Below are 72,089 nucleotides of genomic sequence, written 5' to 3'. Positions count from 1 at the left end.
AGGAATGCGGCGGCGGCTGGGGTCGCGACGGGATGTCGTCGACCGATTAAGGTTTCTCCAGTCAACGGGAACGGAAGGAAGTTTAGAGGGGTACGACAAAGACCGTGGGGGAAATGGGCAGCGGAGATTCGAGATCCCGCTCGACGTGTACGGCTGTGGTTGGGCACTTACAATACTGCTGAAGAAGCAGCCATGGTTTATGATAATGCAGCGATCAAGCTCCGAGGACCCGACGCATTGACCAACTTCGTAACTCCACTGGCTAAGGACGAAAACATCAATGTCAGTTCGGTTTCCGAGTACGAGTCCGGTGACGAGTCAACTCACAACCTTTCTTCCCCAACCTCCGTCCTCAACTACCGAACTTTGTCGACTGAAGAAACGCCGGTCGAACCGAAGAAACAAGCTCCCGAATCCCAAGAAGAAGAGAGTACACGGCTGCCGCAGCAGCAGCAACCGGTTCTGAACGAATGTCAAGGCGAAACTGAAACCAGCTTATCCAACATTTCGGTGTTCGATTTGCCGCTCGATTTCCCTTCAGTCGACGAGCTTTTCGACATGTCAGTGTCGGCATTGTCGGTTTTCGATGATGATGATGCGATGGTTTTACCAGACAGTACTGTTTTCAGTGACGAGTTTGGCTGCTCGTCGTCGTCGACTATTTGTCAAGTTGATGATTATTTTGCAGACATCGATGATCTGTTCTTTTCAGACCCTTTAGTGGCATTATGAAAGTGAGTTTATTTTTATGTTTATATCGTCGCCGTTTTGCTTGTCGATTTTCCGGCAGATTTTGGATTGGCGACGACATACATATGTTCTAGCATAGTCGTTTTGTTTTAAAGCTGTTAATTTCTCCGTTAAATCAAACGGAGAGTTGAGTGGAGTTTTGCTAAGATATATATTTTTTGGTTTAATAATTACTGTTAACATAGAGTGAACTTATAATTTTGAGCTATAAATAAAATATTTTAATTTTATTTTAACGTATGCGATTATGATGTGGCAATGTTGCAGTACATCACGTGTGGGAAATTTGAAAGTGCCACGGTGGCATTCTTTTTGCCCCCATGCACTCTGCCGTAATTCACGGTTTTTGCCCTCATATATTATTGTCGTTTTTACCCAAAATCATCTAAATATTATAATATTACATGTCATACATAGTTTTTCTAAATTTTATCGATTTAGCCGAGTGATAATAAGACGCGTTACATGAAACACACTTTTGATTAGGTGGACCGAAGGCACATCCCTTGGAACGCGCCTTCCATGAGAAATATTGACATGAAATTAAGTGGGAAGTCACGTTTTAAGGAGTGTGCCTTTCAGAGTTTTCTTACCATATCAGATTCCCTAAAAACATTTTTTTTAAAATATGCTTTAAACAAATTGAAAAATAAAACTATAGGGACTAACATCATGTTTTAATACATATTAGTTTCATGAGTTGAAGAGTTTAATGAGATTAGTTTATATAGGCATATTGGAGTGTTTAGGTTGTGTTTCTTGACAATGTGGGATAAAAGCTAAAAAGATTATTCCTTAAACTTTTTTTATCTCTATATTTAATGAATCTACTTATACACTATTATTAAATTACATTAGGTTAATATTTATTATTAAGGTTTATTAATTAGGATTATATATTTTTTTATATGTATTAGATACTATTGTCAATCCATCTAATTTAGAAATATCAATTGTGCTTCTAAAATTACAAACAAGTTAGATTACACTTACATAATCTCGATAGGGGTCCAGAGAATTACATAGTTATGGTAGTCTTGTGTAGGATCAAACCATAGATGAATTTTTATTTCCCTCCCAATTAAATTTCCATCCTCACTTCCTCTGATGTACACATTATTCTACAAAGTATATGGCTTATCCGGTATTGTTCCAAGGAACTCAATAGCAGCTGAAAACTATGATAGATAGATGCTTGTATATTGGTTTGGTATTAGCTAAGTGTATGAACCGTGGCTAGTAAACTTTGTACATATTAAGCTTTGAGCTACTGGCTAGTAAACTATAGGGACTAACATCATGATTTAATACATATTAGTTACATGAGTTGAAGAGCTTAATTGGGCTAATTTATATAGGCATATTGGAGTGTTTAGGTTATGTTTCTTGACAATGTGGGATAAAAGTTAAAAAGGTGTATTCCTCAACTTTTTTATCTCTATATCTAATGAATCTACTTATACACTATTGTTAAATTACATTAGGTTAATATTTATTATTAAGGTTATTATACACTATTTTATTTCCCTCCCAATTAAATTTTCATCCCCACTTCATCTGATGTACACACTTGGCTTATCTGGAATTGTTCCAAGGAACTCAATAACAGCTAAAAACTATGATAGATAGATGCTTGTATATCAGTTTACTATAAGCTAAGTGTATCAACCGTGGCTAGTAAACTTTGTACATATTAAGCTTTGAGCTACTGGCTTATTCTATGTTTAATATAGAGGAATAGGACAGACAATACGTGTGGGAATATTAAGTCCTTTTGAAGGTCTATAAGTACAGTAGTCAACATTTTTAAAGCAATATTTTGAAGGGTTGGGTATGCTTTTATCCAATTCCCTATCTGCAATAGGACAACATTTCATATTTTCCCATCATTTGTCTAATTTGTGCGCTAATACTTTAAAGTGTCTTGGTTTCAACTTTCCATTGACAAGACAACAGCCTCTTAAATTTTATCACACATTAGTTGATCAAAAAGTCATTGCATATTTGCACTCTGATACCGTTATCTACACTAGTTATTATCAATGAGTAAAATGATTTGATATATTGTTGATTACTTGTACATCACCTATTGTAGGGTAACTGAAGAAAAACTCGAGGGTTTGTCGTGCAAGTGGGGATTCTTTGAAATAAGTAAAATAAGTCTTGGGGTAACTTGAGGAAATCATAATTTGCCACATCCATTCAAAATCAAAGTGAAAGTTACCTACAAACAAAATTTTCAACATAAGCATCTACTTATTGTGCTGAAAAAATTACGAACTGCTTTCTAATTGATATATATCAACTTCAAAAGTTAATTTAGTATCTAATACTTTTTTATTATGTTTCTTGACAAATTTCTATATAAACCTCACTTCTTACATGTTCATGACACCAAGCAATATTTTTTTCTTCGTATTTTTATATTAACAACTTAAATTATAGATCTAATTAATTGTATTCAATAAATAATACATTTATATGTCAATGAAATATTTTTAATTTGTGTTATATAAATTTTTTGAACTCGTAATTAAAAAATAAGTATTTAAATATATTAACATATAAAATATATATAATCATAATTAATAAATCTTAATAATAAATAGTAATTTAATGTAATTTAACAATAGTGTATAAGTAGATTCATTAGTTATAGAGATAAAAAATTAAATTACGATGTTAGTCCCTATAGTTTTATTTTTAAATTTTTTAAAGCATACTTTTTTAAAATGCTTTTAGGAAATTTGATGTGGCAAGAAAACCCTGGAAGGCACCCCCCTTGAAACCCGTCTTCCACATGGTGCCATGTCAACATTTCCCCTAGAAGGCCCACTTGTCACGCACTTGGAGCCTTAAACTCAGGAACGTGCGACCTTAGATGCTTCGGAACTACTCTTGGGCATTTTGCACCTAAGTCAGGCTGAAAAACACTAAGCTAGAAGGCTTAGTACAATGTGGAAGCACAAAAGAACTTGAGAAGGAGATAGCTCACACAAACAAGAGAGAAAGTTTGGTGAATGCTCTTTGTATTTCACCAAATGAAATGAAAAGTGAAGTGAGTACAAATGATGGGGAAGGCATCTATTTATAGTTGAATCCCCTTACAATGCACGCCTAAGATCAATCTAGATCAATGGCTAAGATGAGCCCTATTAATTACAAATCTTCTTATCTAAGGAAACTTAATCAAATTAGCATCCATACATATCAATTAGTCTCATTCTTTCCTTTGATTGAAGATCTCCTTGGATATGAAAAGATTCCTCCGTAATCCTCTTTGATATGATATCATTCCCTTCCATATTTTCCAAGCTCTTGTGATCATCTTCTAATATGATGTCATTTTCCATATTTGCAAGTTCAATGTGAATGGCCTCCTTAGTTTTCTCTATGGATTGGGCCAAGTCTAATGGATTAGTCACGTCCAACACCTTCTTGAAAACCTCTGTCCTAGTCTCAAGCGAGCATGTCTCGAGCCAAATCTCTAGGGGCGTGACATTCTCCCCCACCGAACCTAGCGACGCCCTCGTCACACCATTGGAATGTACTTGGACTTGCCCATCTCGGTTCCTTCCTGGTGCCTCGATTTCACTCATCTCTTGCCTTAGAGCCTCCACCTCGGCCCTAATCGACTCACACTCACGAGCCGCCTTGTCACGTAACTCGTCTTATTATCACTCTGTCAAAAAGGGTGCTAGCTAGATCGGTAATATTTGGGGAAACGGTGCCTGACAGGTAATGTTATAATATTTGGGTAAAAATGTCTATATTATTTAGATCTAATATTTGAATAAACTTAAATAAGATCATATTAAACTAATTAAATTATAATAAAGTTTAAATAAATTAAGGGAAAGTTAAATGTTTAGTACTTAAACTATTAGTTTTTGTCTATTTTAATACCCAAACTTTTAATTTTTTTAAATCGTACTTAAAGTTTAGTTTTTGTTTCATCTTAGTATCACTATTTAAAAATTAATGTTAAGTTTTGAAATAATTGAAAGTTTAGATACTAAAACGTGTCAAAATTGATAGTTTAGATACTAAATACGATAAATTTTAACGGAAATGTACACAAATAAAATAAAACTAATTGTTATGTATGATGATTTTAAATTTTAAATCTCATAATTTTTAAAATTAAAATATTGTAATTAAGTTAAAATTTTATCAATTAATATTTAGTCATGTTTTGACACACTATGTATACGTAACCAATTTATAAACAGGTACTTACTATATTATTGTTATTTTATTAATATATTAGTGCAATATATAGGTAAAATTAATTATTAAAAAGGTTGCTTGAGATGTGGGAAAATTGTGGACAAGAATTTTTAGAGTCAAGAATTAATGTCGTACAAGATATAAGTATATATTCAACGTAATCTGGACGCTTAAAACATGAACCTCGTACGTTCGACGATGCAATTTACCCATGTCTCAATTAAATTTACAAAATATTTGAAAATTCAGAAAAATATATAAATAATTAATAATAGTTCCACAATTTACATGACATGGCACGAGGGTTGAGGCAGGAACGAATTAGAAAACGAGATGAAATAATTGGAAAGTGGTGGCTAACAATCTTGCTTCACTATTACTCAAAGAGGATTGCATAAAGTTATAATAATTATATCTTTTATCTAATTAATTCTTAATTATATAATATATTTTGTTCAACGAACAACCAATTGGTCTTGTGGGATGAGACACTAGATCCCTTAAGCAAGGTCAGATGTTTGAAGCTTAACGATTGTAAATAGAGCAAAACTGGGTTACGAGGGTTGCCCTTGCCTTTATAGTATCCGATCCGGATTAGTCGATCAATATATTGAATATAGGTAGTTATACAAATATATATGTATATATTGTGCAAGTAATAATAAAGGGAGTCGTGTAACGTAGACCACAACCTAAATTTCCAAACAATTTATGCCGTACAAATGTCGTTTTAGCTGCTTCTGCGTAGATAGAATATTAAGTAGTATTTAAATCAAAAGATGGGAGGGGCCGGGGGTTATTTTGCTAAGTTTCCACTTTGATAGGGGCCTTGCAAACAATTAAACGCAAAAATTTTGAACCACATTCCAATTCAGCTCATGGACAACCTGATCCGTATCATTTTATTTTCCTCGACTTTTTGCATCTCTCGAGATTCGAACACTACATTAAAGTAAGTTTTTAGCGGCGATTTTAGCGATGTTTTTATAGTAAACATCGTTAAATGTTTACGTATCGCGGAATTTATGGTTAAAACGTCACCAAAATGATAATATTAGTGGCGTTGGGAATTTTTTTTGTAACTTTAGTGACGTTTTTTAAATAAACATCACAAAAGGTTGTGGCGTTTGTTTTAACTACGTTTTTTCTTGTTCGGAAGAGTTACTAACGATGCTTTAAAACGTCGGTATAAGCCTAAAAAGACGTCGTTATAAACCTATTTTGGTGCAGTGGAACTAAAACTAAGGTTTTAACCTACCTGGAATTCATATTTTTAAGGAAAACAACATAATTTTCACTGTTTCTATTAGTTTCATTTAATCTAACACTAATTACCAGTAATATGTAACATCTTTTTTCGCTGTCCAAATGGTAATTTAAACATAAAAAAGACATCCAAATGTTTCTTTCTCAACCTTTTCCTGTTTGCTTTGAACAAATTTTAATCCCGGGAAATGTGATGCCCTTTTCGGCACTTCCATTTCCTCTTTTGGAGGTGCCATCATCAACAAATCTCTCTCTTTCTGATAGAACAATGGATGGGCAGCTTTTGCCCACAATTAATATGTCAACTGATCTTATCCCTTGCTTCTTAATCAACCCTAAAACTAAGATCATCATTAATTTACAAGCTGATGCTGGTTAATTCCGTTCAAGGAATATTTGCTTCTTTCTTATTAATTAAAATACTAGTTTTTGACTTATTAATTTAAAATAAACTATTACAATGATATATTATAAGGCGACTCTTTTATTCTAGTTTTATTTCTTTCATAAATATAAAAATATAAATATCTAGTTTTATTAAAGAAAATCTACCATTTCATCTTATTAAATTAACTCGACAAACACTTCAACCTTTTGGCTTACATTATTGAAAGCTGGTAATGTATGTGTATCATGTTACGTAATGTTGGTGCAGCTGGTCCTTTTGGCAGGTGAAATTAATGAAAAGGTTTAAAGTAAGTTAGAAAGTTAAGTATAGCCGCTTGGAGCGATGCATGGCGACGGACCGCCGCCTGTCAGACTGGAAACAGCTGACGGTTATATACTATATCTGCATGTATAGTTACTATGTATTTGTAGGGCTGCAGTAATTTATCAGCTTTGATTTCATCGTCAGGGTGTGGTTTTTCAGCGTGGCTGTTCAGGGGGTAAATGACCATTAAGTAGAGTCGTCGTGGACATCAGGATCAAGTGTCAACTGGACTCATCGCGGGACACGTGGACTGGACATATTCATTCGAGAGTAATATATTACCTGCCGCAGGGCGCATGGCCAGGCATATGCATTTGCAAGCCTGTCGGTCGGAGCAGAACAGTCGGAGGTTGAAAGTTGCTAAGAGTGTACAAGCATACAAGGCGGCCACTACCTACCGACAATGAGGTTGGGCCATGAATTAGTGATTGATCCTGGAATGCTGAGAAGAATGTGATGCTTGTCAAGTGGTTGGGCTGACATTTACTCTATCACACGTGAAAGAGTTCAAGTGTGACACCACACAAGATCTGACAAGTGACAATGTACATGGCAAGCATGTGGTGGGGGAGTGGGCTCAGAAATTTAGATAATGTTAATTATGTCAAATTATGGGTAAATTACATAAATGGTCCTCTGGCTATAGGATACCGTTTTATTAAGTTCATTGTTTATTAAAGATTATAAAATGATCTTCCGGTTATAAGTTGTTGTTTTGTTGAGTCCCTCGACTATTAAAAGTTACAAAATGGACACTGATTATCCATTAAGTTTCAGACTCGTCATGTTCTGTTAAAAATGAACGATACTCTAAAGTGAAAGTTAAAATGTTGACTATGATATGATAAAATTCGATCTCATAATCTCAAACCATTACTATATCTCAGTCATCATGGTAATGTCCAACTTAAATAACCGCCAATTTTTTAACGAAAAATGACGAATTTGGAATATAATAAATAGTCAGTTTACCATTTTGTAACTTTTAATAGTTGATGAACTTAACAAAGCAACATTTTATAGTCTGAGGGCCATTTTATAACTTTTAATACTAGAGGAACTTAATAAAACAATACCCTATAGTTAAGGAACTATTTGTGTACTTTACCCTAAAATTGTCTACTATATTCATTATTCTAATATTATAAATAAGTTAATTTGAATAATATAATTATACATTAATCTGTAAATGTAAAAGACTACGAATAATTTAAAATTATTACATCAAATATGATTATCGAGACAATAATCATAGTAATTAGAAGGTAGAGACATTTAAAGGATATATTTAAGAAAATCCACACAGCATTATATTTATAATATAGAATATTAAAAATACATCAAGAGGAGCCAGAGGCAGAGCATCTGCTTCGGCTTCACTATCATTTTGAACAAGCAATCAGCCTCAAAAACCAGACACCAGCAAGAACAATCAGCATTTTTCACAGCACCTCTAACTACAGAACAATATATTAGAAGATTAAAAAAAAGGATTGTTCTTTGCTAATATGCTCAGCGAAAATCTTGAAACTCCTGTTGGGAGGAACTGAGTGACAGCAAAGCTTCTTCGAGTTTCGAAAAACGGCATGGCGGCCTCCTATCCTTGAATTAACTTCTAAGCCTTTTTCTTCTAAGGCCTTCACCTTAACCCCGGGCTAAGTACACATCCAAGTGGCTCGAATCATCGTAGGATGAAGGCCCTTCGAGTTGAGAACTCTTTCTCTGGTTGTTGATGTTATCTTCTTGTTCTGAAAGAGCAAACTGTTGGAGATGCATCATTGCTATCATGCTGACTGTGAATATAGCTGCATTGCTTAGTATCCCACCCATATGGTCAAAGTTCAGGGATTTCTTTGCATATTTGAAGCTAGAAACCAGAGCTTTGATTAGCATATTAGAGTACTTCCCTTTGTGTGACACTAGATTCTGTCCAGATGGACTGTTTGCTGTACAGTAAAGGTTTTCGGGTGAGACATAATGGCTGGCATCGTGCACATCTCCGAAAAAAGCTAGAGCTTCATCGATTACTTTGTACTTCTTTCCATGATGCTCAGCCAATCTCAATGCAAGAATTATCCGGCTTTGTTCTAATCGTGCAATGGCAGCATCTCTCTCTACCTGCTGCTGGATTTGTACAGTCTGTAAAAGGCATACATAAGTCATAACATGAGAGATCCATGTGACACGCTAATTGCATATATCCGATAAACTGTTGCAATACAAACATAAAATGTAAAAGCAACAGGTAAGATCAGAATCACAGAAGTTTGGGAAAAATGACACAGACACCTGGAAAAAACCAATGAATCCGAACCGGGCAGTTTTCAGTTGGGTGGTGAAGCACGGAATTAGGATTCAACACATTCATGGGTGCAAACCCGTGCAGTTCCTGGCACTAAATCTCATATCAGCAACTCCTCCCGCATTTAGTAATGTGGCTTCTAATCCTAATAAAAAGTTCATCTCACCATTCTCTACAGACTGTGAAATCCAGAAAACCAAAGAATTTTCACTTCAGATGAAGTTCATTTCCATGAAGCATATGTAACAATTTCCTTTTGGATAAAGATCATTTCCATAGAAGCTTTATGTTACAACTTCATTTCAGATAAAGCTCACAGCATGCTCTCCAGAATCCACAAAACCGAAGCAATTTAATTTCAAATAAAGCTCATTTATATACAAGCTACTTCACACAAATAGCCCCCAAAAAACTAACATATCTCCTCATAACATTTTCTTAAGATATATTAAAAAAACATTGTTCGCCTCGAGAGAACCATCATTTAACAATAAGTTACTTGAACTCGAGAGTTAGAACCGAACACAGTATATTCACTGTTTCTTGTTTATTTTATTTCATATACAAAGAGGATCATAGCACCATACTCATGTTCCCAGGTATCAAACATGGCACACGGTTACCTCCAGTAAAAATGAGAGTAAGAGCATCCTATATATACATGCATAGCATCCTATATATACATATATAACAAAACTCAACTTTGAAGCTGAGTAATTGCCTAGCTCATTGCATTTTCGCTCACAATCACACATTCACATGCATACCATCTTATAATACATAATGGGTACCCTCTCAGTTCCTTACATAACAAGTCTCCCTTCTCGTTTTTCAATAGCTCATTCTGTACAGTTAGAATGGTTAACAATTCTCAAAGAACCAAACACAACAAACAGCCTACAAATGAAATTTTCTTTTTCCTTTTTTTTCTCCAGATTTCTTTCAAGTCCCCAGCAACAAAACATAATTTTAAGTACAAATTTGCAAAACTATAAATGCAAACATTGGAAATTCAATTCCCATAAAAGAATTATAACTCCTTCCATTTCGTTACATTGAGCCATTTTCACAACCGATTCCAGAAATTAATTTAACACAAAGCAACCAAAACCGGTAAAGGAATCGAAGAGAAAGGGAGTCAAAACTGACATGGAAAAATTCGAGCTGGTCCTCGAGATTCTCGAGAGCGGTTCTGATAGCATTAAGACTCTTGGCCTCTTGAATCGCGGAGTCACCATCGTCGATTCTAAAGTCCTTGACGAACACGAAGCCGTTCCGGTTATCGTCGCCGACGTCGTTGAAAAGCTTCTTCTTGTCCGATTTTCTGAGGGCTTTGATGGAATTGAGGAAGTGAGCTCGCGAAATGGAGTGAATGGCGTCGCTAAGCTTGTCGTGTAAGTCCCAGATCTTCTCGAGAACCGCCTCGATTTCTTCGATCTCCATATCCCATTTCATTTCGTAGGCGATGGTAAAGCCAGAGAATTTCGACCTTGTTGGGGGGAAAATGAATTAATTTCTTTTTATGAAATGAAAATTGGAAATTTTAATTATCAATTTTTTCTAGGGTTTGATTGACCGCACAGTTTCTGTTATTCTAGACATTCGCGGATTTGACTTGTTCGGTTGCGGTCCGCTCCTATCACGGCAATTGATAATGGGGTTTGATTATGCTCACAGGCGAATTTCCCGAAAAATTACCTTAAACTTTTTTTTATTCTTCGTCAGACATTGAAATATTTTTTTTATCTAACACTCTTTACAGAAAGACACGTTTTTTCGACGCGCCTTACGCCTAATACATCTTATGAAACATGTAAAGATTGGGTATCAATTTTGTAAATATTTTAAAAATGGTATCTAATATTTAATTAATTTCTGTTAAGATGATATTTGTGTAAAAATGTCAACTTTATTTATTTATTTTTTGTGTGTGAAAAAAAACTTTCTACATTAAAAACTTTAAATATTCTTTTACAAATTATTTTATAACTCGACAAATTTTGATTTTTTCATGAAATTACATAAATACATATAATCTAGTATAGAAAAACTTTGAGGGTAAATATTTTAAAATATAAATAATTTTATACAAGTTTTATAACTAGTATATATTTTTCAAAATGACGATGATGATAAAAATTTTATAATTTAAAAAATTATAAATTTTATATATATTTTTAAAAAAATTAACTTTATATTCTTTTTGTATTGAATTTTATTTACTTTTAATTCTTTTTATTGCATTTTTATTAATTTTAAAAAAAATGAATAATAATTCATTTGATCTATCAATTGTAATTAAAAGTTTATTTTTATATTTTTAAATAATTAATATTAAAAATCAATAAACATTATTAAAATATTATCACACAAAAAATAAATCAATAAAGTTGACATTTTTATTGAATTTTATTCACTTTTAATTATTTTTTATTGTATTTTTATTGATTTTTTAAAAAAAATGAATAATAATTCATTTAATATATCAATTGTAATTAAAAGTATAAAAATGCTATAAAAAAGAATTAAAAGTGAATAAAATTCAATACAAAAAGAATATATAGTCAATTTTTTTTTCAAAAATATATAAAATTTATAATTTTTTAAATCACAAAATATTTATCAGCATCATCATCATCATTTTGAAAAAGAAATACTAGTTATAAAACTTTTATAAAATTATTCATATTTTAAAATATTTACACTCAAAGTTTTCCTATACTATATTATATGTATTATTAAATTTCATGCAAAAATCAAAATTTTTCGAGCTATAAAGTAATTTGCAAAAGAATATTTAAAGATTTTAATGTCGAAATTTTTTTTCACACAAAAAATAAATAAATAAAGTTGACGTTTTTACACAAATATCACCCTAACAGAAATTAATTACATATTAGGTACAATTTTAAAAATATTTACAAAATTAATACCCAGATTTTTACACATTTCAGAAGGCGCGCTTCAGGGGGCACGCCTTACCCAACGTGGTGCCAGATCAGTCTAAGGCCCCTAAAGCGCGCCTTTCCGCAAAGGATGTTAGATCGAGAAAAAAAGTCTGAACGGTACCTGACAGAGAAAAAAAGTTTAGGATGATTTTTCGGGAAATTCGCCCACAGCGTACTCTTAGCATGTTCAGAGTTTAGTCCCTATACTCTTATCATATTATTATGGGTAAACTACACAAATAGTCATTAATATTTAATTAGTCATTGGAAATTTAAAAAATAACAAAATGATCACTAATAGCATCAAATTATAATAAAATGGTTACTCCACCGTCATCTAATTAAATTGATGATGTGATAATATTAACATAAAGATTAATATATTTTTACCATTAAATTATTGCTAAAACATCTAATAAGTTCTCGAACAATTATTTTATATCTAGTTTACCTAAAAGACTTTCTAATATTCAATTTTTAGGTCCTTAAACATCAATTAATAAAATTATATGAGTAAAAAGTAAAATCAAAACAACAATCCAAGGACCTTTTAGAAAATAATTTTATGTTATTTGACTCATCAAATACATTGAGTTATAATTAAAACTAACTTTTATAGGAGATTATTATAAAGTCCTTGAATTTTTTTAATATTTTATTGATAAAGATAATTTATTTAATAAATTTATTTTGACGTGTCATTAGTAGTGTATTTTGATATGAGTTATTAACTTCAAATTTTTTCTTAATTTAAAAGAATTAATTTTAGGGTAGAGTACACAACTAATCTCCTAACTATAACGAGTTTGTCAAGTCCCTCATATTCAAAATCGTCGTTTCCTATTAAAAAAATTAATGACATGAACGTTAGCGAGATTTTAAGATCATATTTATAATATCAATAAACATGTTAACTTTCCGCTCAAATTATTATCTGACCACTCAACTATTCAATATATTCAAAATCGTCGTTTCCTATTAAAAAAATTATGACATGAACGTTAGCGAGATTTTAAGATCATATTTTATAATCACAATAAACATGTTAACTTTCCGCTCAATATTATCTTATTTTTAACAAAAATGATGAGTTTGGATACCTAACTAGTCGAGTGACCTTTCTTAATTTTTAATAAAAAAACTCAACAAAGCATTACCCTATAGCTATTTCTTAACTTTATAGTCCAATGACTCAATAAAATAATATTCTATAATTAAGGGACCATTGTGTACTTTACCCTAAATTTCAATCAAACCTTTTAAATTCAATCTCAAACATACTCTATGGGGCCGTTTGGTTCACGGCATACAACATTATCGAGGGAATGGAATCCTCATCCCCATTTGGTTGGCCGGTAATCTATTCCCATAATCTTAGATTTACAAAAAAGTCTATAATTATAGTTTTATATGAAGTTTAGGGGTTAAAATAAAATTTTACCATTCATTAAACATTTTATCTTTTCAATTTTTAAATAAAATTTATGAATTTAAAATTTTTAAAGAAAATATATAAAATTAAGTAATAACATTCAACATGTTAAAAAAATATATAAGGACAATTTGGTAAAATACATTCAAATATTTTTATTCCTTTAACTAAACACAGTAATCTTACATTCCTATTAAACCAACCAACACAAAATACAACATTCTCAATAATCATATTCACTGTAATATTTATTGCTACTTATAATCTTACATTCCGTGAACCAAACACATTCTACGAGAAGAAAATCTTGCGTTAGGTTTTTTACCTTATTATTCCCCATTGATCCTGATTAGGGTTTATCACTCGCCGTTTGGCGTTGCCACTTGCCAGCGTGAGTCCTGCCGCGTTTCTGCGCTAGTAGAATGCCCTAGAAGATTATCCAGCGCCAAATTTTCATGTAAGGCCATGTTTGTTTCTTTACTCACTTTCCAAGGACCAGCCCAGTTTTATTTTCACTAGTATTGTGATTGCTCATTCTACTCCACCATCTAGTGGGGCAGAATTATTTACACGTTATTTAGTGGGGGAATAAACTGTTTTTCTTTTTAAACCATCTAGAAGATCAAAAATTCCCAAACACGGCCTAAGGTCAGAAGTTTTGTGCGCCGCTCGATTTTATTCTGGTGAGCATTCTCCACTCTATTTCGTTTTTTATAATAAATTTCCTCTTCCTCAAGGAATTTGGAAAGGCCTTTCAAATTATTTTTTAGGGTTTCAAAATAGTCAATAAGATGCGCTGATATTAGGCTGTTTGAGAATCATTCCGTCATTTGATTTTGTATTCACACTCTTAATTGGTTGTGTCTGAGAGGAGAAGTAAGCGTAGAGATGGCGGAGGCGGAGCAGCAAACGCAGATTCCAGGATGAGTTCGGAGCAGCGTTCAATAGTCGAAATTGACGGGCACGATTTGACGATCACGGAACCGATGGTAACGGACAGAGTTGAGAGCGAACTCGGTGCTCATGAGGACCAGCAAGAGAATACTACTCCCGATTCGAATCTAGGGATCGGAGAGCGTGCTTTCTCTGCTGCCGGTGCTGCTGTTTGTCCGCCATCATCGTTAATCCGCTGGATGTTGTCAAGTAATGATACCGGTGCAGTTTTTTCAGTAATTACTATTTCTGTTGTTTTGTTGCTTGTTTTTAATTTGAATCTTCGTTGCGTAGATTATTTCCTTGCTGTCTATTCCTGGTTTGAAATTCGCCATGTTGTTTCGTGTAATTAACAGACAAGGTTGCAAGCTCAGGCTGCGGGGGTACATTATTCCCACCCGCTAAGTAATCTTATCGTCGAATGGCATATTTGGACCAAATACGGTATTAGTTTATCTTAATATCTCGAGAAACGAATTGTTACAATGATGTATTGATCTTTTTTGTGATGTTAGACTTCTGCTAAATTTTGTCATCTGTGAATGTTTGGATTAGATGTTTGCTGATTTGAGATGTTCACCGTCTTGCACTCGTGCTGGTGTCCATGGAACTGTATCAATTTGTCCTCCTGATGTTTTCAGTACAAAGGAACATTAGATGTCTTCAACATTATACCCAGGTTGGTATTGCAATAAAGTCATTTTGTAGCTTGTTGATAAGTTTGTTGTAAAAATCTAAACTTGTTAGTTGTTACTGTTTTATCTTAACATACAAGTTACCAACTACCAAGTGTGGTTTTCTTTTCCCATTTTTTGTGTGTTGTCTACTATTTTCATAAATATATCTTCTGCAGGAGGGGTTTGCTAGGTTGTGGAGAGGGACTAATGCTGGTTTGGCTTTGGCTGTACCAACAGTGAGTTCTATTTTCTTCAACATTATTTTCACCTGTTGGAGAGTATTTTTGACATCATACTGAATATTAATGGAGTTATGACGGGTTACTCATGTTTTTTGTGGCAGGTGGGAATCTATTTACCTTGCTATACTGTTCCGCAACTGGATGGAGGGGCTTGCAGAACAATATATGCCTGGTGCAACACCATATGCCCCTTTGGTTGCTGGTTCTTTGTCAAGGTCATTAGCTTGCGCGACATGTTACCCTATAGAACTTGCTAGAACACGCATGCAGGTGATTTTGATGTTAATTTGTATACATTTAGTGCTCTTTCATGTTAAAGTGATTGTGTATGTATTGCCAGTGTTTAATGCTACTATGTTCTTTCATTTTGATCAAAATAGGTTATCATCTCCACTTTAAACATTTGGTCTGCGTTAACTCATAAACACCTTTCCTATTTATTGTTTCTTCTAATTCTTGTCAGTTTTCTGCTTCAATCACAGGCATTTAAAGACACTCAAATTGGAAAGAAGCCACCTGGAGTTTTTAATACTCTTGTAGGTGTCCTGTCTGATGTCAAGGGCAGAACCCTCAGAGCAGTTGTAAGTTGATCTCAACTTTACCTGTTTCTGGTAATTGTTACCCTTTTTTAAGCATTTTAAGTTTAGCTATGAAGGAAATTGTTTTTCTCTTTGTCTTTTACTTTCTAGCCTAACTTCAAAAAGTACATTTTCACATTCTTTTTTGCTGCCATGATGCAGATGACAATTCTTCCCCTCCACAATTCTAAGCATGATTTCTGATGTTTCCCTTGACAGTACAAGGGTATCGCGTCTTGTGGTCAGGCATGGGAGCACAACTTGCTCGTGATGTTCCTTTCTCTGGAATTTGCTGGTCAACCCTTGAGCCTGTGAGTTGCCATTTCTTAGAACTCCTCTAGTTGTCTATGCCCTTTGAGAATGGATATTGTTTCAGGGAATTCATTTGCATTTTCCGTCCAACAACTGAATTGGTTGGTTATTGCACCTATTTTTGCAGATGAGGAAAAACTTCTGGGTTTGGTGGGGGAAGAATCCAATGTATTGACCGTCCTTGGGGCGAATTTTACTGCTGGGTTTGTTGCTGGAGGCCTTGCTGCTGCTGCTACCTGTCCTCTAGATGTTGCTAAAACTCGAAGGCAGATAGAGGTTTTACTCTTTCAAAAGCTAATTTTGCTGCATGTTGACCTTATGTCAGATGTATTACCCAATTAGTAGTTACTTCTGGTATTTTATCAAATGATTTTAGTTTATACTTTAATCCCAGGAAGTACAAATAAATGTAGTGAACTTCGTGGTAACGCTTTTTTTATTCTACATTGTATTCTAATCTGGTCTGTCTTAATTTTCAGAAGGACCCAGTGAGGGCATTGGGAATGACCACTCGACAGACACTGATGGAAGTTTGGAGGTATCATATTCTAATACACTTTCTTAAGCAGCAGCATACTTGAGAATAATTTTTTGATAGAATGAATCAAACTTTATTATATTAGTACCCTTGGAATCGTTATATCTAGTCGATTGATAGGAATGAAATCAACCTTTATCTTATTCTAATCAGTTATTTATGTCTAAACTATCTAGCTCGGGTAGCATTAAGCATTAGATTTTGTGTGTTAAAGGAATTTTAGTTGTTTATGTTTGTTGGTCAGTTGTGCTTCGATCCATAGTTTCTGTTGATAGATTTGAGTCGAAACTAGCTTTGTTTAACTTGTTATGAATTGTTACTTACGAACTATATCTTGTTCTGCAACAGGGATGGGGGGATGAGGGGGCTTTTTACTGGAGTGGGTCCTCGTGTAGGCCGTGCCGGTCCTTCAGTTGGGATTGTGGTTTCGTTTTATGAAGTAGTGAAGTATGTTCTACATCACCATTATGCGACTTCATGACCTAGAAAAGCACAGCAGCTGCCGGTTCTTTTCATCTACCAACCAAACATTACCTTCGTTTCGGATGTTCGGTCGAACTGCCATGAAGTAGGTACTTGTGAAAGTTGATGCGGATAAGAATACAGAAGAATACGCAGATTAATATGCAAATTTTGGAGGTGTAGTAGATCCCTTTCATATAGGTGTTCAAGGTTTTAACTTCTGATGTTGATCATACATACCGTAGGTTGTCGGAAATTCGGAAATAGAAATAACAAGCGATTCCATCGCTCAAAGTCCTCAACTAAGGTCTTGATACTCACAAAGGTGGCACATGACTTTTTCAGTTCATGCAGTTTTGTTGTTCATGTTACTTTGGTTGTCGATGCTCAAAGTTGAGCGGAAAAATTTTGATTTGGTCATTTAGTTTTTGCTGAGGTGCGCTCAGTTCTACAGTTTTATTCCCTTGAATTGGGACTGGAGTACAAAGAGGACTAATTTGCTTTTATTCATTCTATTCCTTTTAATTTATTTTATGCAATATCTATACTATCAAGATCTCAATTTTGATACTGTTTTGTATAAATATAAATGTTTTAATTGTATTAAAGTTATTTTCATAGTAAAAAAGTAAATAGAATAGTGAAGACAGAAAAAGTGCACATAAACATTAATTACCTGTCACCCAAATCTTTTGGGACTAACACAAATCCACTAACATATAACTGATTTAATTATTTTATAAGGTCCTTTAAGCTCAATTTTAGGTATAGGATTGATCCGAACTATTAACTTAAATTTGGGGTGTTACAAACAACTCCTTCAATCAACCCTTTCCCTCCATAACCAACAACTCCTTCAATCAACCCTTTCCCTCCATAACCAACAACCTTTTCATCGTAATTACGGCTAATTCGATCACTGGCTTCATTATTCGGGCTCTTCAAGATCTTGAATTCATCCTCAAGTGCAAGCTTAGCCTCAAGTGCTTGATACTTGCTCTTCCTCTTTCGAATCTCCGATTCGAGCTCTGATACCAATAAATGTAACCCCCTAGACCCGGCCTATGCGTTCGACTAAGTCTAGTGGATCACATTATGATTCTTAAAGACATTTTTCCGAAACCGTTATTAAATCAATGTAAAATCACATTATAAATGACATGAAATTATAATAAATCATACTATCAAAACTCAACTTGTAAATATAATATCAATAAGTAATAAATTAATTTAAAACATATCTTAAAAAAAATCAAATCACGATAAACCGAATAGTAATAGCAAAAGTGTCATCATATTAAAATCCCATACTTTAAAATAAGGTCCATGTCAACAAAATAAAGTCAACTTGCAAGGTAAAATTACAATTAGATATACTTCAAGAGATATGTTTCCTCCAAGTGCTCAATCCAGGGTATCTAACCAACAGTATCTGAAAGGGGGAAAACATTTTCGAAAAGTGAGCTAGGCTCAGTGTCCCAACATTACCATAAAATCACTATAGGTACACTAAACATATCTAGTCCAAAAAGTCTCATAAATTATACTGCAGTAAATCTCTCTTAAAAAAAACGTTACCCTAAGGGAACATCTTAGGGCATGAGAGCCTACCCAAGATAGATTTCGGGGCCGTGGGGCCTACCTAAGAACACATCTTAGGGCCGCAGGGCCTACCCGAGAATGATCTCAGGGCCGCAGAGCCTACCTAAGAGTCACATTAGGTCCGTAAAATTTTCTAGCTTGATCAGAGCTGTACTTTATAAATTCATATTCCAAAAATTCAATTGCACCGTGTTATAATTCCATAAAACCATAAACATGGTAATTCTATACCATTTCAAAACAAATATCAGATAACAGTCATAATGCACCGTGTTATAAATTCCATAAAACCATAAACATGGTAATTCTATACCATTTCAAAAAATATCAAACAAATAATCCATAAATATCACATTAAATCGTGCATCAACATACGGTAACCAAGAATTCATGTACCCCATATTAAAAACAAATAAACAGTTCAATAATAAATAGGGAACACACCTCGATAATAGTTTCAAATCGTGGATCTACTGATGCTGGTTTCACCACGCTCTGCTACAGTTTTCGAACCTAATTATAGTAACACTATTTACTTATGGGTAACAAATAAATCTAAAGTCATAAAATTTACGGGTCTTACGGGTGAATACTGGCATACGTGGTTTAACTGATCTAGAAGAGCTGGGTCGAGCTGTTGAACGATCCGGTGAGTCTCGTGCACCTCAATAACAATAATTTATCAGCCCCAAATCTTACTTAATTGTTCAAAGCTAAAATTCTTAGTATCTAAGCATTTCTGAGTTTGACTATCATTTGGGGTATTTCGAGTCTGAATTTGGCCAAACGATTGCGGAATCGGAATCAGGACGTCGAAAAATATAAAAGTATGACTTTTCGAAAATCCAAATTCTTGGTCAAAGTCAATGTCAACCACTTTGACCGTCGATTTGGAGGCCTTCGGATTCGAATTTGATGAAACAGACAGCGGAAACGGATTCGGCACGTCGAAAACTATCAGGATAGGTATACTCGGAAAAGATTAACGGTCGTTTAATGCTCAGTCAAAGCCATTTTAAGTTTTGGTCAAAGAAAGTCAACGGTCAACGGTCAGGTCGGGTCAACAGTCGGTTCAGACCGGTCAAACCGGTTCAGACCGGTCAAACCGGTTCGAACCGGTCAAACCGGTTCAAAACTGGTCAAACCGGTTTTTCAGGAGCTCACTCTCCCTGCGGCGGCGCGTGCGGCGCGTGAACAGTGCCACGGTGTCAGAAAATTCCCGAAAAATTTCTAAAAATTATTTTGAGCGATTTCGAGATACTTACAACGATCAGTTCAAATTTTTGAACGGCGAAGAGCTCGTATTTCAACTCAGTCGAATCTTTGACTGCTCCACCTCCTCACGCGCCGCCGTCGACGGTGAACAAGGTTGACACCGGCGGACTCGCAACGACACAAGGAACACGATGGTGCAGGAGGTGTCGTAAACGGAACAACGATCGGCGGTGAATTTAAGTTTTCCCGGCGATAGAGCTAAAAAAAACGACGATGCTTTGACTGAAAATTCGCGACGTTTGGCAGCGTTTCACTTCAATTAATTTGAAGGGTTTGTCCCTCGCTTGATGATGAACACAACGGTGTTTTCAAAACGACGATCGAAATTCGGACGGCGCCGGAATCGTGGTCGGAAAAGGCGTTGGGGGAAGATAATTTGGGAGCATTTGGTTTCTGTTTTCAGAAACCAAATGCACGCATATAACACCCACATCTACCTAATTATTTTGGTTAAATTTAGGGCTTAGTCCCTGAATTTTCTTTGACTCTAAAATAAGCTCCAAATTTTAAAATCTTTCAATTTAGTCCCCAATTTCGCCAATTTTTACAATTAACCTCAATTTCAATTAACTATTATTTTGTAAAAATTTGGGTTGTTACAATTCTCCCCTCTACAAGAAATTTCATCCTCGAAATTTACCTTATGAGAATAGTTTGAGGAAATTGAGCTTCCATTGACTCCAATGTCTCCCAAGTAGCTTCTGAGGGCCTCGATTACTCCATTGAACTTTGACCATTGGAATACGCCTATTCCGAAAACTCGCTCATCTCTTTCTAAGATATGGATGGGTTCCTCCTCATATGACAAATCAGTCTCAGCTCTACATTCTCAACCTGAATGATGTGATTTGGATCTGGACGGTATCGCCTTAACATTGATACATGAGAATCATGAATACGACTGAGCTCAGAGGGCAACTCAAGCTGGTATGCAACAGGTCCTACCTTCTTCAAGATACGAAATGGTCCAATAAATCTTGGACTTAATTTACCCTTACCGCCCGAATCTCAATACTTTCTTCCAGGGTGAAACTTTTAAAAAGACCTGATCTCCAGCCTCAACTGTATATCTTTCCTTCTTTGATCTGCATAAGACTTCTGCCTATCAAATGCCTCTTTCAGACGGTCACGAATCAATCTGACTGTGTCCTCCGTCTCTCGCACTAACTCAGGTCCCACGTCTTCCTATCACGCAACTCAGTCCAACATATCGGAGTGCGACATTTACGCCCATAGAGTGCTTCATAAGGTGCCATACGAATGCTGGTCTGATAACTGTTGTTTGTAAGCAAATTCAGCCAAAGGCAAAAAGTTCTCCAGCTACCATGAAAATCAATTACGCAACCCCGCAGCATATCCTCCAGAATCTGAATCACTCTCTCAGATTGACCATCAGTTTGTGGATGAAAGGATGTGCTATAATCCAATCTTGTTCCCAAAGCCGTATGTAGCGCCTTCCAAATCTCGAAGTAAATCTCGGATCTCGATCAGAAATAATAGAAATGGAAACCATGCAATCGGACAATCTCTGAAATATACAATCTCACCACTTGTCCAAAGTATAATTTACCCGCACAGGAATGAAGTGAGCTGACTTTGTAAGTCTGTCAACAATTACCCAAACTGAATCTTTTTTCGAAGGAGTCATAGGTAAACCGTAACAAAATCCATAGTAATACGCTCTCATTTCCATTCAAGAATCTTGATAGGCTGTAACAACCTGATGGATGTTGATGTTCTGCCTTAACTTGCTGACAAGTCAAACACCTCGCCACAAAATTCGGATGTCCTTTTCATGCCGACCCAATGATACCACTCTCTCAAATTTCGATACATCTTATCTCCACCGGGGTGCATAGCATATGGACTACTATGAGCCTCAGCAAGGATAGTCTGCCTCAACTCAGCATCATCCGGCACAATACCGACCTTTGAAGCATAAAACTTCATCCTGATTAGGGCATAACCTGAGTTTGTCCTCTGCTCTACTTGCTCAAAGATAGGAAGCAAGGAGCTATCAAGGGGCTGCTTAACTTTAATCTCATCAACCAAGGTCGGCTTAACTTGCAATTTGCTAACAAAGTGCCATCGTCATATAAATTCATCCTGGCCATTAAAGATCTCAACTCCGATACTGCCTTTCGACTCAAAGCATCTGCTACAATGTTAGCTTTACCAGGGTGATAATCAATCACGCAATCATAATCCTTTAGAAGCTCTAGCCAGCGACGCTGTCTCAAATTAAGCTCCTTTGGTCAGAAGATACTTTAAGCTCTTATGATCCGTGAAATGTAACACTTCTCTCCATATAAAGATGTGTCTCCAAATCTTCAAGGCAAAAATTATTGCTGCCAACTCCAAATCGTGAGTAGATAATTACACTCATGAGGTCGCAGCTGACGGATGCATAAGCCACCACTTGCCTTCCTACATTAGAACCATCCAAGTCCTGAGTGTGAAGCATCACTATACACTGTAAATCCTTCCCGGACTCTGGTTGAATCAACACTGGTGCTTGAGTCAAAACCCCCTTTAATTTCTCAAAGCTCTCCTGTTGTGCCTCGCCCCAATCAAACGGCACATTCTTCCTTAACAACTTTGTCAAAGGAGAAGCAATGATCGAAAGCCCTCAACAAAACGTCGATAATAACCAGCCAAGCCCAAGAAACTGCGGATCTCAGAGATGTTCTTGGGTCGTTTCCAATCCCAATAGCTTCGATTTTGCTGGGGTCGACCTGAACACCTCGCGCAGAAATAATATGCCCCATAAACGACACTTCTTGAAGCCAAAACTCACACTTGCTTAGTTTGGCATACAGACGATGTTCTCTCAAAGTCCGCAGAACGATCTTCAAATGCTCGTCATGCTCTGCCTCAGTACAAGAATAATCAAATATCGTCAATGAAGACCACCACAAATTGATCCAAATATGGTCGGAACACTCGATTCATCAAATCCATGAAAGCTGCAGGAGCATTCGTCAAACCAAAAGACATCACTAAGAATTCATAATGACCGTATCTAGTGCGAATGGCCGTTTTTGCAACATCAGATCCTTTGACTTTCAATTGATAATACCCCGAACGAAGATCAATCTTAGAGAATACAGTAGCTCATCGCAATTGATCAAATAAGTCATCAATCCTGGTCCGATAGTCAATACATAATCTTAGCGACCCATCCTTCTTTTTCACGAACAGAACTGGAGCTCCCCACGGTGAAGTACTATGTCGGATAAACCCTCGATCGTGTAATTCTTGCAATTGGACCTTCAACTCCTTAAGTTCTTTTGGAGCCATTCGATAAGGTGCCATAGAAATAGGTGAAGATCCCAGATAAGTCTCAATCTCGAACTCTACCTCTCTATCAGGAGGTAACCTAGGCAACTCCTCCGGAAAAACATCAGGAAACTCGCTAACTGTACGAATCTCCTCGATCGTGGACAATGCACCTTTGGTGTTTAAAATACAAGCAATGAAGGTCTCATATCCCTTCTGGATCATACGATCAATTTCCATCGCTGAAACTATATTGGAGAGATAGCCACGCCGTTCACCAATTAACACAACAGTCCGACCATCTGAAGTCTTCAGAGTAGCCCGCTTGTATTCGCAATCCAGCTTTACCTTGTGTTTATTCAACCAATCCATTCCAAGAATTAGATCGAACTCTCTAAAGGAAGCTCCATAAGATCAGCGAGAAAAATTTCTCCCCTGAACCTCGAGAGGACAACGCGAATACTTTATTCACTAATACCGCTTGTCCTACTGGACTCGTAACTGTAACAGTATTTTCAGTGTTCTCTATCGGAATCTGAAGGTTTTCGAGATACTGAGCTCGATACATAGGAGTGAGTGGAGCCATTGTCCAGTAATGCAAGTATGGATAGAATAAATAGTAAATGTACCTGCAATAACCTCTGGCTCATCTCTGTCATCACGTCGTCTAGTGGCATAAACCAAAGCTGGCTGTCTAGCCTCAGAAACTATTGGCCCTCTATTTTGATGAGGTCGGGCTCTACTTTCTGTCCTGGACCCTGATTCTCGAGTCTTTTCTTGACTACGATCTCTAATTGGGGTCTGTACTGTAATCTGAGAACGCACAGGAGTCTGAGTAGTGGTCTGCTCAAACGAAGTTAGCTGAGGACAATCCCTCCGATAATGACCACTAGATCCATACTGATAGCAAATACCCATCTTCTTACGACCCTCTCATGTGTGCTGTTTACCACAATACTCACAAAGGAGTCCATGATAATACGACGAGGAACCGTCTCTACTGCCAATTAACGGTGAGGATGCTGCAGGCCTAAAACGTGTATTGCTTCTCCGAGGGGCCAAAGTACGAGTCCTCTTCCCGGACTGTGCTGATTACTCAATATTAGTCGCTCCTATGATCGGTGTAGTCATGCCAATACCTGCGGCAGAAGGCATATTCGTTGGGGTTGTAGGAGCAGGATCACCTAACGGATGTGGGGAATCTACTCGTATCCCACCGATCGGGTCTGCAAATCTAGCCACTCGACCTCGTCCACGGCTAGTTTGACGACCACGTCTAGCACTAATTTTGATTGATCTCAAGTTTACTCCAGAAGATGAAACTTAAGGTTAGATAAGCACTTGGAGTCTCGAACACAGTTAAAATCTTAATAACTTTGTGACATGGCCTTAGTAACTCGTTTTGTAAATATTTCAAAATCGTATTTTCAATGTGGACTCATACACAGTCCGAGGTTTAAAAACCAAAAGCTCTGATACCAATAAATGTAACCCCCTAGACCCGACCTATGCGTTCGACTAAGTCTAGTGGATCACATTATGATTCTTAAAGACATTTTTCCGAAACCGTTATTAAATCAATGTAAAATCACATTATAAATGACATGAAATTATAATAAATCATACTATCAAAACCCAACTTGTAAAATAATATCAATAATAAATTAATTTAAAACATATCTTAAAAAAAATCAATCACGATAACCGAATAGTAATAGCAAAAGTGTCATCATATTAAAATCCCATACTTTAAAATAAGGTCCATGTCACAAATAAAGTCAACTTGCAAGGTAAACATTACAATCAGATATACTTCAAGAGATATGTTGATCCTCCAAGTGCTCAATCCAGGGTATCTAACCAACAGTATCTGAAAGGGGGAAAACATTTTCGAAAAGTGAGCTAGGCTCAGTGTCCCAACATACCATAAAATCACTATAGGTACACTAAACATATCATAGTCCAAAAAGTCTCATAAAATTATACTGCAGTAAATCTCTTTTAAAAAAACGTTACCCTAAGGGAACATCTTAGGGCCTGAAAGCCTACCCAAGATAGATTTCGGGGCCGTGGGGCCTACCTAAGAACACATCTTAGGGCGCAGGGCCTACCCGAGAATGATCTCAGGCCGCAGAGCCTACCTAAGAGTCACATTAGGTCCGTAAAATTTCCAGCTTGATCAGAGCTGTACTTTATAAATTCATATTCCAAAAATTCAATTGCACCGTGTTATAAATTCCATAAAACCATAAACATGGTAATTCTATACCATTTCAAAACAAATATCAGATAACAGTTATAATCCATAAATCATCACATTAAATCGGTGCATCAACAATACGGTAACCAAAGAATTCAGTGTACCACATATTAAAACAAATAAAACAGTTCAATAATAAATAGGGAACACACCTCGATAATAGGTTCAAATCGTGGATCTACTGATTGCTGGTTTCACCACGCTCTGCTACAGTTTTCGAACCTAATTTATAGTAACACTATATTACTTATGGGTAACATAAATAAATCTCTAAAGTCATAAAATTTACGGGTCTTACGGGTGAATACTGGCATACGTGGTTTAACTGATCTAGAAGAGCTGGGTTGAGCTGTTGAACGATCCGGTGAGTCTCGTGCACCTTCAAATAACAATAATTTATCAGCCCCAAATCTTACTTAATTGTTCAAAGCTAAAATTCTTAAGTATCTAAGCATTTTCCGAGTTTGAACTATAAATTTGGGGTAGTTCGAGTCTGAATTTGGCCAAACGGATTGCGGAATCGGAATCAGGACGTCGAAAAATATAAAGTATGACTTTTCAAAAATCCAAATTCTTGGTCAAAGTCAAAGTCAACCACTTTGACCGTCGATTTGGAGGCCTTCGGATTCGAATTTGATGAAACGGACAGCGGAAACAGATTCGGCACGTCGAAAACTATCAGGATAGGTATACTCGGAAAAGATTAACGGTCGTTTAATGCTCAGTTAAAGCCATTTTAAGTTTTGGTCAAAGAAAGTCAACGGTCAACGGTCAACGGTCGGGTCGGGTCAACAGTCGGTTCAGACCGGTCAAACCGGTTCGAACCGGTCAAACCGGTTCAAAACTGGTCAAACCGGTTTTCCAGGAGCTCACTCTCCCTGCGGCGGCGCGTGAACAGTGCCACGGTGTCGGAAAATTCCCGGAAAATTTCTATAAATTATTTTGAGCGATTTCGAGATACTTACAACGATCGGTTCAAATTTTTGAACGGCGGAGAGCTCGTATTTCAACTCGGCCGAATCTTTGACTGCTCCACCTCTTCACGCGCCGCCGTCGACGGCGAACAAGGTTGACACCGGCGGACTCGCAACGACACAAGGAACACGATGGTGCAGGAGGTGTCGTAAACGGAACAACGATCGGCGGTGAATTTAAGTTTTTCCCGGCGATAGAGCTAAAAAAAACGACGATGCTTTGACTGAAAATTCCCGACGTTTGGCATCGTTTCACTTCAATTAATTTGAAGGGTTTGTTCCTCGCTTGATGATGAACACAACGGTGTTTTCAAAACGACGATCGAAATTCGGACGGCGCCGGAATCGTGGTCGGAAAAGGCGTTGGGGGAAGATAATTTGGGAGCATTTGGTTTCTGTTTTCAGAAACCAAATGCACGCATATAACACCCACATCTACCTAATTATTTTGGTTAAATTCAGAGATTAGTCCCTGAATTTTCTTTGACTCTAAAACAAGCTCCAAATTTTAAAATCTTTCAATTTAATCCCCAATTTTCGCCAATTTTTACAATTAACCTCAAATTTCAATTAACTATTATTTTGTAAAAATTTGGGTTGTTACATTCCTCTCATTTTCCGAGTTCTACTTTTAGTTTCAGATGGGCCGAGAAATTACGATTAACTGCCATGTTTAGCATACTTCCACAGGTAAAACAACTAGATGCGATCTTCCTAACAGAGGTCGACATTGCCGGTGGCACATCTCGAACCACCTAGGCTTCCGTTTTAAGAGATTGTTGGATGCAAGCTTCCAGAGAATTGGGTGTCAACGTTCTTCACGACAGAATGATAGAGTACGGAGAACTGTTTGAGGACAAGTTTAGTTTTTTGAGACAGGAATCGAAGCACGAAACCGTATTGGCAGCCGAGAAGTCGCTGTCGGATTCCTCGAGGCTTGCTAATCGAATTCTGAGAGAAAGAACAAGGAATGGATCAGGTATTGTTGTGGTCACGGGATCTCTGCATATTGTTGCAAAGGTATTAGCTTCTCTTAATCGGTAATGGTGTTTTGTCAACATATATAGCGAACAATATTATGACATATTAATGGCCCTCCCGACTTGTTTATCTATTTACTCATTGAGATATTTTAAAAGAATAAAATATCTTATTTATTGTTGAAATTTTTTAGATCCTTGTTTATGAGTCATTATACGTTATTAGATTTGTAAAAATACATGGAAATTAATATTTTTAGGGTCACCTCTGCCCATGTAGTAGACTCAATTTATCATTTTCGTCCCTATCGTAATTTCGTATCTATTTAACCCTCAAAATTGTTTAATTACATCATTTTATTCCCTTCCCCTAACTTAAAACCTTAAATTATAAACGTTAATTTAGTGTTTAGAGGTAATAGGGTTATGGTTAGGGTTTTAAGCTAGGGGTAAGGTTATAGATCGATGCAATCGAATAACTTCGATGGCTAAATTGATGTGAAAATACGATAGGGACGAAAGTGATAAATTGGGTATAATAGGAACAAAAGTTATCATTTTGCCATATTTTAGGGTAAAATACACAATTCTTCACTAAATTATACTCTCTCCTATTTTACACATTGAATTTTCAATTTTTATAATTTACTTACCGAATTTTCGAATTGTACATGTTTTGATCACTCTAAATTATTTTATTATTATTTTTGTATTACATAGTATTTTTTACTTAATATAAAATAATTGATAATATAAAATAAAAACAAAAGTTGATCGGATCCTGTCGTCGTCCATCATCAATCATTGTAGAATGGTTGTTTAGTCTTAAATTTCATAGGTCGGTTTGTCTTGACGTCCTGAGTTTAAGCTGGTGGTTGCTTCACCAAAAAAATGTCTCATAATTTATGAACCTCGACTGAAATATCTCAGGGTGTCCTTTGGTCACATTTTGTTTTTATTTTATATTAAATAATAATAAAAAATATCACAACATATAAAAGTAATAATAAAATAATTCAGAGTGGAACAATTCAAAAGTTCAGTGAGTAAATTAGAAAAAATTAAAGTATAATAAATAAAATAAGAGAGAATATGGTTCAACAAGGAATGGTGTAATCTATCATATTTTTTAAAATTGTAATTTTCTAAAAATTGTCATAAGTAAAAAAACACAAAATCATTGTAACTGATCTAATGTGGGCAAAATAGGCAACAATTCAGACAAATAAATTATTTAACTCAATATGATAGTCTAAACTTTATTTTGAGATTTACGATATTTGTTACTATGGAGGACTAATTCGTGAGGGGATTATGACGAGTTTTTAAATAAAATAATTTTTTATTAAAACTCGTCATATGAGAATAACAAATTTCAAAAAATATATATTTTATTAGAATTTATCATAATAGAGTGATAATTTTTTAATAAAAAATATATTTTACTAAAACTCGTCGTCTCGAATTTCAAATAATGTAACGATTATAGTAGCTTGTTGATTAATTTCTAAGCTGTTCTATAGTAAATAATTATTCCACTTGAATTATTAGGTTAATTTTACTTTTGATGTGGGCCTTTATACTGCCCACAACCCATCATAATGATCGATCTCACTGGTCACAATCATTGTACCAAATCCAAATTCATTTTTGTTTTTTATTTGTCTTGAACCACGGCATTAAAGTCTGGTTTTTGAGCCATCTCCATCCTCATAATTTTACTTAAATCTCCATGAAAGCTCTTGCAGCTAACAAGAATCATGCTTGTCTGAAAAAGAGGAAGAAGACGGCTCCTAAAAATCAGGGGCGGAGCTATAAAATTTGACTTGGGGTGTCAAATTTAGAAAGGGTAAATTACAGGATTAGTAACCTCAATTAAAGTTTTATACATTTTTTATCATTGAATTCAGAAAATATAATATTTTGTCACTTTCATTTTTATTCAATTATATGTGATCACTAACTGACGGTAGACATTTAACGGATTACTGACGTTACATAGTAAATTTATAAAAGATAAATTAAACACGAGTAATATTGTGCTCATAGATTTCGTGTGTGCGAATAAATGATACGCTTCAGATTGGGAAGTAAATGAAGACGTGGAGTGGGCCCTCCTCTTATTTAATTTATTTTTGTTTGAGTTCAAATTTTGTCCCATTTAATAAAAGATCACTTGTTAAATTTAAATTTATTTTTTATTTTTTATTTAAATAAAAAAGATTAAATGTACATTTTTAAACTTATTTTTTTTCTAATTCAATTTGTTCCATGGATTTTAATTAATTTCAAATATAAGTCATCTTTTATATATATATATATATATTTATTTATATAGGTAAATATTGTACATATTTTTTTTTTTACAAAAGATAGATTTTGAAGACATCCCCATGCAGTTCACTTCTCCATCCATTATCATGTCTGTCCCTATATGTTTGTACTATTGAGATTCTTATAGATAAAGATGTTTACATATACCTAAAACAGCTTCATGCATGTTTGTTTCAATGAATTTAGGGTACATTACACGTTTAGTGCCTAAAGTATTAGTTTTAATCCATTTTAATACTTAAACTTTCTACTTTTGCAAAATCATACCTAAAGTTTAGTTTTCGTTTCATTTTAGTACCTATGTTCAAAATTTAACGTTAAGTTTTGAATTTTTTTTTGAAAGGTTAGGTATTAAAACGGACCAAAATTGATAGTTTAGATACTAGATGAGATAAATTTTTAATGGTGGAGGTACTAAAACTAAACAAAAACTAAACGTTAGGTATGATTTTGAAAAATTTAAAAGTTTAGGTACTAAAACGGATCAAAACTGATAGTTTGGGTACTAAATGTGTAGTTCACCCATGAATTTAAGATGGGATTATAAGTTTTAAATCATTTGAGTTCAACCTACGAGAGAGAAGGTAGATTTTCAGTGAGGAAATCGAAGTATTTTTAATGCGTAGTTTATCCATGAATTTATGTACTAAACACATAATTTATCCATGAATTTAAGATTGAATTAGAAGTTTTAAATCATTTGAGTTTGGCCTATAGAGAGAGTGAAGGACCAGACCTGATAAGTGAGGAAATCAAAGTATTTTTCATGTAGGTAAGTGGTGATTGGTTTTTGTCAAGAAAGAGAAGGATGGGTGGTTGTTGAGGATGGTAAATGTGAGAATTGATGGGTGATGGAAATAGCTATGGGATGAATTTGAATAGAGAAATCATAATTGTTGTAAAACCACAATTCGAAACAAGTGTAGGGTCCAGTTTATAATTATATACATATTGTTAATAATATTTGAATGAAGGAGGCTTCGTCGTTGCTAATTTTGTATGGAAAATAACTATATTATCATTATCGAAATTTTCCTACACTCAAATCTAATAATGGATGGAGGAGTGTTATATTCGAGTTATATTTTGATGAACAAAAAATTTGACTCGATCTAACCCATAACTACAACTATATATAAATATATATACGAATGAGATTAACAGTAGGACTGAGAAGAAATTCACTAAAAAAAACAATGAGTCAATCTCAATCATTTATTTCTATTCATCTAATAGTCATAAATCTATTTAAAACTAAAATGTTTTACGTTATAGATCATATATATATATAATCTACTTACACAGTATAAAACTTTTTAATTTTACATATATTTAGGGCTGTTAGAGGAGTGAAATCAAAGGCTGAAATTGACTCATTTTTTTTCAAGTGAATATTTTCACATATCCTACTGTTAATCCGAGACAATTTTTTAGGATCGTTGGATGAGAGAAAATCAAATGTTGAGATTAAAAGTAGAAAATGAGAAGATATTCACTTAGAAAAAACAATAAATTAATCTTGGTCTTTGATTTCTTCTCATCCAACAGTCCTAAAAAGATTTAGTTTTACAGGAACATGGATGGAATGAAATGAAATTGAATCATCGTAGACACGGAGATGCCGTGTCCGGACATTGAAAGCTAGTCGTAAACCCTATAATTAGCCCTTGTTCTTTATAACATGAGAAAAGGAAGAAAGAAGGAAAGAAAACTCATATTTAAAACACAGACACAAGTTGCAGGCTTTTGTCCCATGGCCACTACTCTCATTAAAACTCTCTCTCAAAGTTTACTCACAGTTATCTTCTGTTTGTCGTGTTTTCAGTGCTGTAATAAACCAGACGGTTATTTATTACTCTTTTCAGGCTTTTCTTGTACATGGATGTTTGATTATATATATTTTTTGTTTGGAACGTGATTACCTTAAATACACTGGGGAACTAACCTTTAGAACCGGGCATATCAATGTATTAATAATGTATTTAAATCGAAAATTATAACCAAAACATTTAGCCAATTTAAATCGATCCATTCCGTCGTCGTTGATTGGTGTTGCATGAAGGAGGTTTCACTCAAATATAGCGGAGGCGGTGGAGTGTTTGAAAAAAAAATTAAAATTTAGAAAATTTTAAAGATAATTTAGATATAAAATCATTGTTAAAAGGTCTATATGTTGTTCTAGCAGTAATTTAGGGATAAACCTAAATATTAATCTTTTTAGGCACCGTTTGCACATCACAATATAACGGGACGATGGTAGAGTGACAATTTTGTTACAAATAAAAAATGTTAGTGATCAATTTGTTACTTTTAAAATTTTTATACAAAAAATAAAAATCTACTCAAATATTAATGATCATTTAAGTAGTTTACTCATGATTTTATCCCATAATCATTTATGTTTTTCATAGTTTTATTAAAAAAAATAAGGCTTATATAATAAATAAGTATATAATCTTGTTCATTTAAGTATCTAAAATATTTTTTTATCAAAATAAAGTTATCTTTTTAGATAAAATAGGTACCCAAAGTATTCAATTTTTTCATCAAAGTACCTAAAGTATTCTTTAATTAATGTCATATCTCAACTTTTTGAAACTTAGATGAAAAGTTTGAATAATTTAGGTACATATTTTGACATAAAATTAATTAAAAAATAACTTTAGGTACTTATTTTGACTAAAAATAGTATTTAAATGAGAAATAAAATACACTTTTGATACTTATATTTATGATATAAGTTAAAAAAATTTAAGCTCGAGTATTGTTGAGCTCGACTCGAATCAGAAACTCTTAAATAAAGCTTGAATCGTCTCAAAAACTCGCGAGCCTAAAATTTTCAAGCTCGACTCGAACTCAAAACCATGAATTAAAGCTTGTAAAAACTCGAACTGATATATAAAAAAAATCTTAAACTTAACTCGATTGAAAATCAAACTTAAACTCGAACCTGAACCTTAAATACATGAAAATCTTATACTGCATTTTTTTTAAAAAATTCAACACATAAATATTAATATTATTAATAATTTATTTTTTTAAATAAAATCTTAATATATTATATCTTCGAGTTGCTCGTGAGCTTTTTGAGTCAAGTATCAAGAAACTCGTTTTTACTCTTTAAAAATTTGAGTCGAATTCATTCAAACTTTAACCGAATCAATATTAAATAACTCACAACTTTTCTCATCTCATTCATCGATTTGTATATCTCATTTACTGACCAAACAATTCTATTAATGCGTCACTCAAGCACCAACATAAAGACAAATATTGTAATACTCGTATTAATAAAGCTGAAGAAAACCCCATCATCATAATTTTGAGTATCATTTAAATCTCCATTTATCTCCCTTATTTATTACCGATCTTTCACCTCCTTTCCGTTTTCCATTTTTGAGTTCAACTTTTGCTTCTCCTTCAACAGTATTCTAACTGTTGTTTCACTTTCAATTCCCAGCAGCAGTATCCAACTAGGGCAAATATTCAAAGCTTGAAAGTTTTTCAGATACAAACGAAAGGAGATTACTTGATGGTGATAATTTCAGAGCCGCAGCTCTTGAATTATCGTATTTACTCCCTTTTTTAGCAACCCTTTCTTTTTCAATTCTAACGGTTTTCTTCTAAGAAACAAGAGAGAAATACTGGGTTTCTGGACCATTTTCCGATGGATGATAGTTTGTGTGGGTTTTTCGAAGAACCGGAGTTCGTCGGCGACGATGATTTGTTCAGTATTTTTGAGAGCTTAGACGGACTCACTGAGTCGTTTCAAGTACCTCTCACTCCGTTTGAAGAAACGGCTGCTGCCGGTGGTGCACAGAAATCTGGTTCATCCGGTGCACATATGGAGTCCGAAACGGAGGGAACTTCGCGGGAAAGAAAGCGGCGGAAGGTGGTTTCTTTAGAGGAAACGACGGCGAACGTCGATGGACCTCAAAGGGTGTCGTATATCACCGTGGAACGCAACCGAAGGAAGCAAATGAACGAGCATTTATCGGTGCTGAGATCGTTGATGCCTTGCTTCTATGTCAAAAGAGTAAGTTTATGCACTTTTTTGCATTCTAAAAACGCTCCAATTAGGTGCTTATCGCGTTAGTGGATCAAGATTTGTATAGTTTTCGGTTCGTATTCATTAAAATTTTTTGTTGGCCTCGTGTTCGTCAATATAATTTGTTGCTCGAATTTTTAGTTGTTAAGTTCGTTAAAATTTTACTCGACTCGTTAAGTTTGTTGGTCTAATCGTTAAAACGTTAAAATAATAATTAAGCATACTGTATTTTATGTTTTAGGGGGATCAAGCATCGATTATTGGGGGAGTAGTGGATTACATCAGTGAGTTGCAACAAGTTCTACACTCGCTCGAGTCGAAGAAACAAAGGAAAGTTTACAGTGAAGTGTTGAGTCCGAGACCGTCTCAACTCAGTCCGAGGCTGAACTTGCTGATAAGCCCGAGAACACCTCAGCCCAGTAGCCCTTACAAGTTGCAAAAGGCCGCTGGTTATCTGTCTCCCACCGTGGCGGCGGCGCAGGCTACAATTCCGCTCGAACCGTCACCGACTTCCTCCACTTCCTCCGTCGACAACAATGAGCTCGTGGCGAACTCGAAATCTCCGGTCGCCGACGTGGAAGTGAAGTTTTCTGGCCCGAATCTCGTTTTGAAGACAGTGTCGTCTCGGATTCCCGGTCAAGCTCTGAAGATAATCTCTGCTCTTGAGGAGCTCTCACTCGAAATACTCAAGGCCAACATTAACACCGTCGATGAAACCATGCTTAATTCCTTCACGATCAAGGTAAAATCTAAAAACTAAAATCCCTTAACCAAATTCTCTTTTCATTAAGCAAAACATCGTTTTCTGAAGCTTGTTGCAGTAGTTTTCAGACAAGCGTTAATCTGACATCGGAGTACAGCAACGGTACTTTGCTGTAAAAAAAAGGCAAATTTACTCACAACTCTTTGAAAACACGACCATCATAAGCTTTTCCCTGAAAACTATGGCATCTTCTTCGGTCATTTTCATGCAGTAATTATGTTAAACCAGTTCTTTAAATAAATTTAGGTTTGGGGTTATGCTGATGGTGTAATTATATTAAATTTTTGGCTGAACTACATCTTTAGTACCTAATCTTATCAGTTTTGATCAGTTTAGTACCTAAACGTTTAACTTTTTCAAAAATGTACCTAATGTTTAGTTTTAGTTTCATTTTAGTAACCCGTTATAAAACTTAACGTTAAGTTTTGAAAAAAATTAAAAGTTTATGTACTAAAATGGATTAATGTTGATAGTTAATTTAGGTACTAAACGCTTTAAGTTTTTAACGGTAGGATACTAAAATGAAACAAAAACTAAACATTATGTATGATTTTGAAAAGATTAAAAGTTTAGATATTAAAACGGATCAAAATTTTATAGTTTAAGTACTAAGTTTACCCTAACGTTTTTAATTTTTAATGAGCAGATTGGAATTGAATGCCGGTTAAGTGCAGAAGAACTCGCCCACCAGATCCAGCAAACGTTCGGTCATTGCTAGGTCTACTCGGTCGATCATAAAGTAGAAAATACTAAATAGTCATTAAACTTTATTAATTATTATTATTGGTCATTAATTTTATCAAATCTATCGTTATTTTACAATATGTAGGAATCATTTTAGAATAATTCGATAAACTTAATGATCATTTTATAATTTTTGAAATTTTAGTAATAAAAAAAATAATTTCAATATAGTTTAGTGATTGTTTATGTACTTTACCTTGTATCATATACATTGAGAGAGGTTTCCAATTCAGTGTTCCTCTATGGGAAAATGGCATTTATCTTTTCATTTATGTTTGACGAATTACATGTAATTGTAGATTAATAATGTTAATTATCATGACTTGCACGCATTAGCTAATATATAATATTAGTGTAATAAGTGCAACCTATATAATCCATCCATACCTTCAACTTATAATAAGCATAAGCCATCGCATAAGACACACGAGCCGTCATGGTCGAAGTTTTTAAACCACCGAGCGGGCAACGTGGATCATCGGCACCTGATCATCGACGAACCCGAGAAAAGAAATTCTTTCAACAATGTATGCATAACCGACGCAAGTTTTTAGTGTTTCCGAGAGTGTCGTACCGTTTAGTATTAGCAGAGGGCGTGGTGCGATAGCTGGAATCGAGTATGGTGAATCGAACTTGGAAGCTAGATCGGGAGCAATCCTATCCCAGACCTTGTCTACAACTTCTTTATCAATGGCGCTCTTGCCTAGATCAATCTTTGCCACTGAACGAAATTCATCAAAGAGACTCGGTAACACAAGCTACTTAACTCGGCTACAATCATGTCCAAGATGACAGCATTATATTCAGCTATGTTACAATGAATACTGAGTACATCATCTTCGAATACGGGCTTTATACTGTCGACACGAGCCTGCCATTTGTCGTTCTCGATGGCCCACTGGAATCCCTACATGTATAACATGAAAGCTTTGTTTCTGTTCTTCATTTGATTTTCTATGCTTTCAAGAATCCATAAATTTTTTGTTACCTGAACACCAATGATTGGAGCAGCAACCGCATAGCGAGTGTCAGCAAAGGCAGCAAACCGAGCATGCATCCCTACATTTTCATGATGTTCACTTGAACTCTATATGCCACATGTGTTACATAATCTCGAATCGAATTTAACTAACCTCCGAACGATACACCGGTGATTCCGATTCTGGTAGGGTATATATCTGTCCTCTGTGTTAAATAATCTGCTAGCTTTATCAAATCCTACACCTGAAAGAACGAAAACCTTGGATGAAACAGAACACTGGGAATTCAACCATAACAATCCTGATTAAGTTAGAGGAATTAAAACGAAAACTCTGAGGAACTACCGTGTCGAATATAAACGGCATCGTATCTCCATTAATCCATGATGAAACTAGAGCCTGTGCTTCAAAGTTATCAGTTAATTAAAACCATATCAAAACTAAAGGAAGATCGGATACAGAATACGCAAATCTTGATAGGTAGTGAGATTGTGAGCACGTTCACTGTGGTACCGAGAGTCGATAGCGACGGCGACGTATTCCCTCGAAGCATATGGCTGAAACAAAAACCAAAGGTGAGAAATTAAGTGAAAACGATTGAACACACACATAGTAAAATAAGAGCTAATGTGGAAGAGCAGAGATGTATAGCTGCTACCTCGAGAAATTGCCGCACCGACTCTTTGTTCATGCCGGAACTACGCAGAAAGACAATAGCAGGCCTTCTTTTTAGTTCGCTACCTTCCAAGCTTAAGATCAACACAGGCAACTTCCCCTGATCTCCAGCCTATCAGCAATAGCGATAAAGTAATTGAGCTTTCTTCACATACATACATGCATACATACATACATACATACATACATACATACATGCATACATACATACATGCATATGTATATACATACATGTGTGTGTGAAATGCTAGTAAGAAAGAATCCATCTCAAGAAACATTGCTCAAAGTGTGTAAAGGTTGTAACGTTGATACGTCGTTGATTAATGATGATATTTTGCGTTGATTGTCAATATGGAAAGAGTCATGCCTTGCGATTCCCTACATATCATACTATTTATAATGATTCGTTTTACGGGGAACCCCGCGCGTGATGTTCAATGGCTTTCGCTATTATCTATCGTGTGTTGATGCTTGTAGTGAGATAGGGACAGAGTCAAAATTAGATATAGAAAAGGGTTGAAATATTTTTTTTTTTTAAAATGCAATAATTTATTAACTATTTAAACTTAAAATTCATAATAGAATGTTTAATTTGTCTAACATTTAAATTTATAATGACTAAATTATTATTAGACTAAAAAATTGAGAACGTGAATTATCATCAATGGCATATGTACATTGAGGTTAGGGTGGGCACATGTCAATCGTAAAAATTTTTAGAATTCGAACTTTCTTTTTTCAAATTCCAAGTTTTTTCTATTAATATATGTGTGCTCATCTTGAAATTCTATGGTATCCAACTTGAAATTTGATCGTATCTACCTAGATGTAAAAAATTTATAATATTATTAATATATGTGTGCCTACCCTAAAAAAAATTTAGATCCATCATTGATTATCATTATTTTGTCCGGCCCCTACTTAACTAAATATTTAATAAATTCTTATATATTTTTAATTTGAATATTAATTTTTTCATGAACTAAAATACTATCATATCAAAATTTATCTTACATACACAAAAAAATTACAGCGGGTCCCAAAAGAGCTCCGCCCCCATGTCATGGTGATGTAAAGATAACGTTGTTGTCGGATTTTTTTTCAGACGTCGACGAAGGGTATGTTTGTCTATCACCGGTCCGGTGCTGGTTATGTTGCTGGGGCCCTACGTTGGTTCCTCGTGCTTGATTTTCTGAAGGTGCCGTGGGAAGCAAGGTATTACATGATAGGTTATGCCTCCCGCGGTAAGTAATGTGAAAAGTTATCGGGTCATCGTTAGATCTTTGTACTAGCTTTGTCGCCAGACAACCTTGGCTATTCCGATGTGCGCACCTGTAGTACCCTATGCGAATCCAAATATAACAAATAAGTACCTAAAGTATGTTCTCTTTTTCATTTAAGTAACTAAAGTATTTTTTGTTCAAAAAAAAATACCTAAAATTATCTTTTTAGTCAAAATAGGTACCTAAAGTATTTTTTTAGATCAAAATAGGTGCCTAAAGTATTCAATTTTTCATCTAAGCACCAAAGTATTCTTTAATTAATGCCACATGTCAACTATTTTAGAACTTAGATGAATTTTTTGAATAGTTTAGGTACTTATTTTGACAAAAAACTTTATGTACTTATTTTGACTCAAAAATACTTTAGGTATTTAAATAAAAAAGAAGGTATATGTTAGGTACTTATTTATAAAGGTATACTTTAGGTACTTATTTATAATGCAAGTCTTTCACAAAAACTAGCTTAGTTCGGTTAAACAATATTCAGGTAAAATACATCTTAGATCACTCAATTATCAAATTGATTATAAACATATCACTTCTTCTAAAAATTATAATTCAGTCACTCAATTACAAACATGTCATTATCGTTAAATGTCATATGGCATAGTGATGTAGCATGATATAATAACAATTTGATCCTAAAACTTATATATCTTATCAATTTAGTCTTAATTCAATAAATTTAACCCTTCATATTTAAAAAAATCTATCAATTTAGTTTGTTCTTCTCCTAAAAATGTTATATTACTTTCTTGTATCAATGACAATTCAACAATAACTTGTTATTGCTTTACGGTAGAATGCAATTATTTAACTGTTGCTTTGATCTAATGGACTTGTTTGGTTTAACATAGTAAAAAAAAGGACTAAATTGATGATATTTTAAATAAAAGTTTAAATTCATTGAATTGTTTTGAATTAGGAACAAATTGATAAATGTATAAGTTTTGGGACTAAACATATTAGGTAATTTACACATAAAGTACTTAAACTATCAATTTTGGTTCGTTTTAGTACTTAAACTTTCAGTTTTTTCAAAAACATACCTAGAGTTTAGTTTTGATTTCATTTTAGTACCACCGATCAAACTTTAACGTTAAATTTTGAAAAGATTGAAAGTTTAGGTACTAAAACAGACCAAAATTGATAGTTTAGATACTAAACGCATTAAATTTTTAACGGCGGGATGCTAAAATGAAATGAAAACTAAACTTTAGGTATGATTTTGAAAAAAAATTGAAAGTTTAGGTACTAAAATGGATCAAAACTGATAGTTTAGGTACTAAATGCATATTTTACCCAATATATTATTATACAATCTATGATTAAATTGTAACTTTTAGAAGGAAAATGACTTATTTGTAACTGAACTAATAATTGAGTGACTAGTTGTAGACTTTACCCTAAATATTAATCGTATAAATATATAGGCAAACCTGGGATATTTTGCTCCGAGGATATCCTTTTGTCCATATTTTCACCAACTGAAGCCATCGCTAAGAGGTCCTTCCAGGGCTGCAGCGGGTCTCACTCGGACTCGTTGTGTCCATCTCGGCTGTGTGTTTATGAAGAAGAAAAAAAATTAACCAATAATATTATAATGATTAGATTTTTATTTTTATAATTAACCTTTGGGTAAAATACACAGTTTATCAGTGAACTTTACTCTATCATATTTTACTCATTGTACTTTTAATTTTTTTTATTGTGTTCCCTAAATTTTACGGATTGAATCATTTTGTTCACTCTGTCGTTAATTCTCTAACGGTGTGATAATGTGTCATTTTTATTATAAAATAAAAAGGGTAAATTACACCGTTCCTCACTGAACTTTACTCTCGTTCCTATTTTGCTCACCTAACTATAAAATAAAAATAAAAGATGGCCGAATGTCATCGTCAATTGCCGTAGACGGTGGTCGTTCGGTCCCAAATTTCATGAGTAGCTTCGCCTCGAAACCTTGAGTTCAAATCCGACCTTCATTTTGTCGGAAATTGCTTCGAAGTCCACGAATTGGAGATTAAAAGTGAGGAAGAAGAAATATTTTAATCGAGATTCACGGATTTTGGTATATTTTTCGGTGAAACAACCATCAGATTTGGAGTTAGGGGGTCGATACGAACTGACCCATGAATTTTGAGACTGAACGGGCACCATCAACAGAGTTAGACAGTTGTCGGAATGAAAAATGATGTGGTGGCCGACGGCGACAACTGATCACCTTATTTGCAAAGTAGAAAAAAATGAGAGGAAATAAGAGGATTCAAAACGACATCATTTTTGTGTATATTTGAGGTTTTCAAAACGACGTCGTTTTTTATACTTGTGTCATGTCATAACATCGTTAAAAAGTTAACGGCATAATGAGCAAAATGATTCAATATGTAAAGTTCAGTGAGCAAAATAGAAAAATTGAAAGTAAGATGAGTAAAATAAGAGAAAGATAGTAAAATCTAGTTAGGAATGGTGTAATTTACCCTTAACCTTTTCATGGAGCCATCTAACTTGAGCTGATCATCTTGTTCATTGAAACCACGGTCGGGGTCTACTTCAGGGGACTTTCTGTATGGGAAAGCGGTTGCGACTCGAATGTGTCCAACATTCCGATTTCGTGTATCGAGTGTTGATGCTCTGCTCCTACCGTGAAAAGGATGATGTTGTTGTTGTTGTAGTTCAGCTTTGAAAATGCCTTCTCGTACGAAGCTTGGATCTGTTGGACTAGGAATTTGGGAGTTCCATTGGAAGAAGAAGATGGAATTGTTAGATAATAGGCTTGGAGCTGCCTAGCTAGCTCTCTTCCTTGTGTTAGCTCATTTACCAGACTCTTTTGCTCACATTCTCTCATCTCCTCCATTTATTTTAAATAAAGAGAAAATAGTAAATAAATGAGAGAGCGAATGGGTTTGGAGTTTAAGGGCAAGAATTTATACCTCCACCTTCAACAAGGGCAAAAACAATTGTAAGAATGTTGCGATTACCATATTGGCCAACTTCCAATAGTAAAATTTCCTTGTATTTTCCATACAAGAATGTCCTGTTAATTTGAACCATGGGCTTGCAATACTTCACAGCATTAATGCATTATGGGTACGTCCAAAAAAGCTGGTAGAATTAGCATTGATCGCGAAGCACTCGATCATTGTGGTATGCATGACAAGTTTGAAAGTCGATTATTATCCAGGATTCAGTCTGTGCACTACGTTAAACCAACTTGGCAGTTCGTTGTAAGATGAATATCACTCGCTGTGAAGTTTTTTAATGGCATTCTGCTTTGCCTTCCATGCTTTCCTGTAGGAGACGGTGTACCTATATTGAGACTGTATAGTTGAAATCAACACTACAATAGTTATATGGGAGTTTGCTTTGACCATAGACATAATGGTTTGGCAGATAATGTCAGAGTTCAAGTTGGGATGGTCCTGGTTGATCCCTCTAGCATAACATGTATGAGGACTGTTGTATACTATTAGTTCTCATATGTTGTTTTCCTCTACCTTATGTTGTTTTCCTATACCTCTTCAATACATAAACCATCCAGTTGTATTCGTTATCACGTTGGACTCAGTGTCAGACATAATTTTCGTTGGTGGATGGGTTGACTCTGGAGTGAACATAATTATGAATGTTGTAATTTTTAATTGCAATTATCGCTTCTTCTTTGAATGAAAACTTCATTCTCTTATATAGCTCACCATCATTGACTGATGAGTTAAATCCGTAGTCACCAACATTAGACATATCCGTAAATTCTGGTCCGTACATTGCATCATAGTCAACTTCATACATGTGTGCAAGAGGTTCATTGTGTACCGTACTTGTGGGAACTTCATCTACATCATCATCTTAGGAGTCCATGTTGAACTACGATGATTCGAGCTCAACGAATAGTCCAGTCTCAACGCCATCCTCGCTTGACTCTCGAAGAGGTTCTTTTGGTTGAGATAATGGTTCCTCTATGATGTCAATATTTAGGTCGAACAAGCTGGCAGTTGAATGTCTTCTCCTTGAACTTGAAGGCATCGTGTCATACATGTTTTGAACTAAGCGCGATGTCACAGACATCTCCACATTGAGGTCGAAGAATCTCCTAGTTAAATGCATCCCCTGAAACTTGAAGGCATCGTGTCAAATGGGTACTGAACAGGTTGTTGCGTCGGGGGCATCTCTATATTCAGTTCAAAGAAATTGGCAGATGAATGCATTCCCCTTGAACTGAAAGCAATGTTGTTATACGAATTGTTCGTGGAGCCACCTCAGTAGAGATTGTAATAAGTTGTTGATGAATATCTCCCCATTGAACTTGATGCAATGGTACTAGAATGTGGATTTCTAATTAACGAGTTAAAATCACTACACATTACTTGAGTTGGGCTGTCAACTTAATCAACTTGTTGAGCAAGCCCATAGTGAGAGCATAATGACATACCATAAACCATATATACTTCAACAAATATGGCATACATTTGTGTAACATCGTTTCAATTTTGATTTTGAGCATCAACCATCATAGCAGCATCGTCATCGTTGGAAAGTTCGAACGATGTGTAAGTTAACGGAAATAGTGTTGTTGGAAATTTGTACTGAAGTGATGATAATCTTCTAGTAATTCCAACATGGACCTTCTTTGAAATTTTAGTGATTAGTTCCTCAAGAGTGATGTTCCTCTTGAAGGATAAGCTAACAAAATGATTTGATGTGAAGAGAACGTCAGTTTCATCTTTTTGAATTTCTCTATCATAGTAAACAATAGTTGAAATACGCCTCATTTTTAGAGTTTGAAAGATTGAGAGTCTTAAATATGTAAAAACGGCGTTAATTGTTTATAATATACGAATTAAAATATAAAATAATACTAAAAAATTAAAATTATTCACAATAATTTAAATAACACAATTTAATATTGTTACCATATCGACAAAATGTGTTAAGATATGATTCCGCCTTCCATTTTACAACCACAAAAAAACACCATAATTAGTACAATAAAATTTGGTCAAATAATTAAATATGAAATAAATATAATATAATAAAAAAAAATTTACATTCTAAAAGTTATAAAAAAAATCTACTTAACTTAATAGAATGAATTGATAGAATGCATAATATGAAAGTTATTTTGATGTGATTTGATATTTACATTCGGGGATGTATTTATAGGGGAGGGGGATGGCTGATTGTTAGGATTTTAGGCTCGTGTCTGGGGTAAATAATTGAAGGGGCAATAATTCAATGGGAAAAATGGAAGACGTGCTTCATGATCCGCGCCTTTCAGTACGTGTCAAAAAAATCCAATGAATGCGCGTCTGAAGATCCACGCTTTATCACCGTGGCACCAGCTCGAATAAAACCCCAAAAAGGCACGCTTATTGATCCGCGTCTTCCATCCACATGTGCAAGACGTGTTTCCTCAACCACACTTTATTATTGTCTGTCAAAAAATGATGTTAGATCAATAATATTTGAAGAAAAGATGTCTCACAGATAAATAATCATTGTTATGGTGATTTTTAGATAAAAACGTCCACGACATAAGTATTGGGTCCCGCACACTGGAAATGAATCTTTTTTTCCAATAACATTCAACCACGTGTATCAACCGTCATCCATGAAATCTCTTGAAATATCTACTCTTCCACTCTTTTCCCGCCACGCCGTTTTCTAGCTTACCGCTTCCCCAGTGGCCACGTCATCACTCCCCTGCCTATCTCTTTTTCCCTTAATCTTAATTGTCACATGCGATCACCGTACGATTCAGAAACTGATACCATCCGGCCGTTGATTTTCCACTTTTTTATTATTTGTGGATATCATAATTTACGTATTTGTACGATTCTTTTAAAACTCGAGAATCTTTCATCGTTGAGAAGTATCTGATTGGACTCAATAACTCGGTTCTGCTCTGCTCAAACAGGTATGTTTCTCTTTGCAGGGAACCGGTTCACTTTTTTTATTCCTTATGAATGATGTCAACTCAGTTCCTATTAGAAATGAATCGGAGATCTGAGAGTTTTGCTATACGTCGGGTTAATTTTATCTGTAAAGACTGTAATCACAACAGAAATTTGTTGTTTGGTAACAAAGAAGAAAATGATTTCTTTTATTCACGTTTCTGCTTAAATTTCGAAGATGCATACTCTGTGTCTATAGACTGAATCTAACAACTGCTGTTAACCGCTCTTGAAACTAATCAAACTAACTTTGAATCTTTAGCTGGTGACTCACTTATACATCTAACAATGTTGATTTGAAGTAGCCTATGTCAAAGTAGGTTCAAGTTTTGGTGATCAATCTAGATAAATACATTTATACAATGCTATTGACCGGTTTGATGAGAGCTAGGTGATTGAAATTATGTTTGATCAAACGCTTGATATAACTGCAGAGTGCAGAACACAAATACTAATGTTTTTGTGTCAAAAAACTAGTTTTAGTCATGTGATATAGATGAATATGTGCTTGTACTTGCAAGAAAAGGAACAGCCGGTTAAACCTTAAGTGCTGTTGCTGACGCATATTCTTGGTTGCAGTTTTTGCTTAAATTTTGCAAAGGGTATTCGCCATGGGAGTTGTTAGTGTTTCTAGTTCAGCTGCCCGAACTCCAATAGGACTAAGCACAAAGTTCTGTACTCAAAGATGTACATTGAGAAGGCCTTGTATGGTAGCATTTAAAGCTGATAAATCCAATAATACAAGTCTAGTTACGCCTCAAGAACTTAATCTTTCGCCTGCTGAAACCACTAAGGGGCACCAGAAGCGACGTGGGAAAGCTAAAAGGGCTTCAGAAACAGTAAACCGTGTCTTGGCTGATGAAGGTTCTCCATGCACTATGGACGTAGATTACAACGAAGCTGCTGCGAAACTCGAAAACATTTATAAGCTTAGCCCTTCAACTCAAACATTTGATGAAGAAGGGGAAAAAAGTGAGACAAAAGAACGCCATCCGAGGAGAAAGAAGTCTAAAGAAAGTGATGGGAAAGTGGATGATGCTAATGATAAGATTGTCATTAGGAACAGGACTAAGAAGACTAGAAGATTGAATCTTGATAAAAGGGTTGAGCTGAAAAGGAACAGGGAAGAAAAGCCAGTTGTTTCTGGTCAGAGGAAAAAGGGTATTATGAACGAAAGTGAGAAGATCGATAGGCTTGTCCGGGACTATTCGGCTTCAACCGATTTGGTCAGCCTGGACTGGAAAAAGATGAAAATACCTCCGGTTCTACCTTCCACAGAACATACTTGGTTGTTTAAGCTAATGCAGCCAATGAAGGTTTGCACCTTTTGAATTGAAGGAGACTGCTGCAAGCCTTTGTTTTCTATATTTCTTAGTTTTTGAAACTTTGATTGTGGTTGCACTAAAACATTTTGATCAAACTGCAGGCAATGCTTGAGGCAAAAGAGAACTTGCAAAGGAATTGGGTAGAGATCCTACTGAAGATGAATTAGCCGAGGCAATAAATATGAGTGCAGCTCAAGTGAGTAGACATTTAGAGGTCGGTCAAGCTGCTAGAAATAAGCTCATTAAGGTAACTCTTCTTCCAGCACCAGCAACAGTAGGGTTATTTTCACTTTCAGTTGGATTAATATACATTTATTAGTCTTTTAATATATGCTACTGGTGTTGAGGTACCAGTAGCCTAGTGTTCCTAAGCCAAATTTTCTGTGATACAACTTGGGAGTAATTTGACCATCATGTTTTGATATCACCCTTTTAAAAGTGGTTGCCCAGTTTGTGGATAAAGCTTATTGTTAGCATTTTGGCATTGGCTTTCAATAATAACTGCTGAGAGGTATTTCTTTATTTCATGCAGCATAATCTCCGGCTAGTTATGTTTGTGATAAACAAATATTTTCAAGATTTTGCAAATGGTCCAAGATTTCAAGACCTTTGTCAGGCAGGAGTCAAAGGACTTATTACAGCCATTGATCGCTTTGAACCGAGAAAGAAATTCCAGCTTTCGACGTATGGTCTTTTTTGGATTAGGCATTCAATTATACGTTCAATGACAGTTTCAAACTTCACCCGTGTCCCGTTTGGACTTGAATCTGTATGCTCTCCTCACTTATGCGTGCTATATTTTACTGCTTATATCGAAAAATACCATGATGATTTACATGAAACAAGTAGCAACATTGACATTTTGGCAGGGCCAACTATTTACTTGTGTATTCAATGCAGGTTAGAGTAGAAATCAATAGAGCCAGACTGGAATTATTGTTTGAACTTCAAAGAGAACCAACAGAAGATGAAGTAATTGAAAAGGTTGGGATCTCTCCTGAGAGATACCAAGAAGTAATGAGGGCCTCAAAATCCGTGGGGTCTCTTCATTCGAGGCACTCGGTCACGCAAGAAGAGTTCATTAGTGGACTAACCGATGTTGATGGTGTCGGCGGTGATCACCGGAGGCAACCTGCTCTTCTCAGGCTTGCACTTGATGATGTGGTAAGTCTACATTCTATTTTTAACTTATATTTTGTCTGAAATCAATGGCTCACAGTAGGCAACAACTAAAACCCCTGTTTTTTTTTTCCAGCTTGATTCTCTGAAGCCTAAAGAGAGCCTGGTGATCAGGCAGAGATACGGGCTAGATGGTAATGGTGATAGAACATTAGGAGAAATTGCTGGGAACCTAAATATTTCGAGAGAAATGGTCCGAAAGCACGAAGTAAAGGCTCTGATGAAGCTCAAGCATCCGGCCCGAGTCGACTATCTTCGCCGGTATGTCGTCTGAATTGTATCAACATTCTCGGCGGTCGTCTATATAACTCCCCCTACATGCTTATATATTGGCTCATGAGTCATGACAGTCGTTTTAACTACATGAAAAAACATAGAATTCTTATACGGGTAATATAAAATTCAAATACTCGAGATTGTAAATCGCCAATCATACATCACATGTAGTTTTCTTCAATCATGATAGTCTGATTATACTGTCTCCACTGGGAGACAAGGCACCAGTGAACCAGAACAAGCATTGTGAATTCCACTTCTGATAAATTTAGGAGGCGATGAGAATATCGTTTGATTTCTATCATTTTCTTAATTTGATCTTTTAAAATTAACTTTTACATAAATCGTAGCGACTAATAATTCGGGTTATCTCATTTGAGAGCACTAACCCATCCCTTATTAGCAATAATTCGGTTCTTTTTGGACAGCATATCATATCTTATCCTATTTCCCACACCTAACCCCAATAATATTGTCGTATGCTCCTAAATTTACCAATATAATGTATTTATATTTATTATATATTAAATTAATATTTATTTTTAAAAGTTTTTAATAAATTACTTCATTTGAATTATTGATATTAAAATATCACTATATCAGCTTTTAATTTTCTAAAATATTTTTCTAAACTTGTGTATATAATTAAATTTTTATTATATAACCACCCTTAAAATATAGCATTTGTTAATTCGAGGTACTTACACTATTTCTTTTCGTTAATTCTCGCCCTTAATGTTATCAAGTTTTTATTTAATTTTTCTATCCAATCAAATGATAGGTCACAAAATGTATATGACACGAGAAAAATATCACACGATAAAATACAAATTTCAGAAAAATGTGAAGGAGTATATTATAAGAAAAACGATGAGTAGAAATTTACGTGAAAGCCAGAGTTGACATTAGGGATGTGAATTAGCAAAAGAAAAATAATTTAGATATTTAAAATTTGATAAATACAATAGTTGATGGGTGATTTTAGCTACAATACTAGGTAAAATCACCCATCAACTATTATGCTTCATCTTCGGAGCCTGCTCAAGTTAGGAGGGAAAAGGTCTACCTACAATATCCTAACAGGCAAGAGATTGTAAACAACCGGTAATGTTCTTTTGGTAACAATCGGAGGTCAAGATTCGCGGCTTGTTTCCATTGATGTTTTGCATCTGGTAAGGAATATCTGAGTTTATGTAATTACTAGGATTGTGTGGTTTTTGTCATGCTCTTTCCACACACACACACACAACAAAACTTTTTGTTGTTTTGGCATGAATATGAATACGAGTTTAAGCAATAGACAATAGATGCTAGCTTTATTGGGTGCCAAAATCTTCCTAACCTCGGTTTGAATTGTCACTCAGCTGAAGCCATGGCTACTTATAAGGGAGATGCTAGCTTTTGTCATGTGAACCTGATTTCTGATTAGGTAGCTAGTCATTCATGTAATCAGTATTGTTTTCTGTCCGCTGATGCCTGTTATTCTGCTAATGAATGAGTGGTTACATGATACTCCTGTGAAGATTGAAAGTCTCTTATGCACCTTCTGTGCTCAAGCAAACATACTTATCTCTTGCTATTTTGGAATAAAACATAATTTCTAATTATTATTTTAGTCCTGAAATCTTATGGTAACAGAATAAGGTTTTGGAAAGATTTGTGGTTTCTTAGCAGCACAATTTGGTTGGTTTTTACATCGTTGTTCTTTTTATATTTTTCTGCATTTTTGTACCTTGTAAAAATTATTGATTTTACATCTGCTGATTGTGTTAACATATTTGGAAAACCTGAAATGCATCTCTGCAATTGTCAAGCTCTATGATAAGTTCTGTTGCTTCTATCTCATTGCTTAAGACCTGATGTGTTGGACTCATTCCATTCCTTATTTTCTGGCAGATACGAGGGAATTATAGATTGCAATGACTTATTGGAGTCTTTACAGGGTACATATTCTTAGTGCATAAAGCATTAGTATTAGCACGAGGTACTTGACATAACTTCATTAAAATGTTTACATGTGATTTTGTCTCATGCAAGGTGTCACATACATTGAGATTCAACTCCTGTTATCTGTATTCCTCCTGAGAAATGAATAACGTTGCCGCTATGCTGTAACGTATAGTGCTTGTCTGATACTTTGTTAATGAGATTCACTCAATTGTCATCATTGCAGTTCAATACGGGTTTTGATGTGAAAAAGCTTGAACCTGAGAGCAATGTGTTACTTGCATTTATTGAGAACATGCAGTATGCTGTTACCTTGGATGTTCTACACATGGTATTTTTTACTGGAAGGAACACTTGTTGGACTGTCTAGTACCCCAACTCAATACCGATTACCTGATATTTTCTCTCTTATAGCTGAGCTTGCTTATTCTTACAAGTTCATGATTGGCATTTATGGCCTAACCCATTATTCTTTCTATATCATGGCAAAAACATAAGAACTAGATTGGGCATTTCATTTCTGTCGTTCCTCGAATTCAAGTGCTAATGGTTCCATGTTTCGGCAGATGTTCAGACAGCTATTGTTGCCAAGGAGGCCTTAGAAGGGAACTGCATATACGATGGAGGGTTTTGCAAACTTCATCTCTCTTATTCACGCCACACCGATCTTAGTATAAAGGTATTTGTGCCATTAATGCAATAGTCTAACTTGTTGGCAGAATTAAAGGCCGAGCACAGTCTTCGCACTTTTTCATTAAGGGTAGAAAAAGATGAAGGGAGATTTTGGAGTGTCATCGTCGTATCTTAAGAATCCGACTTATGTTGCATTATATAATTATATTAATAGACTGAGGTTGCATTATATAATTATATTAATAACACAGTTTATTATGCATTTTATGCAGTTTAATCTAATACGGTTGGTTTATCTATGCAGCTCGACAATGATAGGAGCAGGGATTACACAATCACTGATCCCGTCCTGGTTAACCCACAGCCTTCAGGTTTGGGGCAACAGCCAATTCAAACTGTGGGTGAAGCTGGTCAGCAATCAATGGGACTCAATATGCTGCTCCTGGAATGGGACAACCTATGATCCCTCCACGACCTTCTTCCGGATGGAGAGCCTCAGCCGTGCCGGCAGTGCTCCACTCGATGCCGGTACAGATGACAAATCATAATCCTTACAGTCCACCAGCTTCGATGCCTCAAATGAGCCCCGGAATGATGCAAATGCCGGGCCATATTGGCGTACCCCCTTTCAGACCCAATCATATGTAAAATACCATTTCTCTATCAAGTATCGACCGTATAAAAACTCATTGAGTTGCCTCGCCTCAGTTGCCGCATCAGTCGTTGCTCCCCATGTTTTCGTTTTGTTTTGTTTCTCTTTCTTTATAAACTGACCAACCATTTATTCTTCTTGCCACTTATAAATTTGATTTTCTTTAGCAACTTAGAATGTATAGATTGCGATACATTGCAGTGTTATTATATTCTTGATTAAGTTCATCTTCCTTCTTCCTTTTCTTTTTCCATTTTCTCTTGGAAATCCTGGATCAGCTGGGCAGGAATTAAGTCCATTCTCTTCCCATCCTTCAACAATGAGGTTAATCTACTACAGAGGAAATCCAGCATATTAAGTTCGATAAACAAAAGGAGAAACAAATGATAAAGTACAAGCAATGCAGTGTGTGTGTGTAGAAGATGGAATACCACAATTGCCAGTCCATCCCTAAAGCCCCTCCCAGGTACGAAAAGCCTTTTGAAGCTTCATCCATGGCAACTATATCCAACACATTATTTTTCTTTCATCTCCTCGGCCTCAACTTTCATATATCAATAGGCTCGGTCCGGTCCTGCACTGCTAGCCCCTCAGAGACATTTGCCAGTGATTTGAGGTTGCACTTGATCAAAGCTTCAACAAAGTAGCATGTCTCGTCCCTCGTGTTCCCTTCAGGCACATCTACCACGAAGGATTCAATGACTAACGTCCCCGGTCTTCCGTCAATGATCTCCGGATGGAGGGAAATGATTGAAGAGTAGTTCTAGATAAAATTAAAAAAAATAGGGTCAAAAGGTATCAAACTTTGTCTGCATCTCCAATTTACAACTGTTCCACTTAAGAGTTGAACTTCATGATCATGACTTGTCTACTAATTAACTTTTGTACCAGAACATTCAGGAAACCAAATTTAGCTGCAAATCTAACTATATAGTTTTCAGGATTTAAAAAAATACCCATAAATTCATCCAAAATTTGGTGACACTTGTATTTCACTAACCTTGGCAAATATTACAAAACCGGCAACCATCTTGTAGAACAAATGGACTTTAGCTCTGCAAGCAAATGCATCTAATCTACTTTGTTCTAAGAACAAATGGACTTGAGATACAAAAGATGGGTGATACTGAATGAAAATAAAAGAGTAACAAAGGTTATCAGAAGAAAGGGAGGGAGAAATATTTTTTCTACCTTAAGTTTGTGATCACCACCTATAATCTTGATGCAGAGGATATGCTCGTTATCATCAAGGAGTTCCAATCTTTCAGTACTTGTAGTAGCCGGGAGACCCGACTTGACATCAACTTCTCTAAGACTTCCAATCTCTAGGTTCCCCTGTGCGACGCACCTGCTCACAAAAGGTTTATACTTCTGAGGTTGGTCAAACCTCCTCACCAAAGACCAAACCTGTAAAAAGAAAATAAAGACAAAGCAATACAAGTTTCAGCGAAAAGTACGCATATTCAGGAAAAGGAAAATTGATCCAAGGAGATAGATTAACACATTCACAACAAAAAAAAACATAAGAATCAAGCTCTACAATTGTGGAGGAGATAATTATTTGTTCATTATCGGAATATCCACTTAATTATTAAAATCTTTCCACTTTCATCTGTATATTCTTCCTTCAAATATAAACATTTCATATGGTACGTGCAAAATAATGGAGACGAAAGAAGAAATAAAGATTTGGAGCATATACTCACGTCATTCCCATTTCTAAGAAATGCAATAACAAAAAAGATAAGTTGCATTTAATCGATTAAATCATAACCAGATTGTTTCCATATAAAGCAATTAACTATATTATAGAAATGAATTTAATCTGGAAAAAAACTTCTGACAATTAAACCAACCAAAATCTGTTCAAATTGAAAGAAGAAAGTTTTGAGTTGCTCCTAAGCATTAAACTTAATCAAAATTATCTCTGTTTCGCCCACAAAAGATCAGAAAATGTCTTCTCTAATTCAACAGGTTATGCAAATTTCAACCACCGGGACAGTAAATGTAACTAATTCAAATCAATCTTCTGTTATTATAATTATTCAATGGAAGGATAATTAAAAAAATGAATCAAAACAATCAAAGACTTCTAGAAAATAAAACCACCACAGATCAAGACAAATCAACCCGGAGAAAAAGAAGTCAAACATTGAAAAACAATCTCCATAAGAAAACACAGAATGATTACACACAAAAAAAAAAAGAAAAAGAAAAAGAATCGATCAATGAAGGTATCAAAAGAGATAGCATCATAAAATATCAGAAACAGATCCAAAGAAATGAAAGAAAAAGAAAAGTAATAGAAGATGATAACTGACAAGAATCTTGAGATGAATTGAATTGAAAGATACAAAACGTAAACAGAGAGAAAAAGGAAGTTACGAGAGGAACGGGAGCTTTGATGTGCTTTACGAGAGTTGAACTACACTGATTCTCTCCAATCTCATGCAGATGATGTCTCCTTATATAGTCAGCAGCCGCCGCCGCACTCCCAAATCCATTGCCATTACCATTCATTTTCAGTCTTCCTCTTCTTATCTACCTACAAAAACTCGCTTTTCTCTCACCCAACAAACAACGAACGACAGATAAACGCTCTATCTCGTCTCCTCCGACGGAAACCAGAGCTCCGATCATCGACCGGACTGAAACTCCGACGAGGATTCTAGGATTTTGTTTAACGCTGTTTATCTGAAGAAAAGCCTGTAACCGCCATAAAAAAGGAGGGAAGCCTACCTCATCGCCTGAAATAATAAAAATAAAAATCTCATTTTAAACGCTTAATATTTTTTATTATTTTAACTGGATTTACTCTTCGATTTGACCTTGGATTAACAATTTTATTACGAGAATTGCCATTGATTTTGGAATTTTAATCTTTACAAGGGATAAGTCACGTTTTGGCCCCTCATTTTGTCCCCCTTTCCCAATCCGGTCTTTGGTTTTTTTGTCAAAATTAGTCCTCAAACTTAACAACTTTCTCAATTTAATCTCTAAACTTTATCCTTTTGTCCTTCAGATAACGTGATATTATCATATTACGTCGTATTGTCAACTAGAAAATTTTAAAAAAGATTTTCCTTTTTTCGTTCACGATATAACACCATTTCAAAATATTATATCAGATGAGCAAATTATAAAAATTATCAAATTTTAACCCTTTTTTCTAAAGATTGTTGATATAAAATCATTGACATTAAAAAGTTGAAATTGAAACATTTAATATTAGATTGATTTTTTTAGGAAAATGTGGGGCCATTAATGGTCCATCTTCATTTATATTATGGTTTGGCCGTGCTGCCAAAATTAATTTTTAAATTCCAGTTTTGACCTTTCTATTTTATTTATTTTTGCTTTTCACACTTCTAAAATTTTGTGAAGATAATAAACTTCTAAATTTTAATAATTTTTAACTAAAAGGGCCTTAATAGTCAATATAATAAAGTGATTTAGTTTTTAAATACTGTAATTTTTTATATATAACAATGCAATCAAGTAGACTTTGGTTAACTTTAATCTATGTCTTATGGGTGCATTCTCTATATTTATTTATTAGGGTAAGCAACTTGATATCACTTAAATAAGATTTTAGGTTCGATTCTTTGTGTATATAGAAAATCTCCGTTAATAAACCCACTCACTAAAACTATATGTATAACCCGGATCGATCTAAATTATTCGGTGCAAAGCCCTGAAACTGAAGGGAAAAAATTGACTTAACGGTTCAATTAGGTAAGGTATTTGAACTTTATTTTTTGCCCAAATTAATATTTATGATAAATAATTATATTTGAATCAAACTGAAACACCAAATCAAATTCAATCATTAATTTAATTTAGGGTAAAGTGCACAAATGATGTCATGTGATAATAAGGTATTATTTTATTAAGTCATTTGACTATTAAAAATCATAAAATGGTCTTCTGACTATATCATGTTGTTTTGTTAGGTCACTCGACAATTAAAAGTTACAAAATGATCATCTGACTATTTATTATGTTATGGACTCGGGTTGGTTCAGATTATTCATAGTAAAACCCTGAAACTACAGGGTAACCAAAAAAATCGACTTAACGATTCAATTAGGTAAGGTATTTGAACTTTATTTTTTGTTTAAATTAATATTTATGATAAATGATATATTTGAATCAAACTGAACTACCAAATCAAATTCAATCATTAATTTAATTTAAAGTAAAGTGCACAAATGATGTCATGTGATAATAGGGTATTACTTTATTAAGTCATCTGACTATTAAATATTATAAAATGATATTGTGATTATAGAGTGTTGTTTTGTTGAGTTACTCAATAATTAAAAGTTACAAAATGATCATCTGACTATTTATTATGTTCCAAACTCATCATTTTTTGTTAAAAATTGACGGTCGTTTGACTTGAATGTTAACATAATGATTTAATATGATAGCCATTTGAGAATCTGATATCGTATTTTATCATATGGCAGTCAGCAAGTTAACGTTTAGCTCAGAATAACGTCAATTTATAACGAAAAAGGACGACTTTATAACGTAATAAATAGTCAGATGATTATTTTGTAACTTTAATAGTCGAGTAACTCAATAAAGCAACACTCTATATTCAGAAGACTATTTTATAATTTGTAATAGTCGAGAGACTAAATAAAGCATTACCCTATAATTGGGAGTCCATTTGTATACTTTACCCTTTAATTTAAAACATGGTCGGTCCTGACTATTTCTTGAGTCGTGACTAAATTAAAAAAAATGGGCCCCTGATTCAAAGAAATTTAAGAAATATTTAATATAAAAATTTCATTAGAATTTTTTATTAAATTAAACAAATAGTAATTCAGTACAACATCAACAATTTTAAAAATACATTAAGCATATAAATACTTATAAAAACATTGTTTTGAGCATTTTTATGCAAAATCATTGATGATAGTGTCAACATCAATGTTTTATGACATAATTTTATCAATATATAACATAACATTTGAAAATAAAAGAACGATTCTATCTAGAATTAAGCAATATATAGAAATCAAAACAAATATTTTGAAAACATGATATTGCTTAGAATTTTAAGAATAATCTTCGATATGATTCAAGAACTACAATTGTTTGTAAACAATTGCGACTTTGTGTTTGTGAGAAATACGAGAGATTAAAAAGTGAGAGTAATAATTTTTAGATGAATTATGAAATATGGAAGAGAAAAGAAATGTACTAATCATACTTAATTATTTTCCTCCAATTGAGTTTTAAAGAGAAAAAATAGCTTTAATAAAAAAATTCATTGATATGAAAAAAACCGGGAAAGAGATTTGGTGAATTATTGGTAGGAATTTGGAAATATAAAAATTAAAAAGATTCAATTGGATTTTTTTTATTTTGGGAAATAAATATTGAATAAAAATTTTATGAGAAGTTAAACAATATAATAATGTTAATATAAAATTTAATAATGAAAATTGACAAATTAATAAATCACGGGGCCATATTATTTTATTTTATAATTTTGAGTTTATTATATTTAATAAATTCATAGACTCCATTATTTTGATTTTACAATTTTTTTTAATTTATTATCAAAAATTATGGAAAAAATGTTATATTAAAAATATTAATTTATGGGTCGTGAGCGGACGCTTCTCCTGCCCTAGCCCAGGGCCGACCCCGATTTAAAAGTCAAGTTCACATGCTTAATTGGACCCAAAAAAAGTAAGTACTAAATTATACATTAAAACCAAATTCAAGTATCAAAATGTTTGTTTACCCTAAAAACCAGTAAAATTATCAACTATATCTATGTACAACTGTCACTTCTGAGTTTATTTTGAGTGGTCTCCGTGGTAAAGGAGTGGTTGTCATTCCTTGATATCCGGGTTTGAACACCATAGATGTCATGGGTGTGAGCGTTCATTATCGAAAGATTACGAGTTATCTATAAACATATATTATCTTAAATTTATTACAGATTAATAAAAAAATGTCACTTTTGATATCATATTATTAATGAGAACTTTTTTTTAGGAAAAAATAGTTAATATTTTGGGCCAAACCAAACCAACAGAAATAAAGACGTGCACAATTAACTGTGGGACAAAAACATTAAATTACACACAAGTTATTTAATAACTAGGGTAAATTATGCATTTAGTTTCTAAATTATAAGTTTTTATCCATTTTAGTATCAAAATTTTCATATTTTTCACAATCATAACTAACGTTTTCATTTCATTTTAGTACCCCGCCATTAAAAATTTCACGCATTTAATACCTAAATTATCAGTTTTGGTTTGTTTCAGTACTTAAACTCTCAATTTTTTCAAAAGTTAAACTTTGAATGAGGGTCTAAAATGAAACAAAAATTAAACGTTAGGTGTGGTTTTGAAAAAAAAATGAAAATTTAGATATTAAAACGGATCAAAACTAATAGTTTAGATACTAAACGTACCATAATAACTATAGCTAGTATAGCACAACTTTTATTTTAAAGCAATGCCCTCCCCTCCATTGTTCTTTTGTTTGAAAATGCCAAAAAGATTATCAATCAACAAGAACCAGTAATTTTAAATAAAACCCACCAATGTGGAGTCAATTGAGTGGAGATGAGATTCATTCTGTTTTGGTCTGTCGAAATCTTCATATACATATAATATATGGGCTATGGTGATAGTCATGTTGGCAGCACTTAAGGATTAATGACATTAAAGAACATTAATTAAATAATTAAGATATTGCTCCATTACCATAGATCACCTATGATTAAATATCTTGTTAGCCATTGGTGCCTGCTACAGCTGATGTCAACAGATTAGGCATTAATTTTTACAATATTAGCACTCTTAGTGGGTTTAATTGGTTGGTCTTTGATCATTAGTTTGTTGGAAACTAATCATATTATTGTGAAATAAAGGCTTATATTATAAATAAATATTTAAAGTATATTTTTTTCATCCAAGAGAACTCAAGTATTTTTTTTATCAAAAGAAGTACCTAAAGTTATCTTTTTATCAAAATAAGTATATAATTTTGTTTTTATCAACATACGTACCTAAAGTATTCAATTTTTTTTATCTAGGTTCTAAAAAAGTTGACATGTGATATTAATTAAAGAATACTTTAGGTACTTAAATGAAAAAATTGAACACTTTAGATACATATTTTAATCAAAAAATACTTTAGGTACTTATTTTGATCAAAAAGATAAATTTATATACTCATGTTGACTAAAAAAATACTTTAAGTACTTAAATGAAAAATGTGATATACTTTAAGTACATATTTGTGATATAAGCCTAAAATAAACTGTCAACATTAATTAGGAAAATAAGATAACAAAAATAAGTAGTAATTTATAGTGTTGTAGATAAATTATCGGTGAATGAAATCGCTCAAATCGAAACTAATCAAAATATTATCATAGGTTTGGAATACAATAAAGTCTCTACTATGAAAATGAACATAATGCAATAATCAAGGGTTCTTTAAACAAGGTGTAACGGGGCTTAGGTTAGGATAAGGAAAATGCCAAAAAGAAAGGTTTAAAATACCGAAACAAGAGATCGAAATAATTAAAAACAATCCACAAATTAACATGATGCACAATGAAACAAGGAAAAAGAATAGATGAAAGATAATTGAAACGATCAATTTTTCCTTCCCCTCTTTTTTTTTTTCTTTTTTTTTGTTCGAAAGAGTGAACAGTTTGTTCCTTTTTTCATTTTTTTAAACAATGATTTTTTTCGTGGAACAAGAGTGATACAAGATCTCAAGTCTCAGTAAAGGTGTGAAAAGAGAGGCTTCAGGTTTAATTATGAGGTATAAAACAAAGAAAGGGAAATGGGCTCACATGATTTATATAATCTCAAAAGTAAACGTTAATTAAGATTAATATGATCCTTTTTAAAGTTTTGTACACCCTAAAATTTTAATTTAAATTGAACCAATGATACTACTTAAATTTAAAAGCAACATTAACTTAATAGCTGACATCAAATTTGAGTCGAGTTATTCGAGTTTCTGTGTTAATTTTATTAAAATTATTTATAGTATTATTGGGTAAAATGCAAAGTTAAGGACCAAAGTATGTATTTTGAGGGTAAAATATTGATGAGAGCAAATCAATGAATTGATGAGAAGAAAGAATTTGCGAACAATTGCAGTCAAAAGACTAAATTGAATAAAATACAAAGTTAAGGACCGAATAAAACGAATACATTATTAGAGAAAAATATGAATTGGAGTTATATATGTATTCTATAATAGTATATGAGCATGTGGTTTAAATTTATTAGAAAAACATATTTAAAATAAATAATGAATTGAAGAAACAAAGAAATCATGAAAAAATTAAGAGACCAAATTGAAAAATAAAAAATATTATTAAAAAGAGAAATTAAAAGTATATACGTATTCTACTATAGTTTAATTTAAGAGCATGTGGTTCAAATTTAATTAAAAAATAGACTTAAAATGAAAGAGAAGATGAATTGAAGGAGTAATGAAATCAAAGACTAAATTATAAAACTATTAAAATACTTAATCAAAATTTTTATTTATAAAATAACTCGAAATCCGAATCGACAATTCAAATTGACTTAAATAACTCGAAAATAAAAAATTAAATTCAATTTTTCAAGTAGAATTTTACTCAACCCGATTGAATACAGATAATTCAACGTATGGCCGATAATAAGTGATATTTATAACAGAAATAACATCAAAACAATGGCGGAATTAGATATTTTAAAAGGAAAAATAAAAGCTACCATTTCACGTATATAAAGTTTAATAATCCAATATATACCAAAATGTTAGAACAGATTTACCACTGGCTCTCATTCCAGTAATGTGAAGACTCGAAATAAACTACGCTTCACATTCTAAAGTGAGTAGGAAACCCTATCATTTACAAGCTGAATGGATACAACACCACTTCAACAACAAAAAACACACCTAAAGTGGTGAATATCCATCCATTCAAAGACCCTTTTCTACTTATTATATATATATATATTATGTTATATAAGGGAACCATTGATGAATCTACTTGAAGATGGAAGTCTCTGATTTCTTCCATTTGGCGAGACGTAATAGGAAAGCTAATACGTCGGATGGATCGCGCAACGAGTACCAAGCTATGGTGTCCCTTGGAATGGAAGAAACTATAATGGGAAACCCTTCACGTCTACCAGCTATGACCTGCAACAAATCACCATAAAATATCAGTAAACAGTTGCATTTTAGAAAATTACATGGCAAAAGTATATGCAAAAATGTATTAGACCTTGAATGCATCTTCGTCCGTTCGATCGTCTCCGATGTACAATGGGAGGACATCTTTGGCATTGTTGAATCCTAAAGTTTCGAGCAAATAATTCAGGGCGTCGCCTTTGTTCCACTCGATCGATGGTCGCACTTCTAGAACCATTTTACCCTCGGTGAGGCGGAATTCGGGGCGATTTTCGACTAGAGATTTCACCCTCTCCTTCAAAATTTCACGGTCCTGGGTGTACAAGGACAAGAATCGGTTAAATTTGTGACGTTTTAAGAGATGAAAACTATGACATTTTAAAAGGTTTTACTTTTGGTTGAACTTGCCGATAATGCACAGAGATGCAGAACTTGTTATCCTCTAGCCTAGCGCCTTGTATATCTCTAATTGTGTCTTCTAACTCTATTGATATCTGCCGTGAACAAATAGCTCATTAATATAAAATTACATGCAGTAAAAGCTTTGAAAACAGCGAGTTCTTGAGCAAAATTACCTCTTGAATTGCAGGTAAATATAATTTTGCAGGTTGAAAGGCACCTTCATTCACCTTTTTATCTGCTCTGGGTGGCGCCAATATGTCCAGCCCATGGCTCCCAGCATAATATACATTGCTTAACTGTACAAATTCTTTAACCTTTTCCCGGCTCCGACCGCTGACTATAGATGTCGGAAAATACTTTGCAACTTCACGTACTGCCATACGCATCTGAAATGAAGAAAAAAAGGGTAAAGATACCACTTAATCATGCATGGTGGAGATGTATCATGTATGTGCATGCAGAGCAATACCTCGGCAGACATGAAGGCCTTGTCGGGATCATCAACGATGGGCGACAAAGTGCCGTCGTAGTCCAAAAACACGACAACCTTTTTCCACTTAGCTTCCTTCGTTATGGAATCGAATGCGTTCAATGCAGAAGGGTGTTGAATCTGGGTAAGAACATGCACGGCGATGATGAGTTTCAAGACATGCATGCATGTGCATGATGTTAAGCACAAATAATAGGAGAATTTTACCAGCCATGAAGCATAGCATGCATCATCAGGTGGGCTGATTAATGTCAAAGAGCCATTGGTTCCATCACCATCACCATCATCATTCTCTGGACCATAGAAAGGCTTCACTTTCTTCTGTTTGTTGGAATGTGATATTTTAAATCCCATCGCGTGCTTAATCTTTGCCGAGCTTCTCTTGATCATCCTGTTCAAATGTTAGGGACCAGAAGAAAACAAAAGGTAAAATGGTTTTATGCAGCAGACAAAATGGACATGGCCGTGGGTTGTGCCTGATATCTAAAGGGTTACCACCAGCTGATTCAGACATCTATCTTCTACTGCCATTACTAGTTCAGACAAAACAGCAAGAAAATTGAAAACAATCTTTAACTACCATCATTGCCTTTATTCTAACTGAATTCCCTTAGGTTCCAACTCAAAAGAACCATATAGATACGAGGAGTGATTCACGACACAAAGAAGATAACGTCGGGGCGGTGATGATAATAATACCGACAAGACAAGACTCAGTGAAATAGCATCTGACGCTCCTTTGATATCAGCTGACAAGATGGTTGCTTAATGATGTATACCGTACCAATAATAAATTTTGTAACATTTTCACTTTGTTCACCAAAATAAAAAAACTTCCGTTTATAATCCATTGAAAAAAATAAAAAATAGGCTTAAAAGTTAAAATAGTGTCTAAAGTATGTTTTTTTTAGTGTCTAATGTTTTTTTGGTTCAAATTTAGGACAAATGTTTTATTTTGTAATTCAGTTTGGTGGCTACTCCGACACCGTTAATTTTGACGGTGAAATGCTACTTGACATATTTTTAGGATAAAATGTACAAATAATTCCCAAACTTCTAATAGTATTGCATTTTGGTCACCCCGTTCTTCTTGTCGTTCTTATTCTTTTACATCTCCAAAATTGAAAATGGCAACCGAAAATATCCGCAATTGAAGGTAACTCTAAAGAAGAATTCAAATTAAACCCATTTCTCTTGGGCCACCTTGGACCCCAACAAACAATAGATAAATTCATCGTTGTTAATCCACAAGTGAAATTCAAGCCTACAACAATGGATTCGAACTTGATTTCTTCAATGGACTCATTCATGGAACCCCAACAAACAATGGTCCCGTTCGATCTTCGAATCCCACAGTTAAACCCATCACCAAGGGCTAACCCTGAAGCAAAGCTTAAACCTTTGTTTAATGGAATATTGAGTTGACCCGTCGAGTTGTTTCCTTTACAAACTAACTCGACAACTGAGTTCACTCCACAAACATGGGAAACCCCTGCTTCGATACTGTCCATTGACATGTTCTCGAATTGCGTTTCGATGGCTTTCGATACTGTGTTCCTTCCCCAACAGGCGACGGGTTACAAAGCGTTCGTCGTGGTTGCGCAAATCCTTTCGTCGCCGATGGAGAGGGATTGTAGGAAAACGGTGTTGTTAATGTAGAGGCGTTTAACTGGGTAATTTGGGTTGTTCGTTTCCCAGTAGAGGAGGCTGTAACCGCCGGAAAGGAGGGCGGCGACGGTAGAGAAGGAAACATTCGGGAGGATTCTGGCGGCTACGATGGCGCATACGGTGGCTGTTCCGTGGACTACGGCGAGCGTCAAGCTGGAGACCAACACGTGAGTTAACGGCGGGAATGAGATAACAACATGGTAACTGAGGGTGAAAAGGAGAGGGAATAAAAGATTTAGGGAAGAAGAAGGAGAAGAAAACACATAATTTCTATTGAACTATTCGATGTCCTGTCAAAAGATTTGGGGAAGAAGAAGAACAGGGTGACCAAAATACAAGACTATTAGAAGTTTGAGGACTATTTATATATTTTACCCTAAAAAATAAGTCACGGGACATTTAACAGTCGAAATAAACCGGTCCATCACGGGCATACATCAAATTGAATTATGGAATAAAACGTTATCTTAAATTGGACAAAAAATTATTAGACACCAAACTAAAAAAATACATACGTTGGACATATTTTTACCGTTCAAGCCAAAAACAAATATATTTTAAAAACTTTCAATTTATTATTAACTATAAAATTAAGAGAAAATAACTTCAATGACCAAAAATGTCTTATAATATACGATTTAAATTATTTAGCAACGCGAACTCGAATTTCGCAACACAGTTTCCAAATACGCAACGCAAATATGTAAATCGTAACTGGATTTTCCAAATTCGCGTTGCGATAGTTGTGTTTACCTATATCGATAATTAGAGTTGTGAATTTGAAAATCGCGTTGCGATAGTTCTGTTTACCTATCTCGGTAATTAGCGTTGCGAATTTAAAAATCGCATTGCAATAGTACTGTTTATATTGCGATAGTACTGTTTACATTGCGATAATACTGTTTACCTATATCGGTAATTAGCGTTGCGAATTTGAAAATCGCGTTGCGAATTAAAAATCGCATTGCGATAGTACTGTTTATATTGCAATAATACTGTTTACATTGCGATAGTATTGTTTACCTATATCGGTAATTAGCGTTGCGAATTTGAAACAGTACTATCGCAATGTGATTTTTAAATTCGCAACGCGATTTTCAAATTCGCACCGCTAATTACCGATATAGGTAAACAGTACTAAAATTCACGTTGTGAATTTGTTGGTCATTTTCGTAAATCCAAAAAAAATTAGTTAGAATCATATATTATAAGACATTTTCGGTCACTAAAATTATTTTCTCTCAAATTAATCTTATATCAAAATATATTACTTTCTATTTCTCATTAAAATTATCTATTTTGTGCTTTAAAATGGTCTCTTTAAAATGGTCTCACTTAAATTGTCCATTTGAAAAAGTCAATAACTTTACTAAACACATTTCCTTTTTTTAAAAATTTCTCATGAAAATAAAGTTTAACTTTTCAATTAAAATTGTCATTTTATTTTTTTACAAAACCTTTTTTACACAAATTTTTTCTCTTATAACTAAGTGAAAAATTAATAATGGACAATAAAAATGGGACGGGAGAGTAATATTCTAATGAATAAAACATTTTACCATTAGAATTAACGACTGGTCACTTTGTTCATTAAATATTAAACTTTTACTACACTAATTATAATTAAAATAGATTTAATATACTTTTAAATGTCTAAATTATATCTCAAATTAATTTTTAGTATCTAAATTGTTTATTGCCTTTCTAAAAAGAATACCAAAGTTGAATTTTTGAACCCTAGTTAGGTGTGAACAAAGGGTACCCCCCCCGGGTTTTATTATATTAATACCTATAATTTTTAGGTACAGAAGACAGATTTTCACGTGTCGACGGGTCTAAGAGGTTGATCGAGGAGCATCGGCAGATCAAGGTGTTAATGGCGGACACGCCGAGCACACGGCTTAGAGAAGTTAAAGCAAAAAGGAACAAAAAATGAAGCCTTGTGGGAAACAGGCATGTTGCAAAAGGACGAAATGTCTGGTTCAAAGAAACTGTCTGAAACTGAAGTTTGAATGATTAATTATTTATTAATTTATTACCAATCGATTGAGTAAAACTATAAAGGAGGAATACTAAATTAAGCTACAACAGGGAACCAGTGCATGGCCAAGGTAATGACACTTAGGGTGCGTTTGGTTCAAGAAATGTAAAATTATCAATTGGAATATAAGATTATCAGGGAATAAGATTACTAGAAATATTGTATTTTGTGTTTTGTTGACTTAGCAGGAATGTAAGATTACCGTGTTTGGTTAAATGAATAAAAGATTATTAGAATGTATATTTAACAAAATTATCTTTATTATATATTTGTTTTTTTAACAAGTTGGAAAATATTTATAAATTTTCTTTAAAAAATTTAAATTCATAAAATTTATATAATTTATTTTACAAAATTGAAAATATAAAAAGGTTTAATGAAATGATAAAATTATATTTTAACTCTGAACTTCATATAAAATTTTAATTATAGATTTTTTAAAAAATCTAAAATAGTATAAGGATAAATTTATAATTTAACATTCGTAGAATTTTTATTATTCAATGACAGAAGAATAATATTTTTGAAAGGAAAAAAAATTAAGGGCATTTTAGTCCAAAACGCCGATAATCCAACAATACCTAAGGAAAGGAAAATAATGACATTCCCGATAATATACCCAAAAAATCTACTATTGATAATGTTACATTACCAGAAATAGGATTCCCGGACTAATCAAACGGGGGAATATGGATTTCATTCCCATAAAAATCTCACATTCCCCCATCCAAACACCCCCTAAGAAGTCAAGCCAAGAGTCTAATTAAAAGGCACTATTAAAAATTTGATTAACCAAACTAATGGTTTTAAACAAAGTAAGTAAAAATAAAGCAATTGATATTTTCTTATTCAAAGTCAAAGTCAATCGAGGTTCATCTAGAAATAAGGCAACTTTACTATCAAAACATAACCAATAACCGTTTTCAGGTACAAGTCGTTTCTTTGAAAAGAGCCCTTTTCACTATACCCCACTACTAGAAACTAGTCGGTGGAACCTACAATCTAGACCCAACACGCGGCGGATCCTACGGTCAAGACAACGAGACGGTTGAGCTCGGTCCCGGAGTTAAGATTAACGGCCCTACGAGAGACACGCGTCGGAATCTCGGAAGGTGAATTATACGAAGTTTGGTTTTTTGGTAACGGAAAACATGGGGAAGTCAACAACTCAAAATAACTACATAATTAACAAACAGAGACCACGACTACACGGCGCGTGAGAAGCAAGCGTCGTAAAGCGCGGCGGAGACTAGACGCGCGATTCACTCGCGTGTGTCGCACGGAGAATCGTTGGGGATTAACGAATGAATCGACATTGTTGTTTGCGGTACATATATATGCATGTAGAAAAATAAATAACGATAAAAACGAAGAAAATTGCGTACCGAAATAGGAGCGATTTTCTCGAGAAAATCGAATCGACGAAGCGGAGAAAATAACAAAGGACCGCCAGTATAAATTTTCTTTTTTCTTTTCAGGTTATGGAGAGAGCAAAGGAAAACGAAGATCGAGGTGGAAGAGAAAGGCTAATGAGTGGTTTAATTTATAGAGGGTGGAGAGAGGGGGTTTCGGGAGGAAACTTCTTTTTGTTAAAAAAAATATTTTCTTTCTTTTTATTCAAAACTTCCTACAATTTTACCATAATTTGATCTTTCCCGAGATTGCTTCGGTATCACCAAATATTTCATTCCTTTTTTGTCTTCCTTTTCTTGTTTAATTTCACTCCCGGTCGCTGCACTTTTCGGATTCTTTAAATATAATCCTTTTTACATTTATTTTCATAAATTTAAGGGTAAACTACGCAGGTAGTCCCCTATGCTTTTCATCTGACCGAATTTGGTCACCGATTTAAAAATTAAGGGGGAATGATCCCTAATGTTCTCAATCCGTTTGATTTTAATCCATCGATCGCTAACTCCCGTTCGATATTAGTCCCTCGGTCTGTTATGGAATAAAACAAAAGGGGTTAACAAAAATTAGTGGTCGAGGGACTAAAATTGAACGGATCGATAATGCTAAGGAACATTTCCCCTTAATTTTTAAATTGATAACCAAAGTCGATCAGACCCTAGACATGGGGGACTATCCGCATAGTTTACCCTAAATTTAATTTGAGATTAGTTTTTTATTTGATTAATTAATTTGAAATTAGAGTTGCACTTGATAATTATGTTAAAGAGTTCATGTTAAATTTAATTAGATATATTTGAATATGATTTATTTGAATAATTATTATAATGGATAAATATTATTAGATTAAATATAGTTAGAATATATCAATTATATTCTTCAATTCATTGTATTAATTAATAACATAAATTATACGTTTAGTATCTAAATTACCAATTTAAGTTTTATTTAGTATCTACATTTTTAAATTTTTTTAAATCATACCTAAAATTTAGTTTTCGTTTTATTTTAGTACCCCATTAAAAATTTAACGTTAAATTTTAAAAAAATTGAAAGTTTAGGTACTAAAACGGGCCAAAACTGATAGTTTAGGTACTAAACGCATTAAGTTTTTAACGGTGGATACTAAAATGAAATGAAAATAAAAAAAATTAGATATGATTTTGAAAAAATTGAAAGTTTAGGTACTAAAATGGATGAATATTGATAATTTAAATACTAAATTCGTAGTTTACCCTAATTAATATTAATTACTTGTACGATCAAGTTGTGATTTTTAATTAATTTATTTAGATATTATATAAATAAAAAAATTAACAATATTTATTATCATTTTTTAGAAGAAATTATCAATTATTTTTCTAACTAAATTTATACCCGATTAGCACTTACTCCGTCTTAATCACGGATTTAATATATTTGTTACCACTGTAATTTCTCCTGAATTTCATCGCAATTTCTTCTAATTATTTCAAAGTATCATTAGACGTAACTGATAATATATCATTGACAGTCATTGTATCGAAGCAAATGACTGTAAATTACTTTTTTACAGAGAACTATGAAATTTTAACCCAGCTGATTTAGGGGAATAATTACATATATAATACAATAATAATACACCAACCACAATAGGATAGTAAAGTATTATCTTATAACTACAACATTATATTAATACATAAAACGTGTGCAGACGATTCACAGGAAAACCTAATACATAATCTTATCTCGTGTTATTTTTCTATCTCAATTTGACCGTCCAACTCAGAAAATAAACATAATATTGCCTTTGACCAATGTTTTTTCGTCATTCACAGTTACGGTGTTGATGTGGCAGTTCACGGTGCTGACATGAAAGTCCATGGTAATCCAGAGTGATAGATTAACGTGACGGACAGGAACAGAGTTATATAAGAAGTGGGAAGGGCACTTTTCCAATCCTAATTTTTTTTGGTTTAATAGTATTTTAGATCCATATCAGTTTGAATTTAACTAAAATTGGATTTTTCCTCATTTTAGATTAAATACATAATAAGTCATTATTTTGAAATTTAGTATCTTTCCTTTTCAATATTTTATCATGGTTCCGTCCCTGGTGGTGAATGACATGACAGATGAGTTAAAATTAATAATTTAAATATGGTAAATGGATTGTCACGTCAACACTGTGGACCACCAAGTCAGCATCGTAAACTGACACACCAGTACTATAACGATCAACGATGAAAAAATTGATAAAAAACTATATTAAATTTATTTTTCTTGAGTTGAAAACCCATACGGATAGAAAAAATAATATGAAGGGCCACTGAAACCTCAATACCTTTTTCATGTTGATTTTTAATTGATATTTCATTAACTTGATTATTTTATTCATATTAATCATATCAATTTTAAATTTAATAAATATTAATTACCTATTGTTATGATAAAATGATATATTAGATTATTTAAAATATATAAGAAAATTCAATATTGTTCGTTTAGAAAATTTTGAATATTGATGTTTTATATAGAATAAATTGGATTGAGGGGATAATTTAATAATAAATTTATGCGTAATTTAAGTTAAATTAATAAATTAATGGATGAAATTTAACTTTTCAAAATTTTAATTTCAAACTGATATACAATTTCATCTAAAAATTAATGGAATTTACCCATGAAACTTCCTTGGATTTATTTTAAAAGAGAAAAAGAAAATTCATGGTCTTCGCTCCCAATTAATAAGGAAGAAGATTGGTCTTTAGACTCTGCGTTCAACTGTCGGCAAGTCTTCTGCATTCCTTGTCAACACCGACATAATTTTTTCAAAAAAGAACATTTTATTTAACTAAATTTATTTAGGGTTAATTACTATTAAAAATTACAAAATGATATTTCGATTATAGAATGATACTTTATTAAGTCTTTAAATATTAAAATTTACAAAATATCACCGGACCATTCATTATGGTCAAAATGATCAGTTAATAGATTAACTTGAATGGATTATTGGATTTCAACTAAGCATAGAGATGAAAAGAGTGTAGAAATGGGAACAAACAGGACATTGCAAATTGTCACCTTGTTATATATGCACATTGGCCACAAGGCACATGCAGATTTCAAGCTTAGAAACTAGATTTCCAATGAATCCAAACATGCATATGCAGTACTACAAGGACTTCTAATCACGCGCTTGGGGATAGGGACTGGGTGGATCTGCCTTGTCGTGGTGGAATCTCACCACGATGCATGTTATATTGTCGGCACTCCCTCGGGTGAATGCTATCTCCGTCAACTTTCTAGCAGATGTCTCCGGTTCTTCTTCTACTCGGGCAAGCGAAACAGCATCCTGAAAACACAATGTTTTTAACTCATAACGTGCAAAATAGTAGGAAACTATTCGTAGCAAAACATCAACTCGTGTGCACTGGTTTCCTACCCCTTTCTATTTTTCTTTCCTTATTCACTAGTTAAAATGTCCTGGATAACTAGTATGTTCACTCTTGGATGCCGCTCAAACACGACAACTTATGGAATGTAACGTTAAATCGGCAAAGCTTATCTTATGCAAGTTCCTTCCCTAACACAATAGTTCAAAACTCTTGAATAACAATTACTTTGACTCTTAGACACTCCTCGAAAACAAAACACAGTGCATGCCTGATACATGGATAAATTAAGTGCAACCATGCACATGTTAGAAAGGTTTACCTCATTAGGCACTACATCCCATAATCCATCACTAGCAAGCACAAGAAATTCAAACTCTTCATCTATCTCTTGGTCCTGAGAAATAACATAAGGAATAAAATCTTCATTAATGCAAAACAACCTGTCAAGGATTTAATGGAATGAGATCAGAAGGGAGAGTAAAGTTTGCAGGGTAAAACTGGTATGGTTTCTAATGAATGTCTATTCAGAATCGCTTTATTAGATCGGTTGCCAACTAAAGAGAGGCTCCCGAGCATGGGAATGGTTGAGCAGCTGGATTGTAATCTTTGCAACAATGGAATTGGCGAAAGGGATCATATCTTCTTTGTTTGTCCCTTTTCAAAGAAGATCTGGGAGTAAATTCTTAGACTCTTCCATATTCAAAGCAGGGTTCTCAGCCGTATAAAGAAATTCAATGGGCCTTATAACAAGGCTTAAAGGCTAATATCTTCTAACTTTTATATTGGAGCTAGCCTTGGCTGCTTATATCAATATGATTCAGTGTGAGAGAAACAGAAGGATTTTCAGAAATGAACAGTGTAGAGGAACAAATTGTAGGTAGGATTAAAGAAATTGTTCGATTGGAAAATGTAAATAGTAGACTCTATTTATTGAAGGCTAGTAGATTTTGACAGCAATGTATAGAATATAGGTACAGAAGCCACTTGTATGATGTTTCTTTGTAGCAGATTTCTGCTTATTCTTGGATAATACAAATCGATTATCCAAAAAAACCATTAACCCAATTTTCAAAACCTACGCTACTACCTTTTAAATCAATTCTATGAGCGTTGAGTTGTAATCAGATCACCATAAGTAATAGAATCAAAGAACCAATTAAGATGGAGCAAGGGGTGGTAGAACTCAGGAAAAGGGGGAGACTAAGGTATTCACCCCTATATTCAAATTAAGGAACAAAGAGCACATTAGCGCTGGATTCTAACATATCAGGTTTGACTTTTAGGATGTTTGTGGTCAATAGAGAAAGATGAATATAAAAAGCAACTTTTTAAGATATTCTCATGAGATGATGTTTCCCCTACATGAGCTCTTAATATTAAACACAAGGCAATATAATGGAAGAAAATAATTGCAAGATAAGATAAAATGTAATAATGATTAAAGATTAATAGCTCGTTGATATATAATTTTTAGGATCACCTGAATATCTGGTTCAGCAACAACATATTGTTTCAACATTCGATTACCGAAAGCTCGAGACATAGCTAATACACCTCCTACCCTCCAAGTTCCTGATAACATGATCAAAAATAAAATTTATGATGAACTTTCAGGAGTCAGCTCTACCAATTTAATCACAAGGTATAATGGAAAATATTTGTCTTGACTTCAATAAGACAAGATGGATCTTTAAACAGTTTACCTGCCCACACAACAACCCCTCCAGCATTTTCAATTCTCTTCTGTTCATCACTTCTATTTGGTTTATGATCTTCAGAAAGTGGGATAGCTTTATAAGGAAAAGAAACTGCTTTTAGGAATCTCAATTTGCAAATTAAGAATTCGCAACATTCATTTTCATGTCAAGTGTAGTTACTCTAACAAAGCCATAGGCTTCATATGTAAGATACACCAATCCCTAAAAAATGTAACGTACATTTCATATTATATATAGCTCATTAATGATTACTGACCATACTCATGAGTAACAGTAACTAGGTTAAGATAAGTAGAAGGTAACCCACAATATCTAAATACAAAATAATGTGACATGACCATTCATTTATATTAGAGGACAGAATAAAGAAAAACTCAAATGCTTTCGGAATATGGTGCATGGCTTTCTTTCCTTTACTGGCCCCTTAGAGCAAAGCAATTTCAAGGAGCTATTCACGATCATCATTGAGTAAAAGTGTTTAAAGGAAGCATATACTACCGCATGTATTGATGCACTTGTTACTAACATATCAATAAGCACTAAAAATGCATAGAATACCTTTTCCAGCCTTTGATATTATAGTTCGTGAGTCTCCAACATTGGCAACATATAGATGGTTACCAACCAACACTGCAGTTGAAGCAGTTGAACCATCGTCTCGATAAGTATCTCTTTCAGAATCCAATAAATCTGCATCAGTCTGTTGATATGTTTCACCTGCAAGCATATCCATTGAAGCCAATATAAATTACGGAAAACTATCAAATGGGTTGATTATATTTATGTGGACACAAGCCCATGAGAATGCAACCTAAAGACTCGAAACAAAACAGAGATACAAGTACTTGCGATTGCATGGATCCTTTACAAAATTGACAACAAAGGACATGCAATAATTTATATGCTCCATAACACGGCATGTCAGAGATCTTGAATGCACTTATTGCAAGTTTGGTGTCAATCGTGAACTGTGGATGCTTCATTAGTTTCTCAAAAAGGAATTGCTTCAAATACTCAGCAGCACGAGAACCACCATGCCCTGCAATTGCAAATGATAGTGGTTAAAATCACAGGTTAACAAAAGCTGTCATTCTCAGACATGAATGGCATCTTACTCTCAGGAAATTTTACTTATCATCCAAGAAAGCATTGCTGGGCTTACAATATAAATAGGTCAAAACTCAAATCATACATCCGGAGGCACTTTTGAGATGCTTATTAAAAATAAGACAGATGGATTATCATAATC

The 72,089-nt window shown here is 34.1% G+C and overlaps 7 protein-coding genes and 3 pseudogenes across 9 annotated transcripts in view; 5 read left to right on the top strand and 5 right to left on the bottom strand.

The window, feature by feature from the left end:
- The window catches only part of LOC120215873 (ethylene-responsive transcription factor CRF4-like), a 1,392-nt gene extending 475 nt beyond the window's left edge, over positions 1-917 (top strand). Inside the window, exon 1 of the mRNA XM_039213404.1 lies at positions 1-917. This exon is cut by the window's left edge and continues 475 nt beyond it. Within this exon, the coding sequence (XP_039069335.1) occupies positions 1-732 (732 nt within the window). The 3' untranslated portion in view covers positions 733-917.
- A 7,459-nt stretch (positions 918-8,376) lies between these two features.
- Positions 8,377-10,886, bottom strand: LOC120216130 (plastid division protein PDV1-like). Its single transcript, XM_039213646.1, has 2 exons — positions 10,410-10,886; positions 8,377-9,097 (listed from the first exon to the last, which is right to left on the bottom strand). Exons 1-2 carry the CDS (start codon positions 10,713-10,715, stop codon positions 8,603-8,605), a joined length of 801 nt encoding a protein of 266 aa, XP_039069577.1. The 5' UTR covers positions 10,716-10,886; the 3' UTR covers positions 8,377-8,602.
- Positions 10,887-14,960: 4,074 nt separating this feature from the next.
- On the top strand, positions 14,961-17,443 carry LOC120215722 (annotated as a pseudogene).
- A 16,095-nt stretch (positions 17,444-33,538) lies between these two features.
- Positions 33,539-35,650, top strand: LOC120215725 (transcription factor SPEECHLESS-like). The gene is made up of 3 exons (XM_039213319.1): positions 33,539-34,122; positions 34,376-34,876; positions 35,544-35,650. The coding sequence occupies exons 1-3, from the start codon at positions 33,754-33,756 to the stop codon at positions 35,613-35,615; spliced, it is 942 nt and encodes a 313-aa protein (XP_039069250.1). The 5' UTR covers positions 33,539-33,753; the 3' UTR covers positions 35,616-35,650.
- Positions 35,651-35,833: 183 nt separating this feature from the next.
- Positions 35,834-42,683, bottom strand: LOC120215852 (annotated as a pseudogene).
- Positions 42,684-44,402: 1,719 nt separating this feature from the next.
- Positions 44,403-47,464, top strand: LOC120216129 (RNA polymerase sigma factor sigE, chloroplastic/mitochondrial-like). Its single transcript, XM_039213645.1, is given in 7 exon segments — positions 44,403-44,493; positions 45,110-45,846; positions 45,957-45,975; positions 45,978-46,102; positions 46,388-46,624; positions 46,756-47,019; positions 47,111-47,464. Coding segments are annotated over 6 exon segments (1,548 nt in total). The 5' UTR covers positions 44,403-44,493; positions 45,110-45,141; the 3' UTR covers positions 47,309-47,464.
- A 1,765-nt stretch (positions 47,465-49,229) lies between these two features.
- On the top strand, positions 49,230-50,679 carry LOC120215851 (annotated as a pseudogene).
- A 113-nt stretch (positions 50,680-50,792) lies between these two features.
- LOC120216128 (abscisic acid receptor PYL8-like) lies at positions 50,793-53,253 on the bottom strand. The gene is made up of 3 exons (XM_039213644.1): positions 52,928-53,253; positions 51,734-51,949; positions 50,793-51,305 (listed from the first exon to the last, which is right to left on the bottom strand). The coding sequence occupies exons 1-3, from the start codon at positions 53,060-53,062 to the stop codon at positions 51,090-51,092; spliced, it is 567 nt and encodes a 188-aa protein (XP_039069575.1). The 5' UTR covers positions 53,063-53,253; the 3' UTR covers positions 50,793-51,089.
- Positions 53,254-59,522: 6,269 nt separating this feature from the next.
- On the bottom strand, positions 59,523-61,013 carry LOC120215870 (probable trehalose-phosphate phosphatase D). The gene is made up of 6 exons (XM_039213402.1): positions 60,831-61,013; positions 60,603-60,743; positions 60,307-60,519; positions 60,124-60,225; positions 59,826-60,044; positions 59,523-59,740 (listed from the first exon to the last, which is right to left on the bottom strand). Exons 1-6 carry the CDS (start codon positions 61,011-61,013, stop codon positions 59,585-59,587), a joined length of 1,014 nt encoding a protein of 337 aa, XP_039069333.1. The 3' UTR covers positions 59,523-59,584.
- A 7,781-nt stretch (positions 61,014-68,794) lies between these two features.
- Positions 68,795-72,089, bottom strand: part of LOC120216127 (probable protein phosphatase 2C 76) — a 5,031-nt gene continuing 1,736 nt past the window's right edge. For 2 of the 3 annotated variants that reach the window (XM_039213641.1, XM_039213640.1), the window contains 6 exons: positions 71,781-71,879; positions 71,399-71,557; positions 70,826-70,912; positions 70,603-70,694; positions 69,442-69,516; positions 68,795-69,079 (listed from right to left, as the gene is read on the bottom strand). In XM_039213641.1, the coding sequence (XP_039069572.1) occupies positions 68,912-69,079; positions 69,442-69,516; positions 70,603-70,694; positions 70,826-70,912; positions 71,399-71,557; positions 71,781-71,879 (680 nt within the window). In that variant the 3' untranslated portion in view covers positions 68,795-68,911. Of the gene's footprint in view, positions 69,080-69,441; positions 69,517-69,658; positions 69,813-70,602; positions 70,695-70,825; positions 70,913-71,398; positions 71,558-71,780; positions 71,880-72,089 lie in introns of those variants that run through there. The other variant, XM_039213643.1, reaches the window with a different exon arrangement.

Source organism: Hibiscus syriacus, unplaced genomic scaffold, assembly GCF_006381635.1.
Source record: "Hibiscus syriacus cultivar Baekdansim isolate YM2019G1 unplaced genomic scaffold, ASM638163v2 tig00110156_pilon, whole genome shotgun sequence".
Taxonomy (NCBI): domain Eukaryota; kingdom Viridiplantae; phylum Streptophyta; class Magnoliopsida; order Malvales; family Malvaceae; genus Hibiscus; species Hibiscus syriacus.
The sequence above is the reverse complement of the archived record's forward strand: the minus strand, read 5'-3'. Positions and strand labels throughout refer to the sequence as shown.

Coding starts and splice junctions, on each gene's coding strand:
- LOC120215725 (XM_039213319.1), top strand. CDS start 33,754: ATGGATGATAGTTTGTGTGGGTTTTTCGAAGAACCGGAGTTCGTCGGC. Junction 34,123..34,375: donor CTTGCTTCTATGTCAAAAGA/GTAAGTTTATGC, acceptor TTTATGTTTTAG/GGGGATCAAGCATCGATTAT. Junction 34,877..35,543: donor TTAATTCCTTCACGATCAAG/GTAAAATCTAAA, acceptor TTTAATGAGCAG/ATTGGAATTGAATGCCGGTT.
- LOC120215870 (XM_039213402.1), bottom strand. CDS start 61,013: ATGATCAAGAGAAGCTCGGCAAAGATTAAGCACGCGATGGGATTTAAA. Junction 60,744..60,830: donor CATGCTATGCTTCATGGCTG/GTAAAATTCTCC, acceptor GTTCTTACCCAG/ATTCAACACCCTTCTGCATT. Junction 60,045..60,123: donor ATCGGCAAGTTCAACCAAAA/GTAAAACCTTTT, acceptor TTGTACACCCAG/GACCGTGAAATTTTGAAGGA.
- LOC120216128 (XM_039213644.1), bottom strand. CDS start 53,062: ATGAATGGTAATGGCAATGGATTTGGGAGTGCGGCGGCGGCTGCTGAC. Junction 51,950..52,927: donor TCAAAGCTCCCGTTCCTCTC/GTAACTTCCTTT, acceptor TTCTTTTTACAG/GTTTGGTCTTTGGTGAGGAG. Junction 51,306..51,733: donor GTGGTGATCACAAACTTAAG/GTAGAAAAAATA, acceptor AATTTTATCTAG/AACTACTCTTCAATCATTTC.
- LOC120216130 (XM_039213646.1), bottom strand. CDS start 10,715: ATGAAATGGGATATGGAGATCGAAGAAATCGAGGCGGTTCTCGAGAAG. Junction 9,098..10,409: donor ACCAGCTCGAATTTTTCCAT/GTCAGTTTTGAC, acceptor TGCCTTTTACAG/ACTGTACAAATCCAGCAGCA.